This window comes from Podarcis tiliguerta, assembly GCF_965153285.1.
Source record: "Podarcis tiliguerta genome assembly, chromosome: Z".
NCBI classification, from domain to species: Eukaryota; Metazoa; Chordata; class Lepidosauria; order Squamata; family Lacertidae; genus Podarcis; species Podarcis tiliguerta.
The window spans coordinates 27,828,491-27,900,579 of NC_139553.1; the positions used below are offsets into that span (position 1 = coordinate 27,828,491).

The following is a 72,089-nucleotide window of genomic DNA, read 5'->3' on the forward strand; positions in this document are numbered from 1 at the left end:
GTGGGCCACTCAGTGACTGTCAGCCTCAGCTTTCTTCTGGGGTGGTTGAGAGGATAAAATGGAGAGGGGGAGAACCGTGTACAACACTTTTGAGGAACTGTGGTATATAAACGAAACAAAGCAAGAGTTTAATGATGTGCCTCCACTAATACTCAACTTGCAGATTTGTAAATAAGCACAAATATCACCAAAAGGCAATAAACCCTCACTGATCCTCTTCATTGCAAGTGAAGCCAAACCGGGTACTGCTTGACCCATTAAACCTCTTGGAGAAACAGAGCAAGCATAGAAATATTATTTCTCCAGTCTCCTGCTAAGAGGGTCAGGGTCTGGTCAGTTCCTGGGTGGCTAGCAAGCTAGGAATGACGTAGAAATCTTGGTGATAAGATAGCGCCTGCTTTCAGACTTTAATAGACACAACACAAAAGAAGAAAGTATGGACACTATTTCTTCACCACAGAGTTTTGTAATAAGCTGGAACTGGAATATGTAAAGCAGTAGAAAATACCCCCCCATGAGATGGCAAAGTGGGTTAATCTTCATGGAGAGCATGTGTTGCGGTGGGGGAAACCATGACATCCCCCTGTTGCTGGGCAGGTTAGTATGGATGGCCACAAATTTCATAGGGCACCTCCAATTGTTGCTGGGGAGAATTCAATGTTGCAAAGTTGATTGACTGTTGGGGTGCTATTTATTCCCTGCGCGCAGCATTGAGCTTCCTCTTTTTGCTGCGCGTATCGGATCACCCACCCACCCTCCCTATATTTAGGGTTGTTTGTGCTGACCTTGCTATGCCTGTCATGGGGTCATCTGCTTTGGGGCAGGGGCCTGGTAGGAATTTTTACCATTTTGCTGATTGGCTGGTGCCATTTGGTTTTTTGCCTACTGCCTAGCAAATCGTCACAACTTGTAAGGTTGTGGTTAAAAGGTAAAGGTACCCCTGCCCGTACAGGCCAGTCATGTCCGACTCTAGGGTTGTGCACCCATCTCACTCAAGAGGCCGGGGGCCAGCGCTGTCCGGAGACACTTCTGGGTCACGTGGCCAGTGTGACGAAGCTGCTCTGGTGAGCCAGCACCAGCGCAGCACACGGAAATGCCGTTTACCTTCCCGCTATAAAGTGGTACCTATTTATCTACTTGCACTTAAGAGTGCTTTTGAACTGCTAGGTGGGCAGGAGCTGGGACCGAACAACGGGAGCTCATCCCAGAGTGGGGATTCGAACCACCGACCATACGATCGGCAAGTCCTAGGCGCTGAGGTTTTACCCACAGCGCCACCCGCGTCCTAAGGTTGCGGTTAGGCATTGGTTAAAAAATTGGTTGGTGGAGGGGTAAGGATTGGCAGTGCCTGCCCCTCCAATGCTGCTGCTGCAAGGGAATTCCGTTAAAGGACTCCAGGGGCTCAACATGCTCTTGTCCGAACCCCTGGCAAGGGGCTAGGGCCACACAATAGCCCCTGGGAGCACCTGGGGAGAGGAGAGAGCCTGGTGTCCAGCTCTATTCTCTCCCCCCAAAATATTTACCCTTACTGACTTTCGCAGTCTTGCAGTTGTCAGTTCTGTTCCTACCTCTAAGTGGGAACAGATAGTCGCTAACCAACGCCTAAGCAACCACTCACATTCTGTAATCAATAAAGTTGTGGCCAAAAAACCAAACCAAAAATTTTGTGTGAACTGTGTCTTTATTTGAGGGTGTCCCGGGGGTCCTCGACACGCAAATATGGTTTACTTTTTTCTCCCTAGCAAAGTACGGAGCAGGAGTAAGATGAAAGAGTGACATGCTTTCCCACTTCCTTTCAAATCTGTGTGGTTCTTAAGGCTGATAGTTACTCTACAGAATTGGTTCCCAATTGGTGGTCCAGGGACCCCAGGAAGTCCACGTAATCCACCAATGGGGTCCATGGAACATAACAAAAATGATCAAAGAAATATCAAACTTTTCAAAAGCAGGGGGTCCATGGCTTGCTTGGCTTTTGAAAAACAAGGGTCTCAATACTTAGCTAATTGAAAAGGGACGCGGGTGGCGCTGTGGGTTAAAGCCTTGGCGCCTAGGGCTTGCCAATCGAAAGGTCAGCGGTTCGAATCCCCGCGGCGGGGTGCGCTCCCGTTTTCGGTCCCAGCGCCTGCCAACCTAGCAGTTCGAAAGCACTCCCGGGTGCAAGTAGATAAATAGGTACCGCTTACTAGCGGGAAGGTAAACGGCGTTTCCGTGTGCTGCGCTGGTGCTGGCTCGCCAGAGCAGTGATGTCACGCTGGCCACGTGACCCGGAAGTGTCTCCGGACAGCGTTGGCTCCCGGCCTCTTGAGTGAGATGGGTGCACAACCCTAGAGTCTGTCAAGACTGGCCCGTACGGGCAGGGGTACCTTTACCTTTTACTTAGCTAATTGGGAGCCACTGCTCTACAGGACAGGGGCATAGCATTGGGGGCCCCGGGGGGGCATAGCCCTGGGCACACAATTATGATGAGGCGTGAACTAGGCACGCCCCCCCACCGGATCCCCATCACGCCCTGCCTGCTGCCGCAGTCCCTACGCCCTGGCGCCCAGCCTGACATCACTGCTGCATCCCTGCCCTCCTTGCTGAATGGCCACCTGGCCAGCATCAGGTGGCGGCGGGGAGATTCACTTGCCAAGGGACTCGTTGACTGGCTGGGTTCTCCCCTGCGCAGGCAGGCAGGCAGGCAGCGCAGTGTGGCCCTGCTTGGCTCTGGTGGCTAGGGCTGGGCTGGCATAGTGGGCTCAGTGAGTTCTGTTCACCCTCATGCCCAGTACCCACCCAGTGTGTGCACGCACTCACACCCTGGGTGCCAACAAACAACCCAATGCTGCTGCTACAGGATACAAATGCCTTGGTAAAGCAAAGAAAGAAAGAAAGAAAGAAAGAAAGAAAGAAAGCACACACGTTCTTCTCTCTGTGTGTGGAGATCTGATCTGGGGAAAAGCAGAGAGAGAAGTGACCAGATTTGGTGCCACCTATGACACTCACTTATAAATAAAAATGTGCCCATGGGCCTAAAAAGGTGGTAGGAAGAAAAGGGCATTCTAAGCACGGTATACGTCTTCTGTATTAATCAGGTGAGTAGGCTATTCTGGCCTGCCTCCAATCCTATTTAATATTTTGCCAACTTGAAATCTTACAGTCAAGACTTGTGTGGAGCAGGACTATCCAAAAAGACTTCTGACACATATAAGAAAATACAGTTGGTGAGATAGAAATGAAAACTTGCTATAATTGTCCGTTGGGACTCTTGAGTTTCAATGAAAAGCAACATTTTGTGGGGGAAACTTAGTTTCTGTTTTCGTTCATTTTCAACCAAGGTCATATTGGGAAGCATCAGATAACTCCCTTTTCTTGAAGGGTTTGTGTGTGTTTTAAAAAAATGGAGGATTCAGGGGAGCTTATCATGCACACCTTGGGTAGGCAAACTAAGGCCCGGGGGCCGGATCCGGCCCAATCACCTTCTCAATCTGGCCCGCAGATGGTCCAGGAATCAGCATGTTTTTACATGAGTAGAATGTGTGCTTTTATTTAAAATGCATCTCTGGGTTATTTGTGGGGCCTGCCTGGTGTTTTACATGAGTAGAATGTGTGCTTTTATTTAAAATGCATCTCTGGGTTATTTGTGGGGCATAGGAATTCATTTACCCCCCCCAAAAAAATATAGTCTGGCCCCCCACAAGGTCTGAAGGACAGTGGACCCCTGCTGAAAAAAAATGCTGACCCCTGGTCTCATGCCATAAGTTAGTTGTTGTTTTTTTTGGCGTTTTTTGTTTAAACCTTTTGGATCAGAAGCGATGAGACAGACACATACAGTATATAGGTTAAATGGTAGTCTAAAATAAACTTTTTTTTAAAAAAAATACTGAGTGATACAAAATTTATATTAAAAAGTGGAACTTTTGATAAAAGGGTTGGGACATGAAGTCTAGTGTGCTGCTATGCAAAATAAGCTGTTTTCCGATAGCAGGTGTCATTTTCACAACGTCACGCTGAAACCAACATGTGAGTAATAGTCACGACATTTCTCAGACTGAAAAATGATCAGCACAGCATCAAAAACCTAATTAAGCAGCAGTCTTTTGTGTCAGTTGGGGAACGACAACAAAACAACAACAAAAAATTATATGCTGCCCCAGCCACTCTGTGCAGCTTCCAGCAAATTAAAAAAAACACATTAAACATTAAAACATCAAACATTAAAAACTTCACTATACAGGGCTGCCTTCAGATGTTTTGATAGTTGTTTATTTCCTTGACATCTGACAACAGGGCATTCCACAGGGTGGGAGCCACTACTGAGAAGACCCTCAGTCTGGTTCCCTGTAACCTCTCTTCTCGCAGTGAGGGAACTGCCAGAAGGCCCTCGGTGCTGGATCTCAGTGTCAGGGCTGAATGTTGATTGTGTAGACGCTTCTTCAGGTATATATAGTAATCTCATGCATATCTTCCTCATAAGTTCCATTGGGACTGGCAGGGCAGAAGACAAGGAGGCCAACAGTAGGTGGAGCCAAAACCATTGACAGGTGGAGCTGACTATTTCTAGTTTCCTCCCCATCCTCTTCCTCCATGCTAAGGAGGAGGAAGCTGACCGGCAGGTTTTTTTGTCCTTTGAAGTCCCAAAGTCACGACTTCACAGCACATAGCAGGCAGCAAGGCACTGCTAAGACCCCTATTCTGTAGAGCAGCTGCTGAAATGAAGGGGGAGAAACTGGCTGCTAGCTGTGTCTTGCTGCCTGCTTATGTGCTTTGAAAGCCCAGCTAAACTGAGTAGGTTTGGGTGTGTGAGAGAGTCTCCTGCACTAAGGTCTCCCGTGCACCCGGACCAGGTCAAAGACTAGCTCACACTTGTACTAGTGCAATTGAGCCCTGTAACCCAGTTTACTCTTGCAGACCTCAAACTTGAATCCCTCCAGCAGGATAATGTCACTATGAAGGCACCCTTAGAGTATCATAGGCAAACAAAAGGAAACAAGGTGAAATCCACCAGTACCTCTGGTTATGAACTTAATTCATTCCAGAGGTCCATTCTTAACCCAAAACTGTTCTTAACATGAGGCATGCTTTCACTAATGGGGCCTGCTGCGCCGCCATCATGTGACTTCTGCTCACATCCCAGGGCAAAGTTTGCAACCAGGAGCATCTACTTCCAGGTTATCGGAGCTCGTTACCCGAAGCGTTCGTAAGGAGGATGGTACGTAACCCGAGGTTCCACTGTAAACGGTTGAAAATATGCACTGACATGTCAGAACTGAACCTTTAGTTGCCTATGTGTGGGGGTGTGGGAGTGTTTTATTTCACTAGAAAGTGGAAAGCCATAGTGCTATCTGCACAAACCAGAAGGAGAATCCACCAGGTTTAGCACAGGGGGTAGGAAAAATGTGTGTGTGGCAAGATTAAGGAATCTGTGCACCTGCAGATGTTGCTGGATTCCACCACCCATCAGCCTCAGCATGGCCAATAATGTGATGTGATGTGTAATACCTGGGTGCCCACAGATTGCCCACCCACAGGTATGGGGACAATAGTACTGGCTACTGGTTGGAGTGCTGGACCATGTTCAAATCCTGCACTCAGTCATAAAGCTCACTGAGTGATCCCGGGCCAGCCTAACCTACCTAACAGGGTTGTTGTGAAGGTAAAAATGGGGAAGAGGAGAACTATGCACACCACCTTGAAAGAAAGGTGGGATTAAAACATGACAAACACAAAAAAGCTGGGAATTATTATTCTAATGATGGGTTGTAGCTTACGGTATATTTGTCAACATTGTGAATTATGCCACACTAGAGAGAAACAATGTCCATTTTCTAATATTCTTAAAAGACCTGTGATTATCCTGAGGTTTGGGAAATAGGTGAATCTAGCCAACATTAACCAAGTGATTGATAAAAAGTGGGAAGCTACAGTCTTTAATTGATTGACAGCACACATATGCACTCCCCTTCTGCAAATTTCCTCCAACACTCCATCTGAAGGCTGAGTATAAAGGCAACTTTTGGCCCCACCTGTGGTTTTTAAAGGATGCTGGGAATTGTTAAAGGTAAAGGTACCCCTGCCCGTACGGGCCAGTCTTGGCAGACTCTAGGGTTGTGCGCCCATCTCACTCAAGAGGCCGGGGGCCAGCGCTGTCCGCAGACACTTCCGGGTCACGTGGCCAGCGTGACATCGCTGCTCTGGTGAGCAAGAGCCGCACACGGAACGCCGTTTACCTTCCCGCTAGTAAGCGGTCCCTATTTATCTACTTGCCCCCAGGGATGCTTTCGAACTGCTAGGTTGGCAGGCGCTGGGACCGAGCAACGGGAGCGCACCCCGCCGCGGGGATTCGAACCGCCGACCTTTCGATCGGCAAGCCCTAGGCGCTGATGCTTTTACCCACAGCGGCACCCGCGCCACCCCCTGGGAATTGTTAGGAGATCCCTATTCCCCTCACAGAGTTCTGATTCCTAGAGTGCCCTGAGAAGAGGGATTGACTGTTAAACTGCTCTGGGAATAGCAGCTCTGTGACAGGGTATGAGAGTGTCCTAGCATGTCTTGGCATCCTTAACAAACCACAGTTCCTAGATATTTTGGGTGGTGTGGAGCCACGACTCTTCTAAGAGTCTAAGAGTCTAAGAAAGTTTTAACTGAGAATTTTGGCATATTCTGAACAGACTAACTGGTTTCTATGCTTTTCACATGTCCTTCTGAAATAGTCGGCACAGTCGCCACAAAGGATGTTGGTTATCCAACACTGAAACTTGGGTAGATGTTCCAAGCTAACGTTACTTCTTGTTCCAAGATGTTATCCAGTCCTGAATGGCTATCAGTCAAGTCAGAAATATCCTGCTTTCATGGATGTAGTCTCTCTGAATACAGCACAAACCAATACAATTAATATTTGAGGTGCAAACACCCATGTAGGGCTCATTCAGACTTCCTTTTGCACCATGCTTTTCAAGTACAGGTCCACACTTTAAAACTCAGTGTCCAAGCAGGGTTTTTGTTTTTTTGTTTGTCCCAGCACTTCCCTTGAATTTTATCACTGAACTGGAACAAAGGGCAATCCTTAGAAAACCTGACTGCCCTTGGGGATAAATAAAACACAATTCCAGTTACACTGCAGTGCCATCTAGCAACCAGACAGAGCACAGTACTGCCTGCAGAAACCAGCAGGCTTTCACCCTAAAAGTATTCACTCAGAATGCCTTACTAACTTTGTCTCCATTTCTAACATTAGTTTTACACATGAGCCCTAGTGCATCGTGGAACTGTAGCTTTTGATATTTTTGTTAATATTCCTGAGCATTTTAAGCTCTTTAATGAGATTAAAACCCATATCAGATAACAGCAACAAAAATCACATTCCCTTACACAGAGAAGAAGTACAGCAAGTTGCTTGGAGCTTGGGCAAAAATACCTGGTTCCTTCTCATTTTCTGGTTGCAAGGGCTTTTGCAGTTGGGGAGCTTAAGCTGCTGGAACAAGATTTGATCCCAGATGAAATTCCTCAGCAGCTACCAATGAGTCAAGGTTTAGCTTCTGAATCCATCGGGGGAAAGTGTGCATAAAATTGCATGCATTTGTGACAATAACAGATAACATGTTAGAGGAAACTGCTTGAGAAAAATGTGCCTATTAGGAGAGGTTTCCACTAAAATGATGACACGTTTTCATCAGGACTTAAAAGAATTTCAGACTGATAGAGAACTGTAGATAAATAAACTTAAGATGGGGAAAATTAGAAACTGAGAAAGATAAAAACCGTCACAGCTGCCCACTCTTAGCTGTGATTCGGTGCTCAGTTAAAGTGCTATGAATCTACTTAAAACTGTCATGGCATCCCCCCCCCAAAAAAATTATAGGAGTTGTAGCTGGTTAAGGGTGCTGAGGAGAGTTCTTAGGATGCCCCTATTCCTCTCACAGAGCTAGTTCTCAGAGTGGTTTATCAGTCAATCCCTCTTCACAGGAAACTCTTTCAGGAGAATAGCCGTCTCCTAACAACTCTCAGCACCCTTAACCAGCTCTGCTCCCATAATTTTTTTTTTTTTTGGGGGGGAGGAGCCATGTCTGTTTAAAGTAGCACTATAGTGCCACAAAGGTGAAGTGTGAATGTGGTCTGCATTCCATGCTCTCTTGCGGTTGCATGAGCAGGGCAAGGCAGCCATTGACTCAGGGGATAGTTATTTTAAACGATTTCCCCTCGTGAACTTGAAATCAATGGCAGGGCAATTTCTCCTGCCAGATCCTGGTATAAAGTTGTGCCAGTGATAGGGTGTTGGCATGGATTGAAGGGATGTTATTATTCTAGGATATGGCAGAAGTGTAATGCAGGTTGGCATCGATGCACTGTCAGACAAGTTGCTGATGGCAGACCCTATTTTTCAGGGACACCCCTGATTTTGAGAAGCCGTCCCAGTTTCTGATTTGATCCCAGATTGCCCCACTTTTCCTTAGGATGTCCCTATTTTCATTGGAGAAATGTTGGAGGGTATGAAATTATCCGACCCCTGAGCCAGCAGAAGGCAATCCTGTATAGGGAAGGTGCTTTTTTAATGTTTAATGTTTTATTTTGTTTTTATATATATTGCAAGCTGCCCAGGGTGCTTCATCGGTTTTATGTCTTGTATCTTTTTCCCAGCTGATGAAGATTATTATGAAACAGTAGTAACATTCTGGAGACACTGTCCTTTTGAGGCTTTTGAGACGTCTTCCATTGAAACTTTTCAAAGTCTATAGAGAAACTTTATTTCTGAAATGTTTGAGACGTCTTCTGTTGAAACTTTTCAAAGACTATTGTGAGATATCTGCCCTTAGATATCTGTTTTGAACACACGGCTTGACGGTCCTCGCTACCACTCTGTTATATTGTACATATGAACTTTGATTGGCTTACTCCTACAATTATTCTGTTATATATTCTCTACTATTAGCCTACGTGTTGTGTTTGTATTGTTGTGATTAGCTTTTTCTTTTTAGCTGGTGCTGCACCCACCCTGCTGCTATCAAGGGGAGGGAGCAGCATTGAGTGGGACCACCACAGTGAGGGGAAATCCTAATCATTCTAGACCAGAGGCCTAATTAGGCCTTCCCAGTTGACCTCAAGGCTAATTTGGTAAAGGTGAGACTTGGACGAGGGTGGAGCTTGGATGAAAGGCGCTTTCACTGATGACCTGGGGACCTGAAAGAACTTGTGATCGTTCCAAGGCAGCCAGAAGTGCCTCATCAATGTCCCACCTGCCCACAGCCCAAGAGTCCTACTTGATGCCCAGTTGCACCTCTTCATCAGCCTAGTCTCAAGAATGAGGGCAGCAGCAGAATTTGTGGGAAGCCCAGAGTTGGCGTAGGAGTGCCCATTTGGTTGCCAGGAGGCTCTATCACCCAAGGTATCCTTGGGAGGAGGGAGAAGATCCCACTGCAAACAACGATCCAGCTGATGATCAGGTAGAAAAAGGCTCAATCCCCAACATCTTCAAGCTGGGTTGGGAAATGCTCCTGCCTGAAACCCAGGAGAGCAGCTGCCGGTTAGTGTCGGCAACACTGACCTAGATGGATTACTGGTCTGACACAAAAAAGTCAGCTTCGTATGTTCAAAGTAGATCCATTTGTAAAGGACCATAGCTCACTACAGGTTTTGTGAAACTCTGGAGAACAACTGCCAGTCAATACTGAATGAGATGGTTCAGTGTGGTATAAGGCAGTTTCATATTAAAGAGGAGGAGCAGCCAATAATGAAATACATTTCTTGGTCTTTTCTGGACCGTTGTTGAGCTAACAGCTCCCTAATGAGCAGTAATGCCCAGCATTGCCGGGGTGTGTGTGTGTGCTCATATGACTTCCCAATAGGGGCAGGGGCATGGTGCAAATGCTTTGGCAGAACCCATCTGGTACTCCTGCCAGTGTTTGCACCACACCAACCTCCCTCTGCCTTTTCTTCCCACTTCACCTTCTTGGTAAGTTGCAGTGAATCAACTGGCAAGGGGTCAGGTGAGGGGTGCAGCTCTACCATGCCACGAGCTGCTGCTCTTGAGCTCCTTAGTGCCAAGCGTACTTACCTTCCCTTGGTGATGATCTTGACAGGGGTCAATCTGGAGGGAATGCCAAGGTTCCTCCTGCCAAAATCTCGTGATGGGTCAAGAGCACCATCTCTATGCATCTCAGAGGTGAGGAAGCTTTCTCAGACCAAGGGCTGCATTGCCTTTGGGACCAACCTTCTGGAGACTGTAGTGGGCAGGGCCATGCATAAAGGACTAGAGGCAAAAGTGGGCACAGCAATGGATGTGACTTACTTTTGTATTGTTGGCTACTTTCCTGCCACACAAAAGCCAAGGGTTTCTGCGTGCACACCCACCCACACCCATACGTGTCTCCATCTACCATCCAGGAAAGAGTTTCACAATTCAAGGATACACTCCAGCCAGCCAAAGGCACTTGAGGGGGATGTGGAACAAGGTCAGCAGCGAGGGTTGTGGCTGGAGGAGACCCCCAAGAACCAAGTATAGAGGTCTGAAGGGCCACCACTCCAGGCCTGAAGTGCCCCATCCCCAATAAAGATCCATTTGATCTTGCTCCTAGCCTCAGCAGCTCCTGATATTTCTGCTACCTTTTCTGGAAGTAAACTGGTCTAGCCATTTTTGCAGTCTTTCCTTCTAACCTTTTTTTGCAGTTAGCCATCACAGACCTCACTGGAGAAATACAAAGAGCTACAAACTACAGAATTTTCCTGGCCACTCGTGTAATTCGTGCTCATTTTACAAGCCCCACCTCAAGGGAAGCAAAAAAAGGAGGGTCTGCATACATATATTTACATTCAGCACAAAGACAAAATTGACACGATATATATTTTACATGCATGTTACTCTTGGCAATACACTCCACATAAGCCACAGTTTGTAACAACTACACTGGCAATTAGAAAAATCACTTTTGAAATTTAATACTTTGTGCAATTGCTACCTTGCTGAGGTTTCCTTGTTCATTTCTTTGCAGGAGGTGTCCAGTGAATTTGCCTTTAAACCATTGTTTAGTTTATCTATGCTTTAAAGTTAAGTGCCCTTAACTCTAGAATGGGGGTTAGAATCATAGAATTGTAGAGTTGGAAGAGACCACAAGGAGCATCTAGTTCAATTTCCTGCAATGCAGGAATTTTTTGCCCAGTGTGGGGCTCAAACCACAATCCTGAGATCAGATATCACAGGCTCTACTGACTGAACAATCCTTTCTTAGCATTAGAAGAGCTTTAACCCATTGCCCTTCACTGTAGCCACAATTTGGATTGGGCTCCCCTCTGCCGGCAGTTTGCATATGGAACAAAACTCCAATTCAGTTCAATGGAAGGCCCATCCCCACCTTGTGCCAGTTGGTGGCAAATGGGGATGTTGATTCAGATTGGAATCATAGTTGGGACAATGAACAGTTAAAGTCTCAACTCCAAAGCTAGCTTTTCTGATCCAGATCAGAGCCACCAAAACAATCATTCATGGTTTTCTTGAAAAATAAATAAATAAATGAAACCCTGTGCTAGAGATAGAAATTTCTGTCAATTTTTGTTCTCTCAGTTTTTCATTTTTTCCAGTCTGAAATTCAGTTACATCTACAGTCCTGCAGCAATTTGCATTCTAATAAAAAAAGGGGAGGGGGAATTAATTCCCCCCAGCATTATTGTACAAATTTCTCCTGCTAAATACATTTTCTATGCAATATGGACTACGGCACACATTTTCACAGCCATATACATTTTTATATATCTAATATATGTATTTTTGTCAACACTGTTTGGAGAACTGCATTGCAAAGTTCAGATAAGTGCAAATTTCGAAGTGCAAATGGCAGTGTTTCACTTCTCATTCTGTCTTGGAAAGTGTTAATTAGGTAGGTTTGCTTTTAAATGTGAACTGAATCAAATTCGTCCTACCTCCCCTTCCCTGCCCTGAAGGATAAAGATACAGAGTTAGTATATCTATCTAGTTTGGCACCATGAGGAACAGATTACTCCTACATTGCTTGATTGGATAGGCATTGACTCTGGCATGTTGAAGGGGGATGAGCCCTGCCTTGATCTCCCTGGAGCCTTTATACCAAATATTATTTTGCATTTTTGCCATAGCACTATTTAGGAAGTAGGCTTAAGGGTCTCATTGGCCCTGACGCAATTCTGAATTCCCTGCCTCTTTGGGAATTCAGGGCACATACTCATCAGCTCCCCAGCTGCATTAATTCCCACCATGACAAATGTTTACATTTCCCACTGGCACTGTGATTAATGTCTTGAAAGTTTGCGCAATGGTCTTGCTGGAGTTTCCAATCCTGTTTACTTTGGTCCACCAGCAGAGCTGTATTTTCTGCTGCCGCTCCACCATAACCTCCTGAGTGCTGAAGGAATGTGTGCATTTCCCTACCGGCTGTTTCTCTTCTGTCTCTTTCTCTCCCCCCGCCCCCGCCCCACTTCACTCAGATTTAGGTCACTCTGACATTTTCCTCCCCTGCTCTCTCTTGAGATTTTACAAGGATGCTGAAAATTCTGCAGAACCTTGCCAACTAAACTTTGGGTGTGGGAAGAGGATTCAAACATAGCTCATTTATCTTTGCATTATCAACACTGATTGGCAGCAGCTTTTCAGGGTTTCAGACCAGGTCCAGGGCGCACTATAACTAAAGCACATTTGAAGTGCATACATTCCATTACAGAATTGTGGGCACTTTAGTTCACCCTTCACAGAGTTTACAATCCCTAGTAAAGTCTGTAGTTTACTCTGTAGTAAATCCCTAGTAGCCTGCAGAGTTCTTTGAGGGACAATACTTAACTAGATGGACCTGAGGTCTGATTCAGTGTGATTCTATGTTCCTAACATGAGCCTCCTTGGTCTTAGCTCAAAACTCTAAACATGCCCTCCCAGGTTTCTGTTCTGCACCAGTATCAGAGCTCACTTTGTGGTACCTGCTTGGAGATAGCGCATGCATTTCAGCCAGGGCTGGCCCAAGACATTTTGGCAGCTGTGATGGACCCCCAAAATGGCAAACCCCTCCCCACCAGGGAAATCTATATCAGGAACAAGGAAGGGGCAAAGATTGAAATCAGGATCTGCAGTCACCTCACCTTGCCTGATGGGTGGGTCAGCCCTGATATACAATGTATGTCAGTTTAATCAGTTTCTTGGCAAGCAGTCTCATTGACACCAACTCAAGAAATAAGACAGCGGTTCTTACATACTCGGTGGAAATTCTAGATATGCAGAAGCATATACATTTGTAAATTAAAATTTAATAAGAACATTTTTAAAAACAAACAAACTGATGACCTGAGAAAGCTCTGTCGGCCTCCAGGATATAATGGAATGTCAAAGTGCCTGTTGAAAGGGAGGGGAAAGATAGTGTAGGTGAGAAGAGGAAACTGGACTACCGAAGACAGGTGTAGGGAATGTTTAGCCCTCTGCTGTTGAACTACAACTCCCATCAGCCTCAGCAAGCATGGCCAATGGCCAGGGATGTTGGGAGCTGTTGTTCAGTAACATCTGGAGGGCCAAAGGTTCCTCACTTAAGTCCTTTACATCTTATACTAAGTACGCTGGGAGGTGGGATTAAAACTGGTGTGTGTATCTAAAACAACCCTTTTCTGCTATATATGCTCCGGAGGTAGAAAAGGGAAAGGAAATGGATAGGGAAAGGTTTTTACCCTTCTCTCTTAACTCTAGAACTTGGGAACATCCACTGATGCTGGCAATTCAAGACAAACTTAACAAAGCATAGGCACCAGTTCCTGGAGGTTGAGGCAGTTTCAGCCCCCCCCCCATGTTTATTTTGTTTTTGCCCCCTCAGTGTTCAGAGGGCATTTGGCTCTGCCCCCTGGCTCCTTGCGGTGTCACATGCATGATGCCAGGGCATCACATCGGACCCCCTCAATCATCTTGAAAAGATGGCACCTCTGAAACAAAATACAGTGGTACCTCGGTTTAAGAACAGTCCAGTTTAAGAACGATTTGGTTTCCAAACTCCGCAAAACCTAAAATAGTGTCCCAGTTTGAGAACTTTACCTCAGCCTAAGAACAGAATCTGAACAGTGGAAGGGCACCGGCGGCAGGAGGCCTCATTAGGGAAAGTGCGCCTCAGTTTAAGAACGGACTTCTGGAACAGATTAAGTTTGTAAACTGAGGTACCACTGTACTTCTTCACACAGCACATATTTAAGGTAGTGATGGTCACCAATCTCAATGGCTTCAGAAGAGGATTAGAGAATTTCATGGAGGACAAGGCTATCAATGACTACTAACCATGATGGCAGTGTGTTCCTGAATGCCTGTTCATAGGACTCATAAGCGGTGGAGACTGCTGTTGTGTTCAGGTCCTTCTTTCAGGCATCTGGTTGGCCACAATGAGGACAGGATGCTGGCCTAGATGGGCCACTGGCCTTATCCAACAGGGGTCTTAGGTTCCTATACCTATTCCCTTTCCCATTCTCCAGAGAACCTTCACCCTTCTTCACCCAATTATAGCTATGATCTTTCTGAGAATCAGATCTCTAGGATGTGATAGTGACTTTGCAACACTTAAGAATTAATTCATTTCCCTTAATTAGGAGAGAATCTTGTTGGTTAAGTGTTACTGGGAACTGTAACTCAGTGAGGGGTAAACTACAGTGACTAGATTTTTGGGGAGTGGGTGGGATGTGTGTGCTTCAAAAGTGCTGAGTGTCCCTTTATCTTAGAACAAGCAGTATCTAGCCATTGTTTACTCTTTAGCATTGCCTCCACAAGGCCACTTGTTTGCAAGTCAAGCTGTAAAGGACACAAATGCTTGTACACAATCAGTCCAGGATATATTGATTGATTGATAGATTGATTGATTGATTGCAATGCAAAATTACTGGGCAACTGTGAGACAGCCACTATCTTTCAGCCTAATCTACCTTGGACTCGCATAGCTGTCAACCCCTTATTCTGAATAGGATTCCTCGCAAGAAAAGGGAAAAGTTGACAGCTATGCCTTGGAGGTTTGCTCTGTAGATATAACAGGAGGAGGAGAGAGAACCACGTACACTTCCTTGAGCTTGGAGAAAAGGTGGGACATAAATGTGGCAAATAAATATGACAAATCATCCCACACATCTGCTAAACCACCAACACACATGGGATAATGCACCTCAGATTGGTACGACTGCTACAGAGGTATCTGAATGACACCAGAGGTCATGCCAGTTCCAGGTTGCCTTGCACCATCATGTTCATAACTTAAGAGATAGCAGTGTGCCAGGTCTTTTGGCTTCCCACCCTGCCAGGATTTTCTGGTAGCTTCTGCAAAGGCTATAAGCCCAACTCTTCTCGTGCCTTCCCATTAGCTGGCTCCTCCTCAAAGTTCTTTAAGGACATCTTGAACTTGTGCGCCTGCAACACACTGGAGGCCGACCCCTTTCGGAAGGTAGAAAGCCTTTTGCGAAAGTTGCCTCCAGAGAAGAAATAGAGAAGTGGGTCGAAGCAGCAATTGAAAGCTGCCAGGGAAAGCGTTATCACCACAGATTTCTGCATGTAGAGGGTATCCTCACAACGTGAACCCCCTTCCATCATGAAATGAATGTGGACCGTGCGTTGGACATGATAGGGAGCGAAGCTCAAGAGGAAGGTCAAGGTAACAATGACAATCATCCAGATGGCTTTCCGGCGGGCTGCTTCTTTCTTTTGCAGGGAATTTTTCAGCAAGGTTCTTATGATCATGGTGTAGCAGGCAGCGATGGTGGTGAAGGGAATGATGAAGCCAATAAATAATGCAATATAATGGAGGACCACCAGCTTCAACATCTGATCTACTGGCGGGGGCTCAAAGCACTTAGTCTTGTTGCTCGAACTGTCCAGGTATGAGCCGCTCAGCAGAAATGGCATGCTCGTCAGTGTCACGAAGATCCAAATGGCTCCGCATACCAGCACGGCTTTCTTCCGAGTTACAAACCTGAGGTTCTGCATGGGGAAAACTATGGCAATGCAGCGGAAGAAGCTCATGGCCGTCATGAACATGATGCTGCAGTACAAGTTGACGTACATGGCGTAGGAGCTGATCCGGCATAGGAAGTCACCAAAGAACCAGTCGCCCTTGTGGACATAGTATACCACCCGCAGAGGCAGTGTGCACACAAACAACAGGTCTGAAGTAGCAAGGTTGAGCATGTATATCTGGAAGGCTGTTTTCTCCTGGAATGTTCTTATAAGGACACACAGCACAAAGCCGTTTCCTAATAAGCCCAACACTGAGATTATAGAGTACGTCGTAGTGTACACTTGACTCCGGAATTCATCAATGGTGGCACTGCATGTCGTCACGTTGCTCTGCATATTTTCGCCACGAGTCATCAAATTGAACTCAGATCCTGCAGTGGGGTTGGAGTGGGAGAAAAGGAAAGGGAAACAGCATTAGTGTAGTGTTTTTATACAACTTTTGCAACTGCTGAAAGAGATGGCTTTACAGGGCTCCCAGTGAACTAGTAAGCTGCAAATTAATAATCGGATCTGAGACATCAGTTATTTGAGCAAGCTGGCAGAGATATTATTTCAGTGACCTCTGGATGTGAAGAAGTTAGGGAGAATTGTGAAACCATTATTCAACAACAAGCTGAATAATCAGATCGATCAATCAATTAAACATCTGGTGGTTTCAAAAGCTACCCCCTTTGTTTAAATGTTGCACTTAAGAAAATGCAGCAAATTAAAATAATTCTAATTACTTGAGCACATGTCCTTATATGAGCTCCACCTTAAAAGAAGCATTTTCTTCCATGTGTGGAGAAGAAATTTAATTCAAAATGAAGCTTAGTCCTCCATTTCAAACTATTGCTTCTGTAATATGTGAAGGTGTCCGTATTTAATTATTAATTTAATAATTAATCGAGCAAAATTCAGGCATTTTATTGATCATGAATGGTCACAGGGCAGAGCTGAATTGCTCTTTGAAACCTGCTTTTGGACCAGTGAATTATACCAATACTGGTTCTGTTCTGAGTTGCAAATCTGCTAAGCGAGTTTGAGCAATTGTCCAACAAGTTGGGAAAGGGAATTTTTTACATTTTAATGGAAACTTACACAATTCACATTTTCTTAAAGAAATAGTTTTAAAAAATACACAAAGTTAAGCACAGCTATCCATCAGAATTTGCACATTTCTCAATTTTGCAATGCAGATCTCTAAACGCAAAATGTACAGAAATAGGGGAAAGTGTATATTAACAACACACACTTTGCTTAACTTTCAAAAATGCATTGTATCAGGGAAAATATTATTTGCAAAAAGGTGTATATTAGACAAAATTGCATACAAAAATGTGCATATGGGGAGAGATGCATGCTAAAATGCTCATGAGTTTCCATAATGAAATCTAGCAAACCGAACTTGAGACTGGAAAAATGAGAAATTGAGAGAAATTTAAATGGACAGAGGCCAGAACTTACATATTCACCTATCCCAGAAGATTCCCTGGACAGAAGCTCATGCATTCAGCCTTGTATCCTGCGCAGTTATCTGCCTATTCACTATTTCTGTTGGTATGGCAGATGATGTGAATACCAGAAGGGGGCGATCCTGCTTAAAGAGAGGACTGCTTTACCAATTAAAAGAACTTACTGTATCCTTTTTCGGTGAGTGGCTGGCTCTGTCGGGAAGGCTTTAATACTAGCAGCTAGCTTTCCTGCACTGCCAAACTGGGAATCTGATAAAATGGAAAACGGATAAAACAGTGTCTGATTTTGCCTTGTGCACAGATTTTTCCACCACACAGTTTACTGGGAGTGGGGGAGTAAGCCGCATTGAAAATAGCAGGACTCACTTCTGCATAAAGATGTTTAAGGCTTTATTGGAAACCTGTTATCCATGTGCACCAATTGCGATTGCAGAGCTGAAAATCAAAACACACTGGCCTGTGCCGTCATCCAGGGGCGAAAGTCCACTGGGAAATTAAAGCCCCTGCCTCCCAGGAAGAATATCACAGCAAAGGGAAGATCAGCCTGGGCCCAGCTATTGGCCAAAGAAGCGCCAGCACCAAAGAGCTTGCTCCCTCACCCTTTGCCAGACAGAACACTTGTAAGAATTTGGTGACTAAGAGCTGGTTCCTTGAATATTCATTTTTCCTCCTCCCTCCCAATTTCCATTTCTTTTATGTTGAGACTTTTAGACTGTGCAACCTGAGACCATTGACCCTCTTATTACTGAGAGTTACTGATACATGCAGAAGCCATTTGAGGTGCATCTGATATGTGTGCAAACGTGCACATCACAGTGAACCTGGAAGTGATCTGAAAACATCACAGAAAGGGAGCAGAGGTGCTTTGGCACGACCTTTTTACAATCGCCAGGCACATTCTTGGAAGGTGTTTTGGTGATTGTAAAAGGGTCACACCAAATCAGCTCTGGGAAGCAGCGGTAGTGGTCGAAGCAGGGGGAAGGGAGGGAGGAGGTGGACAAGCAGTGGTGGAGGGATAGTGGCAGAGGGAGTACAAGCAAACAGCGACGGGATGGGGGAGATGGGTGGCACGGTGTGTAGCGACACCATTTTTCATAGAAATAAGGCACTGCCAATAACACTCCCTTACTCCAGACTTTATGCACCATTTCAAAGAAATCAGATGAAGGCTTGCACAGGCAGAAGCCAAACCAAAACCACAAGCTGTCATTAGAAGTAGTGGCGCATCTACTTAGACACGACCCAAGATATTTATTTCTAATTGTTATGCTACTTGGGGAAATGAAAATGGTGAGTACAGGCTTACTCAGAAGTATGTCCTATCAAGTTCAATGGGATTTCCCCCCCAGGTAGGTGTGGGAAGAATTGCTGCCCATGAAGGGAAGGCAGCTGGGCATTCTGATTCTGTGTTCTCAACACAACACACATTCTCAAAGGGAGAACTAGGTTTTGACAGAGGGAAAGAGGTAGCATCATCTGAGATGCATTGCCTCCACCAGTCCTAGAATGGTCACACATCACAGAGGTACAATTACTCTGCACCACCACTTTGGGCCCTTCCAGACTGGTGTTTTATTGCATCATGTTCTTGACATAATGATAGTGCAGTGGTAGTGGATTTATTCTGCTTTAGTTTGTTCTGTGATGCTTCCCCAATGCTACTCCTGATAGCTCAGTTGGTTAGAGCGTGGTGCTCATAATGCCAAGGTTGCAGGTTTGATCCCTGTATGGGCAGCGGCGTATTCCTGCATTGGACTAGAAGATCCTCAGGATCCCTTCCAACTTCACAATTCTATGATTACAGTCTGGAGAGGCTATAGCACAACCAGAGCAGATCAGAAATAAATCAGAATGTTTGTGGCCTGTGAGGGGGACTGAAGCAGTCACCTTGGGGGGCAGGATTCCGTGGGCACACCCCGCCCTTGCAGCAGCTGGGGTTGCTTGGCAGCAGCTTTTGGCAAGGTCTTGTGGAAATCTCATGAGACCTCACCAGAAGCCACCACTGCACAACCCAGTACGTGAGGCTTCAGCAGAAGCAAGGCAGCTCCTTCCTGTTTTGCCTCAGGCGGCTAAACAGGATGGACCATCTCATTTGTGATATAAAAAGTTATGGGATTTCTGCAGGAAGTTATATGATATTCATTGGCTGGAAATGAGGCAGTGTGAATAACCCAAAACCTTTGCAGGCACAAACAGTATTGAAAGCAGAGTTGCATGTGGCCAGCCCAAGAGCATCACGGACAGAAATCATCATGAGTGTGCAGTTTAAAAAAAAAAAGGATGTCTGGAGAGGCCTTGTTGCAAAATTTCAGAGTGTGTACCCAAAGTAAAACAAAAATCTGCCTTTTTGAAAGAGAGAAGAGAGGAAACAATTGCTCTGACCACAATGCAACCAGGGAATTCCTCGCCGGAATTCCTGTTTCTGCTTGTAGTTATGCATTTCTTGGAGGATACCCAGAGCATTACTTTGAAAAGGAGTGGTGCTGGAACCTAGTCATTCCCCTGCTAGAATATCATTTGGTCTGAAAGATCTCCCGCCCAGTCCTAGAAATCTTGAGTGATGACTGGGGAGGGGGTCACTCAGAGGCTCAATGGGATTGTATCATACCCTAGTTAGGCTGAGGAAGGCTGTAGCCAGGTGAGCTGTGTGCCTACTCGGTCTGCTGTTCAGGTGATGGGCAACTTCAAGGCTTCTGTTCTCATTATTTAGGGTTCTTTATATTTGGACCTGGACAGCCATTCCAGAGTATTGCTGTCTCTGAAGTAGGGGAAAGGAGCATAGCTCAGTGGTAGAGCACCTGCTTTGCATGCAGAAGACCCCCCCCCCCCCGTTTAATCCCTGACATCTCCAGGTAGGGCCAGGAGTGAACCCTGCCTAAAATCCTGGACAGCTTCTGCCAGTGTAGAGAATACTAAGCTAGATGGACCCAAAGTCTAAAATGGTCTATAGCAGCTTCCTATGTTCTTACATGCAATGACAAACCTAGACAGCATCTTGAAAAGTAGAGACATCACCTTGCCAACAAAGGTCCGTATAGTAAAAGCTATGGTTTTCCCAGTATTGATGTATGGAAGTGAGAGCTAGACCATAAAGAAGGGTGATCGCCGAAGAATTGATGCTTTTGAATTATGGTGCTGGATGAGACTCTTGAGAGTCCCATGGACTGCAAGAAGATCAAACCAATCCATTCTTAGGAAATCAGCCCTGAGTGCTCACTGGAAGAACAGATCCTGAAGCTGAGGCTCCAATACTTTGGCTACCTCATGAGAAGAGAAGACTCCCTGGAAAAGACCCTGATGTTGGGAAAGATGGAGGGCACAAGGAGAAGGGGATGACAGAGGACGAGATGGTTGGATAGTGTTCTCGAAGCTACCAGCATGAGTTTGACCAAACTGCGGGAGGCACTGGAAGACAGGAGTGCCTGGCGTGCTCTGGTCCATGGGGTCACGAAGAGTAGGACACGACTAAACGACTAAACAACAACAACAAATGTTCTTATGTAAAGTAGGACAGATGCCACCACCCCCAGCCGAGTCCTGGGGCTGTTAAAATGATACAGGTCTGAACTGTGACAAGATATGACTCAAATTAAGTCTGAGATTCAGTAAATTTGCATAAACCACCCTAGATTTTATCAGGAACTTATATAGACGGGGAAAACTACAAAACATTTCCTGGTAGTTTTAAAAACCTTCCTGGCTCCACTCACTAAGTGGAGCATTTTACCATATCATAATTTATTTCTGCTAGTTAATTTCCACATGTTATCATCTGGTCATTATTATTGTTGTTATCTGCAGCCTGATTTTATTTTTGTAACTTAGTTTTAAACTCTGATATAAGCCCACTGTGTTCTTCACTTTGAAGCAGAGTATAATAAATATCTTTTACAATGAAGCTAAAACAATTTTCATACCAGTGGTTAATAATAAAGTATTTGGTGATTTATACAAAGAATAGAAATGAAGGAGAAGAATTATAACTAAGAGCAGAACAATAAAAAGAACCATCTTTATGGGTGGTCAAAGTGACTTCTAATATAAATATTAGATTGGACTGAGCTGGGGAGTGGGAGAGAGGTGACAGACAGGTGAGAAATTGGGTCCAGTGTGGATGCACTGGTGTATAGAATCCAGTGCTCCTACTGGATCAGCTGCATTATTTGAGATTGCCCCATTCTGTCCCACTTAAGCCCCATCCAGGTAAGCTGCAGTGATGCCCATGTTAGGAGAGTGGTTCTGTGGCTCAAGGTATGCAAAGTTCTGGCCAAAATGACAGAGGGAGGGAAATGTCCCTGGAGCTGTTCTTGAAAATGTTTACTTGAGAAAATAACTTGCAACAACTGTAAATCCTTTCAGTGGGAAAGCATGCCCAGAAACATGCGTAGCCTCCTCCCGTGTCTATAACTGTCCATGCCTATGATGTGAAATTCAGTTGCTGTTTATGTCTTTGGTGGCTTCAATCCAACAAACATAGAAGCTGAATCATATATCAGAGGCTTTTCAAGCATCCTCTCAGTAGGCTATGTGCCCTTTGCCCCTGAGATTCCACAGAACTTGAGCACTCTCTGAAACCTCTTCCCAATCAGCCTATAAATTTGCAAGCAGGACAGGCCATGTGAAGGTTAACAGGCTTTCTGAGAGGAGAAGAGGGATATGACGTGGAAGAAATTTTAGAAGTGGGAGAGTAGGAACATTTATGCAGCCAGAGCTGATAAATGGACTAAAAACTTGTCTCTTCTTCTATGCAAGTCACCCTGAAGAGCCACTACTTGGCAGTAGAGGCTGATCCATTAGGGTGAATGGGACACCTCAGTTAGTCCTCAGCAAGCTCCACCTGCTTGCCTTATCTACAACCAGTCCAGTACTGCCTGCCAGCTTCCTCCTCCGTAGTCTTTGTGTAGCCAGCCTTTATGGACAGAGACAATTCACTAGGATTAGTTGGGCCTGCCTGTCATTGGCCCCAGCTCCGCCTACTCTTGGCATTTTACCAATCCCAATAGGCACTAGGCACTTGTGCCTGAGATGGTTGTCATTTTCACCACTCAGGAAGTTCACATTCAGCTGTTCAAAGGCAGAGCAATTCTGTTTCTCAAAGTACTTCCCAACAAATGGAGGCATGGTCTGTGCATTGTTGTCTGGGTGGCCTATATAGAATTAGAGAGTTGTAAATAACCTGTAAGTCATCAGGTTTGGACCTATGCTAGTTGCTTCATTTCCCACACTTAAATCTTGTCTGAATGAATGAATTCATGTGATGGCCTCTGAGGCAGATGCATGAATACCTACGTTCTGGAAACAGTGGTTGCCATATGCCCTCTTTTTCCAGGACATGCTCTTTTCTTCGTGGGTATTTAAAATGAGAGTCGGCACAGCTATCAATAGTTAAAAGTAGAAGTTGTCAGATGTGCCCTCTTTTTTGCTCTTCAAAATATGGCAACCCTATTTCCACAAAAGGGATCTTGGAAATCAACCAGCCCTAGCCCTTTGCTCAGTGTAGGACCTGCAATTCAAAATGCAGCTATGTCATCCCTGGCAGATGGTCCAGCATCTCCTTAAATTCCTCCAGTGAAGGAGGGCTCAACACCTCCCAGGGGCAGTGTTAAGTTGTGGGTGAACTTATCAGACAACACAGCGATTCTTCAAACAGCTCTTCTTTATTCACAGGCCAGAACAAAACTGAACTGAAGGGTTCAGTCAGCCTGCTTATATAGAGCTCCAGTACAATGTAACAGTAACAATTTTCTAAAACTATCCAATCACTGAATGTCACTTTCGATCCCTTATTTGCATAACTATCTACAGTATCCCCCTGCTGGCCCAGGGTGAGAACTTCAGTACAAAACAGGCAGTTGGCTCCAGTGCTGAACAGCTCATAGCTAAGTACTTGGGGCACAAACTCATGACACAATTTTGCATAAAATCTCCACATGCTAATTGCATAAAATCTCCACATGCTAATTTATATCTATAGAAGCCAACAGGGTGCCAATGGGATGTAGCTCAGCACACTATGTGTGGATCAGGCCCTCTGCTCTACGAGTAGCAGACTTCAGTAAATGGTGCCCTGTGCAATGCCAGGTAAGGGGGCACTGTGTTTTGGGAAGGAGATGTAAGGTTCTGGGAGGGTCCTAGAGCCCTATCACCTGCCTCCGAAAGCTGGGAAAGTGCTAACTAGTCTTTGAGAAGGAGGAAGGAGGTTTCTAGGACTCTGTCAGAGCCTCACACTTCCTTCCCAAAGCACAATGCCTCACTAACCTGGGTTTGAAACAGTGCCTCCTTGGCTCAGAACTGGGTGCATGGACACCACTGGCACAGCCCCCAATCTGCCCCTGGCCATACCAACCATGTATTGGAAATAACTACTTCTTAGTACTAAAAGAAGTCCTGTTCACCATCTAACCTCTCCTCTCTCTCACACACATATTCTTTGCACACACTTATCTTTCCTAATCCTATCCACCTCTTGCAAGGGTGGAGAACGTCAGGCACAGGGACCAAATGTGGACCCTCAAGCTACTCTATCTAGCCCTCGGTGGCATTCCCTCCCTAAGCACAACCCATCTCCCTAAGCCACACCCCTCACCATCCCTGCTCTGCACCTTCCTTGGCTGGGATGTCTCCTTGAACTCTGACCATGTCTCTTGTCTACCTATATAGAAGAGAGAGAGAGAGAAACAGAGAAACCAGGACTCTGCTCCACAACAATATTTAGCCAAATTATATATATGGTTATTTATTTAACAAAATTGCTACACCACTTGATTGCAGTAAAACTGCTAAGCGCTTTACAGGAAGTATTAAAACTGTCAACATGAAAAGCAACAAAAATAAATTAAAGATAAAGAGAGATAAATAAAATTAGCAGCAAGAAAGCTAAAGCACGTCAACATCTGCCTGGGTGAATAGGCTTGCATAAGCAAAATGTTTAAAGCAGGCACAGAAAAGAGTGCAGTGAAGGCTCCTGCCTCACATCTACAGGCAGGCAGTGTGACCTGCCACACTAAAAGACCAATTTCTTACAACTGCAGAATGAGTGGCACCTGTATCAGGGCTAGTTTTGCAGATCAAAGGGGTCGAGTGGGCACATATGGGCCAAGGCAATGCTGCAAGTACGCATGAAGGGCTTTGTTATACCAACAGCAACACCTTGAATGTGGTCTTGAAATGAATCGGGAACCAGTGCAGATCTCCAAGCAGAGGTGTTATATGCCGAAAGGTTCTTACTTCTGTCAGCAACCGTGGCGCAGCGTTGTGCACTAACTGCATTTTCCAGATTAAGTGAAACCTCTCACACTGTGGAGATTTCAGCCAATGGATCCCACAGTGTTTGAAGGATGCTTTTAAAATTTATAATTTTTTAAGGTGATTTCCATTAAAAGAAATAAAGTGATACAGAAAAAGAAGGAGGAAAAGTGAACAACAAAGATACATATAAAAGTGAAAATATACAAAAAAGCGAGCAATATACAACATTCCCATGCATTTTTGAATAAATTGGTATAGTGTTATTGTCCTAGTGCTTATGTAAATGCTAATAGCCTACTACATTTTGTATAAATTTATTCCAGATGTTACCGTATTTATCCATACAGAGTCTGCACCGATAAGCAATCCGTTCATAAATTACCAGTGATGTCATATCAATCCATTCATTGAAGGAGTATCATATCTTTCTTTTTCCAGTTCCTCAATATCAATATCTTGGCCATCATTAGGGCACAGGAAATCCATTTCCATTGTCCTGTTGATAATTTCCATACTGCAGGTGTATAGTTCAATAAAAGATTCTCTGCTGAAAGATTTAACTTTTTCTGCACAGTCATAGTTACCCAGTGCAGAACTTTCTCTCAAAACTTGTTAAGTAAAGAACACTGTACGAACATGTGTTTCAGAGAGGCATTGTCCTTGCCACATCTCCAATCTTAGCTAACCCTTTTTTATACAACCATAAAGGAGTCCAATAAACTCTAAATATTATTTTCTATTGCATTAGTCCTAATTTTAAAACTAATTACACCTTAGGCATTGAAGCTAATACATTTTCCCACTATCTGGTTAATAATGAAAGTTCCAATCATCTTTTACAGTCTGTATATTGAACTTAAGGTAAAGGTAAAGGGACCCCTGACCCTAAAGTCCAGTCGTGGCCGACTCTAGGGTTGCAGCGCTCATCTCGCTTTACTGGCCGAGGGAGCCGGCGTACAGCTTCCAGGTCATGTGGCCAGCATGACTAAGCTGCTTCTCGTGAACCAGAGAAGCGCACGGAAACGCCGTTTACCTTCCCGCCGGAGCGGTACCTAATTATCTACTTGCACTTTGACATGCTTTCGAACGGCTGAAACACACTTGTTGTAATAGATGTTGTAATTGAAGATATTGCCATTGGGCTGCATCTGATAGACAACATTTTTGTCTTAAAATAGCAAAAGTATAAAATTCCATCTTCCCCATCTATCAGTTGGTGCAATGCCAATACACCTGCTTTCCTCCAATTTTTCCATATAACCATCTTTTTTGCAATGCTTAGTGTGGGGTTTCACCACAGAGTAAGTTTAGCATGTGAAAATGGATCAAATTTGTTTTTATTAGCTAATATATTCCATATTGGGACGCGGGTGGCGCTGTGGGTTGCCCACATTGGAAAATTAGGGCCAACAGTGGGATTCCTAAATTTAGTACTTGACAGTAGGTAAGCATAGCAATATAATTCCAAATTTGGGATTTCAAAACCGTCTTCTTTAATTTGTAGCTTCATTTTCTGCAAGGATATTCTTGGTGTTGCTGAGCCCCAAAGGCATTTCCTAAACAAGGGATTTATTTCTTTTGAATATGATCCAGATATAAAAACCCAGTTTTTATAGTCCTCTCAGGATACAAATGAATCTGGGAATAATATTCATTTTGAGTGTTAGAAGGGTGGTGTCTAACTGCACGTATTAACTTACCGTATATACTTGAATATAAGCTGACTTTTTCAGCAATTTTTTTATGCTGAAAAAGCCCCCCTCAGCTTATACTTGAGTGAGGTGGGCAGCAGCGGTGGAGAGATGAGTGGCCTGAATGGAGCCCTTTCTTGCTGCTGGTCCTGCCAGCGGCCCCCTCCTCTCACAAGGGCAGGCACAGGAGCCGCAGTTGGGAGAGGCACTGTGCTGTGATGGCAAGCTATTTACCCAGATCCTTCTTCCCTTCAAAGCTCTTTTAATGCAAAAAGCATGCACATCCCCACCAAACAAAGGCAGTGGTGGCTGGGACCCATAGAGATGGGGGGCTTATCCACACTTCCACCTATCCTGCTGGTTTCCCCCAGGGAAAACTGCTCTTTAGCGCTCAATCAGAGCAAATGGCAATTTGAGTTTTCTCAAATTTAGGGCTAAAGGGTGGGTTTCCCCTGGAAAAGATGCAGGGCAAGTGGAAAATTTATTGGACCTGTGCTTTCTAGGAATGGGACAAGCGAAAGTGTGGTTGAGCCCTGGTAGTGCAGAAAGCAGAGATGCCATCAGTAGCTGGAGACAGTGCTAATGAAAAATAGAGGCAACTAACTCTTGTTTTGCCTTTGTCCTACTGAGCTCAAAAACAGGAATACTGAAACTTAGGAGGAGGAAGTTGACATTCAGTACCACCCCCTGGAGTGAATGTAAGAACAGCGGACAGGTGGAGGCTGGCTAAGGACAGACTGAGATTGATGGGCCTATTTGCCCTAACAAATCAGCCTCCAGGTGTTACAAAAGATACCTCTGCACATCTCCTTCCACATCCTTGCTATTTTAAGAATGTTTACAGGAGTGCTAAAAGGAGACATCATTTTTTTCTATTTCCAACTTAATTCTCCAAGCACCTCTGTTTTTCTATTTCTGATGTTCCTAAGGTCTACGAATATAAGAAGAAAGGGACTATTATAACCACAGCTGAATGGTAATATCTTCAGTGACAGCACCTTTTGGTGCCTGTTTATGGACTGTCAGCTTCAGAATCTGCTGCATTGGTGGAGGGAATAATTGGATCATTATAGGGTTGCCATACGTCCGGAATTTCCTGGACATACATGGAATACTGCAGTTGAAAGTAGTTTCCTGGCAGAAATCAGCCAAATGCCTGGGAAAATCCAGACATATGGCAACCAATGTCGGCAGTATCTCTCCTCCCCCTGCGTTTTCCTCAAAAATAGCTTTAAAATGTCCAGTTTCTTTGCGATTTTGCAAAAACAGCTCAACAACTTTTCTGACCAGATTTTCACTTTTTGAAATATGGCAACCCTACATTGCAGAAAGTTAAACCTGTAGTTGCTGGTTTTAAAAAATAATAATTATTTATTGGAATGTTGTAAAGTGGATACTCAAAGGGCTTAAGGAGCAACCACAACAATGATGTTTTGGGTATACTGAACTCAGCAGTGTCTTTACAGGAAGGGTTGGTTCAGATAGACACTGGTGATGTAATGATGATAATGTCTCATTGCAACATATGATGTTGCAGTGCCCTGTGGTGCCTCACTTTTGGCCAGAAACAGCTTTTTGTATTAACTTCCTTTTGGAAATATCTTTGATATCCACAGAAGTTCACACACTTTTAAACTACATTCCTATGATGTAGGAACTCACAGACGAGCTATTGCGGTTGCAAAGAGACTTATACTTCAAGGTCGGATTGCACTGTTCTTTCTAAATTTGAATGGATTTATTTTAATTATTAATATTGGACCTATGGACAGCTTATATTCTTGTATATATTTAAATTAGGATGGTTGGATTATTATTATCTTTTCTTGATGGAATATTCTTCTTGGTAATGGGAGCCAATATTGCTACTTTCACACACCCCTCATGTTATATTTTAAACAACCAGTATTAAAATCATTAAAAATAATGACAACAACCCAATTCTCCAAGTGTTGTTGCTTATGTAGGCAAAACTGTATCACCTCCTCCATACAGAAGGAAGACACAGGGCAGCCTGTACAAACGACATTCACGCTCTACATTTAAAGCAGTATCATACCACTTTAAGCAGTCGTCAGTTCCCCAAGGAATTCTGGGAGCTGTGGCTTCTTAAAGGTGGTAAGAGTTGTTAGGAGACACCTGTTCCCCTCACAGAGCTACAGTTTGCAGAGTGGTTTAACAACCACTCCCTCCTCACTGAGAATTCTGGGAAATTGTTTTCAGTGATTTACCTCCACAGTCCCTTGAACCCCTCCCTAAATTTGGCCCAGAAGGACTAGAGAACCCTCCAGAGCAAATTTAGGGGTGATAGTGAGGTGACAGCATAAGCCTTACCATCAGCTGAGTGAGATTATTTGATGCAACACTATTAGAAAAACAACAGATGCCCTTGCTATTTATGAGCAACTCTGGTAAGTCTCATGTGAAGCAAAAAAAATGAAGAATGGCAGTCTGCTTGCTAAGCAAGTACCACTGGGAATTATCACTCTAGTGCAATTGGTACATGCAGAGAAAAAGATGGTTATGTGCTTCTCACTTCCTCCGTCAATGGAAAGTTCTGGGCCAATTCTAACTGGCCTGGTTTCCTTTGGGTGAGAGAGACTTACACTGGCTTTGTTCCAGTTGCCTCATTTGTGGATCCACAAATAGAGCAGATGTAGGTACAAAAAGGCAGTCCTGCTATGCAACAGATCTGCTGGTCCACATTAGATCTGGAGAAAGATCAATATGGGAATAGCTCCAGCCAAGTGCCATGGGTACCACATCCAAACACACCAAGATCCCCAACTCCCAGGAAACCATGTCCTAATTAATAAGACTCACTGATGAAACATCCATTGACAAGTATGTGCAGCTCCTTCACTTCTTGCCTTTCCTTGGAGACACCTAGTGTCACAGCTTTGCAGGTTCAATCCCTTGCATTTCCAGGTGGTGCTTGGGACCAATAATCTTAAGTCTATATCATGACAGCTTTCTGGGTTCCCATGATCATTCTCGACTATGGACCAGTAAGGTGCTTAATATAAGGGCTTATTCATACTTACCCTTTGCCCTGTGCTTTCCAGACACAGGTTTGCACTTTAAAGCTCTGTGTCTAGGCGCTCTCCCCCCCCCATGGCGCTTTCCCCAGAAAAGCACAGTCTTTAAAGCAGAAGCACACCAAATGGAAATTTGGGTCTTCCACGGATTGCTGTTTGCTCTGATTCAGCAGTAAAGAGTGGGTTTTCTTGGGGAAGGCTCCAGAGCAAAAAAGAAAGTCAGCAAGAAAAAAGAAAAGTGCTCAGACACAGAGCTTTAAAGCATAAATAAGCCATTAAGATTGGTTGGGCAGAAGTCATAACAATATGGGTCGCATTGACACTATACATTTAAAGCATCATTATACCACTTTAAACAGTCACAACTTTCCTCAAATAATCCTGTAAAATGTAGTTTGTCAAGTGCACAGAGAGTTCTTCAGAGAGCTGCGATTTCCCTGACTTCTCTGGGGGAAGGTGTGACTGTTATATGAGTGTGGTATTTGGTGTGACATTTGTATGCCTTAAATGCATGGTGTCGATGCTGAGAAGCTAGTGAATAGTTGTAATCATGTAGTAAATCTCAGGCATTCTGATATCTAGGCATGAAAGTCCCAAGATGCTCACATGGTTTTGCCAAGATGAAGATCCCAGCATGATAAAGGTGCACATTTCAATTGTCTTATCACAGCTCAGTCAGAAATGGCATTTAATAATTGTTCTGGTAACGAGCTTCTCTTCCTCCTCCGATAACACGGAGAAAAAACAAACATAGGGAAAGCCTTGGTCATTCAGCTAAGATTGAAAAGATTTCTGCTTTATGAGTACCTTGCTTGTTGCATCAGAGTTTCACATATCAGCTGTCATATGACAGGAAGGGTTTATGGCACAGGTCTGTTCATATATATTGCAAGAACAAACTACAGAGAGGCAACATAACCACTGCACAAATCAGCCCCGGCTGTGAAGCCTTTTAGAAAGCTATACAACAAATTTGCTAACATAAATTTACATTCCTTGTCTTTTTAACATACCAAAACATACATGCAGAGTCTCAGGGTAGCTACTTACAAGCTTTTCTTCATCATCAAGGAAAGTGGATAATTCTGGTGAAGAATTCTTGCGCTAAATGTATCACAAATAAAGTAGCAAAAACTGTGATACTGAAAGCAGTTGCTTTTGATTGCAGGCAGATTAGTTCCTTCTTTTAGAAAGAGGAAAAGGTGTATCCTGTCTTCTGAAGAAAAATGCTGATGAAAAGTTGACTAAATCTCTGAGGCTTACAGGAAAGCAAAAGCATTTGAAATGCAATAGATGTTCTGCTGCTGCTTGTATCCCAGCTGCCTTACCAGACCTTTTCTGCTCCGCTGCCTGGAGCATAACGTTTAAAAAGAAAACCTGCAAAGGTCCCACCCCAGATTCTTTGGCAAGGGAGGGGCTAAGTCCTCCCTAGTTGGTAAAAATGCAAATAAGTCCACTATGAACTGTTTGATTAACCAAGCCCTGTTTCTTCTTTTTCAAAAAACAGGAATTATAATACTATGTGTCCTTAGTAAACAGAAAGCACTTGCGCTTGTATGCCTTATATTGTATGCTCGTTCCTTGCTTTTAATTGTTGTTCCATTTGTGGTTGCTACTACTTCCACAGTGTGGAAGTTACAAAAATGGTCACAGTTATGCTTTCTTAAGATAGAGAGCACTGATTATACGGGGATAAATGCTGCAAGTGGGCTCAGACTGAAAAATCTCAGAAGAATCTGCGTTGAGGCAGACTCGTTAAGCCAGCTCATGAAAGAACATGTCAATTGCTAGGGTTCATAATAATCTAAATACTTTTTGTCACACACTTTCTTCAACGTACTTTCATAATCCCCACCCCCTTTCGGTATTAGGACTCAGGAGCTCTATTTACTCATTCCCTTTTCATATAAAAGGAAAAAAGTAAAGGACTATGGGGTTTTGGCGCTCATCTCGCTTTCAGGCTGAGGGAGCTGGCATTTGTCCACAGACAGCTTTCCGGGTCATGTTGTTGTTATTATTATTATTATTATTATTTGGCCAGCATGACTAAACCGCTTCTGGAGCAACAGAACACCATGACGGAAACCAGAGCGCACAGAAACGCTGTTTACTGGTACTATTTATCTACTTGCACTGCTATGCTTTCGAACTGCTAGGTTGGCAGGAGCTGGGACAGAGCAATGGGAGCTCATACCGTCACAGGGATACGAACCACCAACCTTCGGCAAGTCCAAGAGGCTTAGTGCTTTAGACTAGAGCACCACCTGTATATAGAACTAGGGATGCTGCTCTCACTTGCTTCACTCTCCATCTCACCTACCCAGCCCCTTGCCAACCCTCTCCCTTTGCACATGACTAAGCTCCCCTCCTTTTAAAATGTAAAGGTAAAGGACCCCTGACCATTAGGTCCAGTCATGACCGACTCTGGGGTTGCGGCCCTCATCTTGCTTTACTGGCCGAGGGAGCCGGCGTACAGCTTCCAGGTCATGTGGCCAGCATGACTAAGCCGCTTCTGGCAAACCAGAGCAGCACACGGAAACGCCGTTTACCTTCCCACTGGAGTGGTACCAATTTCTCTACTTGCACTTTGATGTGCTTTCGAACTGCTAGGTTGGCAGGAGCAGGGACCGAACAACGGGAGCTCACCCCGTCGCGGGGATTCGAACCGCCAACCTTCTGATAGGCAAGTCCTAGGCTCTGTGGTTTAACCCACAGCGCCACCCACGCCCCTCCCCTCCTTTTACACCTCATCAACTCCTTCTGCCCCTCCCTTTATACCTCACCCATATCATCCCTCCTCCTTCCAGCTTGCCCAAACCCCATTGCCTTCTGGCTCATCCAAACAACCCACTTCCCCTCACTGTCTGCTCAGTCCCCCAGACACTCACGTCTCACCCAAACCACCGTGCCCTTCCTTTCTAGCTTTGGGGTTACGTCTGATGTTGGGGTCTGCCTCTGGGGTAAACCAGCTATAAGGCCATGGTCCTACCTAGTAAAGCAAGGGCATGGAACTCACCATCCTCCAGATACAACATGGATCATCTCTGGCAGTGCTGTAGTTATGGGGGGAGGGCTAGCCAGGTTTTTGTTTTGTTTTTTTGCCCTGGGTAAAGCCTCCAGTGGGACATCATTGAGGCTCCCAACCTGTGTATGTGTACACATGGGGTGTGTGTGTGCCAAACAGTGTCTAAAGCCTAGTCTTTTCTCTGCTCCTTGGCCCTTGGCCATGCTGCTTGGGGCTGATAGAGTACAGCATTTAGAGCTTCACCAGAGCTTCACTTGGCGTAAAAGCCAAAGGGTTTTTCTTCACTCACGGCTCCAGGGTTTTCTGCCTTCAGGTCACTGCTTTCCAACAGGGCTGTTCTTGCTTCCTCCTGCGCGCTCTCTTCTTTGGTATCACATTACAAGACATTATTCCTCAAGGCTGCATCCTTCAGCTCACAGAACTGCTTTTCCTAACATCTTTACCATTCCTGGAAGTTTGCTTCTAGTATCTCATTCTGATCCTTGCTGCCAGGCTCCCCCCAAAGACTAAGAATGTGGACAGCCACATCCCCCAGTATGGTCCTCCACCACATTCTGTATTATTATTTTATTAAATTTATTGATCACTTCCCCCCTTTTACTGAAGTAGCTCAAAGCCACTTACAATATATAAACAAACAAACAAACAAACAAACAAACACATACCTTAATAATAGCATTTAGGAAAACAAAGAAAAATCTAAAAGACAATCCTGTTTTTAAAGGTAAAGGTAAAGGGACCCCTGATAGTTAAGTCCAGTTGCAAACGACTCCAGGGTTGTGGCGGTCATCTCGCTTTAAAAGTCGAAGGAGCCAGCGTTTGTCCGCTTCCACAGACAGTTTTTCCAGGTCATGTGGCCAGCATGACTAAGCCGCTTCTGGCAAAGCCAGAGCAGCGCACGGAAAACTGTTTACCTTCCCGCCGAAGCGGTACCTATTTATCTACTTGCACTGTGTGCTTTTGAACTGCGAGGTTGGCAGGAGCTGGGACCGAGCAATGAGAGCTCACCCTGTTGCGGGGCCTCGAACTGCCAACCTTTCGATCGGCAAGTCCAAGCGACACAGTGGTTTAAACCACAGCTCCACCCGCTTCCCAAAGGTAAAGGTAAAGGGACCCCTGACAGTTAAGTCCAGTCACAAATGACTCTGGGGTTGTGGCTCTCATCTCACTTTAAAGCTGTCAGTGTTTGTCCACTTCCGCAGATAGTTTTTCCGGGTCATGTTGCCAGCTTGACTAACCCGCTTCTGGCATCCGGCACACTCAGCGAGGCTAGTGATAATTAAAAGTGAAAGACCTGGCAGAAAAAGAAATATGTTTTGTCTGACAAATTCTGCTAAAGGGGAGCCACCACTGAAAAGGCCAATTGTGTTGCCATCCTCTGGACTTTCTGTGAAAGGACACATGAAGAAGGGCCTTAGTTGATGATCACAGGATCTGGTTTGCTCACATTGAACTCATCCTGTCCTAGCAGGTTGCTCCATAGCTGGGGGTCTGGGCCAGTCTTGACCTGCTTTAGCAAGACTCTTGCCTCCACAGGCACAGCCTCCTGGTGATCAAGACTCATAGTTCTGTTTTCCTATTTGCTTTTAAATAATATTCAAGGTTTGGTATAAAAATATAATACATGCATAAATATTATTCATAAAACAAATCATGTACAAAGTCTTACACGACTTGGGGCCTTAGAGTAAAGACAGACAGACTTTCAAACATGCTGTGGAAAGGAGAGAAACACACATTTCCTGAATTCCAAGGCATTTGTTCTCAGGGCAGAGATTGACTGAAGCTTAATTGACAGCTATTGCTTCAGAGAAGCACTAGCTCAGACTGGGAACCTGCATATGAGCTGAAGGACCTACCTCTTCTTGGCTCTCAATCAGGGCCTGATCCATACCAGTGTTTCCATTTGCATACCCAGGGTTGGTTTTTTCCAAAGCAGATTTTCCAACTCCGCAAATTCCCCACCAGACACCCCAAGCTATGTTTTTAAAAAAGCCAAATGAAATCTGAACGAAGAGAAAGCATGTTTTGCTCTTTGTTTACACCCTCTGTCGGTGGTTGTTTCTTCATAGGAATCAGTGATTCTTATCTGCTATACAGCGATGATTCATTTATGAATCTGCCTTCATTCAGTAACCAACAGGCACAAAATCAAGAGTGGTTTAAGGGTATTGAGAAGGATGCAATGAGGCATTTCCTGCCCAAAGTGATGAAGGTGTGCAAGAGGAGATTCTGGCCCAAAGGAAGGGTTTTAATACCATTTGGACAGTTTATTTAAAGTATAGAAACTGAGTGCATTCTACCCTGATATAATTTGGGTACATGCTTTTGAGTCCTTAATAAGCACTTTTGTCCAACAACTCTAATTTCCCCCAAATTTTTCAAGCTGCGCATTACTGCACATTTTTATTATTATTTTTTTTTTTGCAATTCCACATTTTCTGCCCATCTGTACACACTTATCTTGTATTTACTCTCTTCCTTACCTCAAAGGCAGGTAACTGGGCACAAATTGAGCAAAAATATCTTTGCCACTCCTGCCTTGTTTGCTGTCCCTGCTGCTGCTGGAGAGTTGAGGGGGAGAAGACTAAACCTGAGAGCCTATGAAACTGGTGTGGAGACCTCCAGTCCTCAGGCAGGAATGCCAAGCTCCTCAGGATCATTGGCAGTGGGTCAGTGCCGAAGGGTCCCACTTTCCATGCTTCTCTTTGGAGAACATATCAGGTTCAAAGTCAGGGCAAGGCTGAACTCTAGGGTACAGTCTGATTTGGCCACGGTCACCCAAGTCTTAGTTACATTCTGTCTGGATTACTGTAACACACTCTGCATGGTGCTACCTTTGAAAAGTGCTCAGAAACTTCAGCTGGCTCAAAGAGCAGCAGCCAGATTGTCAGCTGGGGCTGGTTCTAGGGAGCAGACAATTCCCTTGCTAGAACACCTTCCAGGCTACCGATCGATTTCCAGGTACAATTCAACATTTCCAGGCACAATTCAACATACGGAGCTTCATAAAGCCCTGTACAGCTTAGGTACAGGCTATCTGAAAGACCTTATTCCCTCATACGAACTTATCCAGGCTCTGACATCTTCAAGGAAGGCCCTTCTCTCAGTCCTGCCATCCTCACAGGGCCTTCTTGGTGGCTGTTCCCAAACTTTGGAACTGCCTCCCTAGAGAAGATGGACTGACTTACGCCTTGGTCTTTCCACCAGCAGGTGAAGATTTTCTTGTTCTGAAAAGCTTTGGGAACTGATTGTTTTTAAGGAAAAGGTGGATGTTGTGAGGATTTTATTGCAATGATCTGTATGTTTTAATAGATCATATTCATACATATATATATTCTATTAATGTTTAAATTTTTTTAAATTATTGCTTCCCCACTCCCTATGTTTTTAGCTGTTTCTATTTTAGCTGTAAACTGCCTCGAATCCCTGTCAGGGGAAAAAGTGAGGCATAAATAAAAAATAAAGATAATAATATGTAGTAAAGATTTCTGTGTATCAAACACAAGCAGCAGTAAGATCCATATATAGGAACATATACTTTTAATATGCTTTAAAGAACAAACACATGAGAATAAGACAATGGACAACAAAACAAATAGCACAGTGAGCAATAATGCTATGGAATAACCCATTATAGATTGGTTCCAACCATTAAGTCTGTGTACACACCAAACTTTTAAAGAACCCTCTGCAAGAATCCTGGGAACTGTGGTCTGCCAAGGATGCTGGGAATAGCGCTGTGAGGGGTAAACTACTAGTTGCTAGTATTATATTTTTTTGCAGCAGGGTGGTTGCTGCAAATTTGTGGTGTGTAAACAGTCAAAGTTTTTTGGTGCCCAGGTGCAGCCCCCCCACATTCCGGGAGCCAGATCTCAGATCAAGGAAAACACATGACAACATATTTGGGATTAAAATGGACACAACTTTATTAAAAATTCAAATGTAGGAAACCTTGGCTTAGGCATTGGGCATGTATCCTTATCAGCCCCCCACTGGGGGAATGAGGCAAGACAAGGTCAATCGGGAATATGGGGACACTGCAAAACATGCGTTTACACAGCTGGCCCCCTTCCGTGTTGCTGAGGGGAGTTCTATGGCTGTGCCTTTGTCGTCAGCAACTCTCCTCAAGATCCTTCTAACAGGGAACCCTGATATCACCTCCACAAAACGGGTGAGTCACAACAACACCCCTTCTTTGATTGTTGGACTAAAGGATTTCACCCAAGGCCTAAAACTGCCAAAGTTGTGACAATTGCTACAGGGAAGGCAAAACCTGCAGAGCAGGGAAAATTCCTTCCTGGCTCTGAAAAGACAGCAACCATCGTCCAACTGTAGCAACACCCATGGACCTGGAAAGGAGAAAAGTTAGCCTGTAAGGAATGATGCAATTAGAGAGAGGGCTGGGCCGACTGGATGCTCTGGGGCCGACTGTGCTGCTGGCGTCAGCAAGCGACAAGAGTGAAGCCTGCTCACTCACAGTCCGCTCCTCTAGCCCCGGCCGCCATGGATTGGACAATTTGAAATTGGGTTTGGCGGGAACCCAGAAGGCACCGTGGCAACCAAGGGGGGAGGAACAATGGCCAGCAGAATGGCGTGGCTTCGGAAGGACAGTGGACCACGTGCCAGGCTGCAAACCTCATCCACTGCTCTACCCAGTGAGTGGGCATTTCAAATATGCCCTAATTAGTCCCAAGTATTTGGGAAAGATTTTCTAAATAATCTTCTTTGGGGAATATGTCCCAATAATCCTCTTATATGACTGACTGCATATTCTCAACCAATTCATCTGCATGTTGGCTAAGTTTATAGCCTTTTTTATCAGTTACAAAAAATGAAAAATATGTGACATACTAACATATAATTATGTAAATAGATAGCCGCCTTTCAACAAAAATAAAACTGTTTAGTTAAATGACTTCTTATCAGTCACTGGTGTGTAAGAGGAAATATTTTCACATATTATCAAAAAAAGTTTCGTTCAAAAGCCTTTCCCAAGGATTTGGGACATGGGCCATTTTTGAAAAAAAGATTTAATCATAGAATTGTAGAGTTGGAAGGACCACCAAGAGTCATCTAGTTCAATGCCCTGCAATACAGGAACCTCAACTAGACCTTCCTTCCTTCCTTCCTTCCTTCCTTCCTTCTGCACCATGCAATTTGACCTTGCTATGGTTTAGCGATGGTTGCCATATTTAGAGCCAGGAAGGAATTTGCCTGCAAACAAGCCTGTTTTGCTTTCCCCATAGCAATAGTCACAACTTTTGGCAGGCCAGGCATTGGGTGGAATCTTTTAGTCTAATATGAGGTGGTGCATCACCCAACCTGAAACAGGTGCGATTTTAGGATATCCCATTCGGGGGGTCTAGTGGGAAGTCTCTGTCTAGAAGTCAAGCGTGGGGCAGACAGGTGATAGAGCTTCCAGAAGTAGCCTGGGAGGGCACCTCAGTAGACCTGCATCTTGAGGAGGTCTCATAATCCCAGGAATGTTCCATCTAGAGGCTAATAATGGACAGACACCTAATGCCTGTGCCAAAGCCTACCTACATCTGTAATCAATAAAATTTTGTGGCCAATTTTAAATCCCAGGACATTTTGTTGTCCAGTTTGCTACACCTATCTTTGTCTAGGCCTCCACTCCCTTGGTTAGGGGTCACTGAATGTGGGTCTGCAATACAGAGTTAGATAGACCAATGGTTTGGCTCAGAATAAGGCAGCTTCCTAGGTTCCTATGCAATCAACAGAAGTGGCTTGACTTTCCACAAAAATGTTCCTAATCTGCCAGCAGAGGGTTAACAGATTTCTTTACAAATAAATTGGTTTAAGGATGATCTTCTTGAGTGCTCATTGTTTCAGTTACAGTAACATGGCAAGAAGAATGGCTTGAAGAGCACTTTTCCCTAACCTAATTGAGAGCCAGCTATACCACATGCATTACCCAAGTGCTATCTTTTGCAAACCATTATGCTTCTCCGGCAGCTGTTTGGAGTCGGCATGGGTCATGTGTTGAATCAATGCCATTTTTTGGGAATCAAGTCATTTTGCTTTGCACACCAAAGGCCTTGTAGCAGCTCTTCTGCTTCTCCCCGATGCTTGTAGGTCACCCGCAGTGTGTGTTTCAAAAGTGCTAAATGATCAGATAAGGCCATTTGTTGCAATGCAAAGCAGAACAGTTTAAACTACTTCCTCCCAGACGCACAGCACTTCTAATAGCATTAAATTGCTTACCTGCTGCAATTAGAAGAATGACCTCTCACTTTGCTTCTTTTTTAAACAAAGTTAATCTCCTGGCACTGTATGGTGATTATAATTTCAGCCCTCCTTGCACAGTACTGTGATACATCAGCAGACAGGAGGCTGAAGAGGATGGTATTTTGGAAAGGAAGCTTGCTGCTCCAAAGGCCACTTATGCATCAGTCAGGAGGGATGCATGACCAGAGGCATAGCATGGGGGGCATGGCTCCAGGCACACATTTTTGATGGGGTGCAAGTAGGCACCCCCATGGCAGACATGGAACCCTGGCAGTGGAGGTCTAGTGAGCCGGTGGATGGAGGCAGCGGGTGAGGAGCCTGTTGGAGGGGGGCTCTGTTCACCCTCTGCACATGCCCCGCATGTGGCCCCTGGAGTGCCACCACCCCAGCTGCCCAGGCCACCAGGGGGGCACAACACTTGCCCTACCCATGGCACCAGCAACCCACACTATGCCACTGTGGATAGATAGCCAAAGGACAAGACAACAGATTTGCCTAAAAATTGCATGTGCTATAATTTAAGTAGAGATGCAACACATCTTGCCTTGGTGGGGTAGAATCTGACCAGTTGGCCTGCATGTCCAGGTGCTAGATTTCTGGAAATCTAGCAGAATCTATTGGAAGTTCTCATTTCTGTGTTAATTGCTTCCAGCAAAGAAGGGAGGTGGGGAATCCATTTGCAAACCAATTAACTTGAAAAATCACAAGATGAAATTTGGGGCATGACATGGCAGTGTATTGATCCAAATGTCACAATTAACAATTACGTAGCACAGCAAATAATGCAGTGTAAAAAGAACATTAGGAATCAGGGCAGGAATGCTGGCCTGACATCTTCCATTCTGTGGACATGCACGCTGAGTTACCCAGATAACTTGTTGGCCCCCTCATGATTGTGTGACTTCTTTACAATTGTTAATACAGTGATACCTCGTTCCAGAGGCCTGTTCTTAACCTGAAACTGTTCTTAACCTGAAGCACCACTTTAGCTAATGGGGCCTCCTGCTGCTGCTGTGCTGCCGCCGCACGATTTCTGTTCTCATCCTGAATCAAAGTTCTTAATCTGAAGCACTAGTTCTGGGTTAGCGGAGTCTGTAACCTGAAGCGTATGTAGTCTGAAGCGTATGTAACCCGAGGTACCACTGTATTTTTAAATGGCATGGGGATCTGGTGATGGGGGAAATCTCCACTTTTTTTTTAAATTGCCAGACACAAAACTTTTAAAGACATGTGGATCTGCCAGAAAAATAGAGGGGGGGGGGGGAAGAGGTGAAATATCTTTGGAAAGACATCAAGACTTTGGGAAAATGATTTATATTTTATCATATCATTTTGCTATGTGACAAAGTTGTAAGTATATGCAGCAACACTGAGAGCTGAAGTTGTGTTAATGTATCTGTAGTGTGAGAAATAGATGTTTTATGTCTAAATGATTTTTCTTTGTGTATTTTGGGCTTATATGACTCTAAAGGGTGAAATGTGCTCACATTTTTACTTTTGTTGATAGTAATTACACTAAAATAAAATCCAAAGATGGCCTGTGCTGGGACAAGTGAATATATGTGGTTCTTTGGACACCGGGGGGGGGGGGAATCAAAAACGAAGCCCTGAAAGATTTTGGTGCTACATTTCAAATGTCTTTAGAAACAAAAATGCAGCAAGAATTGGAACCAGATAATTTCCAGATAATTTAACTGTGTTTGGATGCAATCCTGTGATCCTTTACGGTAGCCTTTCTCAAGCTTGGGTCCACATATGTTGTTGGACTAAAACTCCCATCACTCCTAGTTAGTAGGACCAGACCAGTGGTCAGGGATGATGGGCGTTGTAGTTCAACATCTGTGGACCCAAGCTTGAGAAAGGCTGCTTTAGCTTTCTGTATGTTATTTTTTACTAATCTATACATGCTTGTGCACACTTTACTATATAGTATATGCATTTTGCACATGTTACTTAGCTGGTGAACTGCACTGCACTGCCAAATTCAGAGAAGTGCAAATTTCAAGCTCAAGCACAGTGGGTTATAGGATAAGGCAGTTTAGCTACCATCTGTATCTCTCTTGTGTCTGTCTTTTTCTTTCTACATCCCCACCATACATTTAAAGTACATTTAAAGTACATGCCCCCCCCCCAATCCCAGGAACTGTAGTTTGTTAAGGATGCTGGGGATTGTAGTGCTGTGAAGGGTACACTACAGTTCTTGGGATTCTTTTGGGGAAGAAGCTATAATTTTTGTTTTTTCAAAAAAAATTATTGGTTTTCACAAAATTAAAAAACAAACATAAATCATAACCTTATTAAAACTAATCTTCTTAACATTGTTAAGCGACTTCCTCGTATCCCCCTAGTTGAATTTCAATGCATATCATTTTAACGGTTTTCCAAATCAAAGTACTTAAAGTCTTAACGTAATCACTTAACATCAGTCATTCTTCCCAATTCAGCATTAAATATAATAATTCCTCGCATTACTTATTTAAATCCTAGGCCTAGCTGGTAATTGCAAGCTTTTCCCAATTAATTTAACTTAATGTATTTAGCTAAATAGTCATTAAATTCCTTCCATTCTTCCTGCTCCTCCTCCTCATTCTGGTTGTGGACTCTTCCGGTCAGGTCGCCTAGCTCCCATCATCTTCATCTGCCATTCTTCCACAGTTGGTAGTTCTTGCGTTTTCCACTTCTTAGCTAGTAATATTCGAGCAGCAGTTGTGGCACACAAAAATAATTTAACATCTTTCTTGGGCAATTCCAAACCTGTTATTTCAAGAAGAAAGGCCTCTGGTTTCTTTATAAAGAAGCTATAATTGTTAAAATGGTATAACATTCCCTCCAACATGTCATGATGCAAAAACCAGGATGGCATCTTATGGGGCTGTCCTCTAGCATGAGTCACATGACCTGTGCAAGATTGCGGCCCCGGAAAAGTGCTCCCTCCCCCAGGTAAGACCACGATGCCAAATTGCAGCACCCAAAATGGGCTGCTGTGCTCTTGTGGTGGGGGGAGGGGAATGGGATGCCCCATTTGTCCTGGGACAGTTGAATATGCGATAAGTGTGCTTTAAATGTACAGTATGGATGTGACCTCTCCCATATACACACAGACCTCCTTTGGGTCTTACAAAAAGAGCAGTCTCAAAGGATGCTGCCTACAATCAGCAATAAAATATACAAACAAAGAACTGGTGTGCTTATTGGCATATAGAAGAAGCCTTTCCTGCCTAGGCAGGGAAGTTTTCCTGCTGCTGTGCCCAGATGCAGCAAACAGGAGTGCCTTGTTATTGTGGCATGGTGGGGTAGGGTTAAACTCTCTTTCCTTTAACCCTTTGCAATCTGCATTACATATAGTTGTTTGTTAAGGTATGAAAACAGAGCACTCATGGTTAAGAATGTGTCTCCATGTTTTTAAGGAAATAAACATCAGAATTATTAAACACAAAGCAACATTGCCAACTCTGTTTTGCAATTTACTAACAAACTAAGGTACTTGAATTGGTTTAAAATAAAAACAAAAAAACTTTACAGGAAGTTTCCCAGCTAAACAATTGTTACGCACAATGAGCAAGCAAATGACAGGAAGCTTGGAGTGAAAGGGGCAAGTCAAATGTGGATGCAAGCATTAGAAAAATAAAAGTTTGCTTTTGCTTTTTTGTAGGAAGTGTCAGGAAGTTAAGCAAAATGTTCCACTGTCTCAGGAGCCCTGTCATTCTGACCCCAGCTTTTCTTCAAACCACATTTTGCTCATCTGAGGCCTAGAAGATTATTGTTCTCATCAAGCCATTGTTCTTTTGCAGGCATTGTTTATTTTGATTAGTGTTCTTAACACTACAGAGGTTGCATAGAGCACTTTCAGTCAGTTGCTATTTTTGAACAGGATTCAATTCCACAGAATTCAAGTTGTGCAATTAAAGGTGATTTGGCACTCTTGCCAAATCTTTTTTTGCAGTAAGAAAAATGATGGGAAAAATGAAATGGGAAGTGTGGCATAATAATTGCATGTCTTCTTCTTCTTTGGAAATCACTCAAAGCCGGGTAAGATTGTCTTCCATGAACACGGTCTTAACAGTGAGTCCATAAGTGACTGTGAAAGCCAATTCTGGATCCACACGTCCTGCTACAGTGGAGACATAGGTTTCCGGGTGGGAGTTGATCAAGGTAAGGATTTGCTAAGCATGCCTTCTTCTTAGCACGTTTCTCCCTTTCGTTCTGAGTTTGAGCATCTTCAAAGTCCATGACACCTTTGTAAAGGCTGTTCTCCAATTGGGGTGCTCGCAGGCAAGTGTTTTCCAGTTGTCGGTGTTTAAACTACATTTTTAAAGATTTGCCTTGAGTCAGTCTTTAAACCTCTTTTGTTGACCGCCAGCATTACGCTTTCCATTTTTAAGTTCAAAATAAATAGAGTAGTTGCTTTGGAAGATGATAATCAGGCATCTGAACAACATGAACAACAAAGTCATTGCTTCAACACTAGTGATCTTTGCTTCTTCTAGTACACTGGCATTAGTTCGCCTGTCTTCCCAAGTGATGTGTAAAATTTTCAGAGACACCGTTGATGGAATCTTTCAAGAAGTTGGAGATGAGGTTTCACAAGCATACAGTAAGGTTGGTAGTACAATAGCTTTGTAACAAGTATTTCAATTTCCTTGTGAATGTCCCAATCCTCAAACACTCTGCACTTCAATTAGGAAAAAGCTGCACTCACAGAACTCAGGCGATGTTGGGTTTCAGTATCAATGTCAGCCCTTGTGGAAAGATAACTGCCCAGGTAGCAGAAGTGATCGACACTTGCCAACGTTACACCATTGAGTTGGATTTGCGGTGCTGCAGAGGGCTTGTTTTGTGTTTGTTGGTGCAGCATAGGGGCTGGTGCTTATAGTCACACCTGTTTCTAGCCCACAACTGACATGTGATCCCAATAAAGTTGTCTGTGTGGTATTGTGGTTCTCAGACTGAAAATATATCTCTCCAGCTCTCCTGTACAATACCATATCTTTTCCTAATTTGTCACCTCTACAGCTGTCCTTTTATCCCCAGTGGAAGGGTAAACTCTTAATTAGAACATAACTACTTTGCCCCCTGATCTCTTTCAAGAGGATAAGCTCTCAGTTAAAATTTAATCATTTCCCTCTATCCCTGACATGTTCAGCTTTGACCCCAACCCATGTCCTCCAACATTTTCTGTGGGACTATAATTGTATTCCAAGTCTATTTGCCTTACAAGTTCAGAGAAGGCACAACTCCAAGGAATTATGTGCAGAAAGGCTAACTGTCGCAGTGAAAGCAGTCAGCTCCTTCGCTTCTGTTATCCCATAAGGAATTCTGATGTTCCTAAGTGGCTGCAGTCGGTAGCAGCTCATGCACAGCTATTTCTGGCCATGGAGAGATCCAAGAGAAAGTGGTCAGAGTCTTGGAGTGAGGCATGCTGGAGGGATACACTCCCCAGTAGGCAACCTCCTGGGGTGGGGTGGGGTTCACATGTCAGTGGTGGGAGGAGCCAGACACAAGAACCAGGCAGAGCAATGCATGTGACAATCACACAAGAGTCTGTATTCTAACCCCCCAGAAATCAATAGTTTTTGGACGCACCCACACATCTTTCCATCCATGCAAACAGTAGGGCTGGGCAATATCTGGTTTTCAACTTTGTGATATATCACCTGCTAAACATCGTGATATGCTGCTATGTCATGATGTCTGAAATAAGGATGGAGCTGGTTTTCAACTTGATATATCACCACCTAAACATTGTAATATACTGATATATCACAATGTCAAATAAGGATGGAGCTATGTAGATGCATTGGTGGGCTTCATGGTTTTTCCCACATTGTGATTTTTGCATAGCACACACACACACATCAAGATTTGCAATATATTGACAGTTCAGAAATTATGCAACTAATAACATGATATGGACTTGAAACCAGTTTTGGATGATATATTGCCCAGCCCCAATGCACATAATGATTTGTGACATATTGTCAGGTCAAAAACCACGAAACAGCATGATATGGATTTCAAACTGGTTTTGGACGATGTATGAATATATATGCTCCAGTGGGAAGGTAAATGGCGTTTCTGTGCACTGCTCTGGTTCGCCAGAAGCGGCTTAGTCATGCTGGCCACATGACCCAGAAGCTGTACGCCGGCTCCCTTGGCCTGTAAAGCAAGATGAGCGCCACAACCGCAGAGTCGTCTGTGACTGGACTTAACAGTCAGGGGTCCCTTTACATTTACCTATGTAAGTGAACATTGAAGTTAAGTATTCTGAACCTGTTTCTTGCACCTTGGAGCCAAGAGGAGACAAATGCATTATGTTGTGGCTAGAGTGTAGGAGTAGTTTTGGGTGTTGAAAAATGCTTGCAATAAGTTACCTGGACCAATTAGGAGGGATAGACAGAAAAGCAAACTATTCACCCCTTGCTGATTCCTTCTTCAATAATTACTTGTCATGTAGATTGTGTTCTAGCCTTTGCTTCCTTCCTGCTTCTTCTCCAAGTTAATGTGTTAAAATCTTGATTCCATGTTCATAGAACATGCAGCTGGGTCTTCCTGTCTAAGTGCAGAACCTTACATTTGTCCCTATTGAAATTCATTTTGTTAGTTTGGGCCCAGTTCTCCAATCTGCTAAAGTCATTTTGAATCCCAATTCTGTCTTCTGAGGCATTGCTACCCCTCCAAGTTTGGTGTCATCTGCAAATTTGACGAGCATCCCCTCAATTCCTTCATCCAAGTCATTTATAAAGATGTTGGACAATGGGCTCAGGACAGAACCCTGCATGACCCTACTTGTCACTTTCCCCCCCAGGATGACGAGGAACCATTAATGAGTACTCTTTGGGTCCAGTCAGTCAACCAGCAACAGTTACCTCGTTTAACCCACATTTTACCAGCTTCCTTACAAGAATATCGTGGGGGACTTTTGTCAGAAGCCTTACTGAAATCAAGATACACACTATGTCCACAGCATTCTCCTAATCCACCAAGAGTGTAACTTCATAAAAAGAAAAAAGAAATGAGATTTTTGAGAAACCCATGCTGTGTTTTAATAATCACAACATCCTTTTCTATGTGTTCACAGACCGGCTGTTGAATGATGTGTTCCTGGACCTTTCCTGGTATCAATGTCAAGCTCACCAGTCAGTAGTTATCTGGGTCTTCTCTGCCCCCCCTTTTTTTGTAGATGAGGACAACATTTGCCTGCCCAATATTCGCAAAATGTTAGATCCCTGCAAGATCCCTGAAAAAAGATTTGTGGCAAGTCTTAGATCTTTACAGCTTAGATTTTTCTTGAAACCAGGTCAGCACCAGCAAGAAACAAAGGGTCTGACTTCATTTTGCCTGTGGCATGATTGAAGCTTTAATTTGAATTTCTTGGAAATACACCTAGTCATCATCTGCCAAGAAGCAGGAATCCTCCGTACCTGCAATTCCTCTGCACAGCCTTAGGGCAAAAAGAAATTACAGCTCATCAAGGGAAATGTGGGTGTTGCCATGGGGTTTCCAGAGCTGGGTGTTTTAATCACTCCTTTACATTTGGAGAAGTTCGGGTTGATAGGAAATACATTCATTTGCAAAAATTTGCTGCTGCATAGATCTTTGAGGGGTGTTTGGAAGCAAAAAGGAAAACTCATCGCATAGGCTGTGTACACGCCATACATTTTACCCCCCCCCCAAAAAAAAAGAATTAGGGAACTGTAGTTTTCTAAGAGTGTTTGGAGTCATAGTTATGTAAGTGGTAGAGCGGGTGGCGCTGTGGTCTAAACCACTGAATCTCTTTGGAAGGTTGGCGGTTTCAATCCGTGCAACGGGGTGAGCTCCCGTTGTTCTGTCCCAGTTCCTGCCAACCTAGCAGTTCAGAAGCATACCGGTGTGAGTAGATAAATAGGTACCACTGTGACGGGAAGGCAAACAGCATTTCCGTGCACTCTGGCACTCATCACCATGTTTCATTGTGTCAGAAGCGGTTTAGTCATGCTGGCCACATGACCCGGAAAGCTGCCTGTGATCAAATGCTGGCTCCCTCAGCCTGAAGCGAGATGAGCGCCGCAACCCCATAGTCACCTTTGACTGGACTTAACCATCCAGGGGTCCTTTACCTTTACCTTTGCCTTACAGTTCCCAGCATTCTGTTTGGGAGGTGAATATGCTTTAAATTATGGTGTATATGCAACCCACATTTGTCTCTCATTAGTTGTTTTTCTTAAACAACCTGTGGTTTTACCTCTTGCACTTGCAGACCATCCAAGTGTCCCTATTTTCCAGGGACGTCCCTGATTTAGAGAAGCCATCCCAGTATCTTATTTGATTCCAGAATGTCCCACTTTTCCTTAGGATGTCCCTATTTTCATTGGCGTAATGTTGGAGGTTATGGAGTTACCTGATCCTCAAGCCATCTGAAGGCAATCCTATAGAGGGAATTGTTTTTTAAAAAAAATATGTTTACTGTTTTATTATGTTTTTATAGATGTTGGAAACTCCCAGGGTGATTGGGGCAACCCACTAAGATGTGAGGGGTATAAATAGTAAAATTATCATTATGGAATGGGACATACCTATTTTTAATTGAGAAACGTTGGAGGGCATGAACTTGCCTTCTTCATTGGTAGCTTGCCTCCCACTGCAAATAGGGGACTTGGGCCTGTGTGTGTGAATATATGTTCCAATCAGGGCAGTCACTTATGCATCGCTAAAACATAGAATGTATTACCCCTTCCCCCAAAGGGGTAGGACAAAGGAGGATATTTGCATAAAAATAGCTTATGCTGATCTTATGTATGGTTGCAAATTTAGTATAATTACTTTCATTTAAATAGAAATATAACACATCTCACTGGGGTGGGGGGCAGTCTGTGCCTTAGGCTCCATCTGCACTATATATTTTAAGTAATATAATACCCCTTTAAAAAGTCCCGCGAAGCATCCTTGGAACTGTAGGCTGTTAAGGGCACTGAGAGTTGTCAGAAGACCCCATTTCCATCAAAGAACTACAATTCCCAGAGCAGCTTAACAGTCAGTCCCTCTTCACAGGGAACTCTGGTCTGTGAGGGGAAAGGGGTTTTTCTAACCACACCCAGCACCCTTAGCAAACTATAGCTCCCAGGATTCTTTCGGGGAATCTGTTTAAAGTGGTATGATATCACTTAAAATGTATGGGGCAGAGGGCATGTGTATAAGCCTGCTCAGTCTGCTGCCCAGGACACATACTTGCTTATGATAACTTATATGCATTGATGCAAATTTATAAATCATTACTATAATTTAAATAGAAATATCAGAAATACATGTCAGCATAGTGGGGAAACTCTGTCTGCTAACTGTTGTTGTTTAGTCATTTAGTCATGTCCGACTCTTCATGACCCCATGGACCAGAGCACACCAGGCACTCCTGTCTTCCACTGCCTCCCACAGTTTGGTCAAACTCATGTTTGTAGCTTCGAGAATGCTGTCCAACCATCTCGTCCTCTGTCATCCTCTTCTCCTTGTGCCCTCAATCTTTCCCAACATCAGGGTCTTTTCCAGGGAGTCTTCTCTTCTCATGAGGTGGCCAAAGTATTGGAGCCTCAGCTTCACGATCTGTCCTTCCAGTGAGCACTCAGGTCTGATTTCCTTAGGAATGGATAGGTTTCATCTTCTTGCAGTCCATGGGAGTCTCCTCCAGCACCATAATTCAAAAGCATCAATTCTTTGGTGATCAGCCTTCTTTATGGTCCAACTCTCACTTCCATTCATCACTACTCGGAAAACCATAGCTTTAACTATAAGGACCTTTGTCGGCAAGGTGATGTCTCTGCTTTTTAAGATGCTGTCTAGGTTTGTCATTGCTTTTCTCCCAAGAAGCAGGTGTCTTTTAATTTCGTCACTGCTGTCACCATCTGCAGTGATCATGGAGCCCAAGAAAGTAAAATCTCTCACTGCCTCCATTTCTTCCCCTTCTATTTGCCAGGAGGTGATGGGACCAGTGGCCATGATCTTCGTTTTTTTATGTTGAGCTTCAGTCCATATTTTACGCTCCCCTCTTTCACCCTCATTAAGAGGTTCTTTAATTCCTCCTCACTTTCTGCCAACTACAAGGTCCCTCCTCCTTTCCCTTCTGGTTGATTACCTTCTGGTTGATTCCAGACTTGAACCAGACAGCCCTCCAAACTGATTTCTGAAAAAATGATATATAAAGAATTGGGGGGGGGGGGGTGCTGAAAATAACTTTTCCTAAGAAACCAGAAGCTTTTCTTTCGGGAATTCTAGGGGCAGAGATCCCAAAGGTTCAGATGAAACTATTTATGTACGCAACCTCGGCTGCCCAGATTCTCCCATATTCCCAGAGATGGAAAGAAGGCACAATTCAAACCAAGGAAGAGGAGCAGATAAAATTGATGAAATATGCTGAAATGGCAAAACTTACAGGAAGAATTAGAAACCAGGAAGAGGCAGGTTTTAATAAAGAATGGAGAAAGTTCATAATTTATTCAAAAAAATATTGTAAACACTTACATTCATTGGTAGGTTTGACAGAAAACATGTAGTAAAAAACTGAATTATGGATTGGCAAAGGATTTATAACAATAGAGTTACAGAAGAGATGCAGAGGGAAATCATTATATCATCATCATCATCATAAACTTTATTGCACTAGCCAAAGGCCATGGCAACATTCACAAAGGGAAGAAAAGAAAAAGCAACAATAAAATAAAAACCATAAAAAAACCAGACACTGCAAATACAATAAACCACGATTACACCTCCTAAAAGTTATTTGTTGCATACAATAGAATAGCAGGGGGTTCTCAGGTAGAATATGCCAGCTTAAATGTCTGAATCACCTTTGCAATTGACCACTATTTTATCTAGATCTTTTCTCCTGATCTTCTTAGCTGCCAAGGCATATAGTGCTACTTTATAAGTTACGAAGTCATCAGTATCACTCAGCAGCCATTTCACCCTTTCCACCCTGTTTGAGTGTGTTCTATTTGTGAGCAGGGGTTTTATAAATCAGTCTCTTGGTTCTATATATAGCGGGCATTGCAGTAAATAGTGGTACAGGTCCTCTACGCAAGGTTGCCCACACAGGCAAAGTCTCTCCTTGTACTAAACTTTGCCATACCAACCATCCACCACCTCCAAGGGCATCGATTGGAATCGTAATTCTGTAAAAGTGATTCTTAGTACGGCAAATGGGAGCTTTGTCAGATAACTAGCTCGGATGTGTTCTGTTTTGATAAGTGGGAACCATGGTGAACTTTTCATATAGGCAATCATGGTTAAATCCCTTTCTGCATAGGACCTGAAGAGACAATCTCTTAAGTGCCTCTTATCCATCTTCATGATCACCTGAAGATCTTGTAAATGATATTGGGTCAAGAGACGTTGGGTGCCATCCTTCCAACATTTGGTCTGTTCCTGTTTTGTGTGGGACATGGTGGGGAATCTCTCCTCCAAGAGAGACTGACATCTTTTCACATAGTTTAGACACAGATAGTCAGTTCTAGCCCGCATTGTTGTCACATCCGCTTCCATGCAGAGAAGAGCAGCTGGGGTCCCATTGGGGAGCCAGAGCACTTTCCTGAGGAATTTGTTCTGCACTATTTCTAAGGCTTTGTAGGGAAAATCATTATATGAGGATCCACAAAGGGGAATTCATGTTTTTATTGTGTTTGTTTATTTTTCTTTTGCTTATTGTATGTAAAATTGAAAATGCAAAAATAAATTATATATAAAGAAATGAAACAGAGGACTGCGCTCTATAAAGTAGGACAAACGGCCATTGCAATCAGGAGCACACTGGGGCCAAAGGATTAAAGCCCCTCCCTCTGGCCATTCTGGTTTGTGTGTGCGTGCACATGCACGCACACACACAGGCTATTTGTTAAAGAAAAACTAGCAAGGACAAGCTGACCCTTAAGCAGAGGACCTTAGATGTGTGTGTCTTTATCTTGTGTATCTGAGCAGCCTAAAATAAGCTCAGAAATGGAAATGATTACTATTTCCATAGAACTAGAGATGTAGCTGGGAGCATATGAAGAAGCAAATACTGCCCTTTGTCTTGGTAATACTGGTACACTAATATTTAGCTGGAGCAGCTTTTTAAAGCAGCTATGGGTGGAAAAACACCTATCAGCCATGGAAATATACTTTTGTAATGTGTAAATAGTGAATGATGAATGACCTCATTACGTTTGTTTACATTCTTTCCCCATCATTCTCAGCAATAGTTGTAAGCTATTTAGAACTCTTCCGGGGACCAGACCTTCTTTGAGAGGAAATGGTTGTTGAAGTTTCGCCTAACCTAATGACTGTTTAGAGCAGCCTTTCTTAACCTTGGTTTGCTAGATGTTGTCAGACTGCAATCACAACTCCCATCATTCTGAGCCAGCAAGGCCAGTGGTCAGGGATTGTGGGTGTTGTAGTACAAGGAAACATGGGGACCCAGAGTTGAGAAGGCTGGTCTGGAGTAATAAAATCATAGAATTGCAGAGTTGGAAGTGACCCCAGTGAATATTTAGCCCAACCGTCTGCAGCATTACAAAGCAATAAAGTTTCTTAATAGCTGTGGAATGTCCCTAGAACGGGCAAGTGAAGGATAGACAGACAGAAGTGCTTGAAAGAGTATGTAAGAAACAGCAGCGGGCAATTTTTAATGTGTTTGCTTGTTTCTAAAAATGAAGGGGAGCCAAAAATGCCCTTCGGATATCGTTGGACACCCAACTCCCATCAGCCTAAACCAGGATTTCCAATGGCTGGGGAAGATGGGAGTTATACGGGTCCAAGTGGCTCTTTTTGTCTTAAAGGTTGCAGACCCCTGGTCTAAAACATCTGGAGGGAACCAGGTTGAGGAGTTGCTATAGAGGAACTAATACAGTGGTGCCCCGCAAGATGAATGCCTCGCAAGACGGAAAACCCGCAAGACGAAAGGGTTTTCCGCCTGCAGAGGCGCTTCGCAGGACGAATTTCCCTATGGGCTTGCTTTGCAAGACGAAAAATGATGAAAAAAATTGAATTTTTTTTTTGCTCCAAAACCCCTTATTCTGAATCGCTAAGCTGCTAAAAGCATTTTAGCAGCAAAACTGCTAATCCCCCACCCCTTAAAAAGCCGTTTTTAGCCCTTAAAATGTCAATAGCTCTAATAGCGCTACTCCGTCAATGGGCTTGCTTCGCAAGACGAAAAACCGCAAGATGAAAAGACTCCCGGAACGGATTCTTTTTGTCTTGCGAGGCACCACTGTATGCAATTTTGTAAATTGTTGCAGGTGCTATTTACAGTAGATAATGAGAACAGTCTAAGCTGGGGTCATTGAATCATTACATTGGAGAATTACTTGAAAAATCACTCTTGAATAATTGAGAATACAGGACTAGATTCAGTGAAGCTGAAGAGCACACTATCTGAGATATTAACAGTTATTTTTAACAAGCCCATTGGATCAACCATGGTTCTATAAACAAGCTAGGGATGGTGACAGCCATCTGCCTTAGTCTCTTCTACTTGACTAAAAAAGGAATGTGGTGGAATAATTGTCTGTTACTTGGCCCTTAAAGCAGTTGGCAATTCTGAATGGAAAGAAGAGAGCTAAAAGTTTCTAACTGGAGTTAGTCAGACGTGAGGCGACAGTGCTGTTGGAGGGAATTTAGAGGAAGAGTGATTCAAGTTCAGAAAAAATAAGCTAAAAGAAGATCAAAAGAATTGTATTCCCAAGCATCTTAGCCTAAAAACAAGGTCAGTTAAATCAGAAAGAGAACGTAGCTCTCACAGAGATATTCATGGCTAGACTCTTCAACATAACTAAGATAATTACCGGTACACGTACAGGGAATGTTATAACAGAAAGGTGTGTTTATATTCTCTGTGCGGTGATGAGTGGAGCATTTCAGAACTCAGATTATGGGAGGGGGAGGTAGAGGGACACTTAATGAAATTCACAAGCCCCACCAACTGTCAGGATCTAGTGCAAACATTATCTTGAGGCGTCTATGACCACTTCCAGACAGTTTATTGAGCATTTCTCCTGGTTTGTTTGCAAGCAGATTAGATAACATTTTTTCACAGCAGGTGCTATCCCACTCTTTCCAATGCATTTTCTCTTCACTTCTCTTATTGCAAAAAGCCTGATCCTTTGAGGACATAGGTATTGTGTGCAAAACATCCAAGTCAACAACAATTGTGCATCCTGAATTTGCCTGTATGAGATGAATCCCACCAGATAATAGGAAGAGACTGGAAGCTCCCCTCAACAGAGGAAGAGTTGTGGGACCTGCAAAGACCTCTGGTGCAACTAGGGGCCCTGAAGAATCTGCTTTCACCATACAGCAGCCCAGCTTATTCATCCTCAAGGACATGGTGCCCAAGTTCCTGATGAACCCACATATCCCACCTGGACCCCATTCCATTCACCTTCATCCTTCCAGGAACTGAGGCAGGGTTGAACCTGGCAAGAAGGCAAGAGGTGGAAGAGGAGTGCTTGCCTGGCTACTATCAAACATCTATTCAGGAGAAGGGAGAAGCCAGGAAAGTATTAGGAGTGTCCTTTGGTCTAGCAGATGACCAGTTATAGGGTGAGGAGGTGGCCTGTAATAATAATAATAATAATAATAATAATAATAATAATAATAATTTATTTATACCCTGCCCATCTGGCTGGGCTTCCCCAGCACTCTGGGTGGCTTCCAACAAAATATTAAAATACCGTAATGCAAAATGTAAACTTCATAGGTAAGTGGTGTCTCTTCTTAAGTGCTTGGGCAATTACCTGGTGGCAACAATGGCAGACTTGGTCAGCTAACGTGCCTCCTTTTTAAAGATCTAAATAGACAGGAGCAGTAGTGGCATGCAAGGGAGGAAGAGTACAAATGACCCATGGTTTTGAACAAGTGGGTTGTCTCCAGTGGCAAATTTGTACTAGCAGAAAGTGCTTCCAATTGTGCCAAGCAAAGCATCAAATTTTCACCCATCACCTCCATCCCTATGTGCTTCATTACATCCCAGACGTGGGAGGCATAAGTGCATAGGAGAGACTGAGAGCAATTCAATACCTTGCTTTCTTGTATGAGCAGAAATGCTTTCTGCTAAGGCAGTGGTGGCAGCCTTCAGCCTGCAAGCTAATCTTGAACTTGCCAGGGGTCCCAATTGGGCCCTGAGGCCATTTTCCAAAACCACACCCACCTGTCAATCAGCTGACATCACTCTGATGGGCAGTTGACATCAGCTGGGGGACAGGGTGGGGTTCAATTTTCCTGTTGGCTGTGTGTGCAGCAGAATTTAACCTCCCACTAACCACCTGATGAGCAACGCCCTTCCTGATCACAAGGTGGTTTACACTGAAACCCCTGCTAAAATAAAATGTTTTTGTTTGTTCCATTTTAGTAGCACTGTGTTGCCCGCAAGGTGTTTTGGAGTCCCAACTTTGGAATGTCAAAATGCCAAATAATCCGACATTATTGTGACATCAAGTCACAAATCTTGTCTATGGAGCTAAAAAGCTTCCTCACCTCCCTGTGGAGTGGACTAAGCCACCATGTATAAAGATCTTATTAGATTCTCAGAGATATTGCTTGAAACATGACCATGGGGACGAAACATCTCTTGGAAGGAACTTGGTTTAGGTAGCCTTTTCTTTTCCATCTTCAGACTTTGCAATTGTGCAATTCAATTAGCAGAGGCCAGAGGGGAGGAAAAAAACCTCTGCATAATGGACTCGGGAGGATATTGATGTCAGGCTGTGGGCTAAGGAGCAAAAGCACTAATTGGTAGTGCTGTCCAGAAGGAAGTACTGAGGCGCCAGGGTTGGGAAGAGCTAATAAATCAGGGCAATAATAAAATGATGGGGATGATGATGATGATGATAATAATCCATCTTCCAGTCTTCACTAGACATGTAACAGAAAACTATATATTTTATTTGACCCTTTAAAACAGCAATCAGTCCAGAAACATCAATTCTCTGAGATTGACATGCTCCACTTACCCATCCAAATTATCCACACGCCAATCTAATATGATGGGTGAGGAAACTTTGCTGGTTGGTGGGCCACATGCTTATCTTGCCACCCCAGAGGGCTGTTAATTACAGTGATTTCAGGTGATGCTGTGCTTGGAAGCCCCAACTGCTGTGATTCTGAAGTGCATCACAGGGCTGTTTGAAAATCCCTTTGCAAATATCCCAGCGCTGCTCTTTGAATCTCAGATTTTTCAGAGATTTAAAGAGCTGTGTGGGGCTGCTTGCAAAAGAGCTTTCAAACAGCCCTTGCTGCTCTTTGAACCTCAGTGAATGAGTGGGGGTTAAATCCTGCTGCTTTGGCTGTATGTATTTGTTCCCAACAGCATCAAATTCGGCTCCCCTGTCCACTGGAGTGATGTTGGCTGATGGGCAGGTGGATGTGGTATAAAAATACAGTGGTACCTCAGGTCACAGACTCCGCTAACCCAGAAATAGTACATTGGGTTAAGAACTTTGCTTCAGGATGAGAACAGAAATCACACAGCGGCGCTGCGGCAGCAGAAGCGGGAGGCCCCATTAGCTAAATTGGTGCTTCAGGTTAAGAACAGTTTCAGGTTAAGAACGGACCTCCAGAATGAATTAAGTTCTTAACCTGAGGTACCACTGTAAAAGGCTTGCTGGCCAAATTGATACCCCCCCCCCAAGGCCAGAGTTTCACCACCCCTGAAATAAAACACCTGCAATAAAACACTTTTAAGCAGCTGCAGGATACAAAGGCAGAAACCTATTAGGAGACATAGGGACATGGGACATTCCACATGCAGAGCATATGCGCTACCAATATGTTATGACCCTTCCTCAGACAGAATAATAGACTCACATAGAGGTTTGTCATATTCAGGTACAGTTAATTAAATTGGAATCATCCCCTTAAGTCAGGTATGGGAAAACTTTACACCCCACAGATGTTGGACTGGACCATCCCTCTTCCCACCCTGTGGTGTACTGGTTAAGAGCGGTAGACTCATAATCTGGTGAACCGGGTTCGCTTCCCCGCTCCTCCACATGCAGCTGCTGGGTGACATTGGGCTAGTCACACTTCTCTGAAGTCTCTCAGCCTCATTTACCTCGCAGAGTGTTTGTTGTGGGGGAGGAAGGGAAAGGAAAATGTTAGCTACTTTGAGACTCCTTAGGGTAGTGATAAAGCGGAATATCAAACCCAAACTCCTCCTCTTCCTCTTCCTCTTCCTCTTCCTTCTCCTCCTCCTTCTCTTCTTCTTCATATTGACCCTGCTTCATGAGTGAGGCAGAAGTCATCCTACAAGCTGGTGAATAAGCATTACTTCCTTCCAGTCATGGGTCAACTGGTCACCCTAGCCATGGATGTGCCACTAGTGCATGTGAAAAGGATCCAGGGGTCTGAGCAAGGCAGAATAGAGTGGTACTATTGCTTCCCTTAATCAGGACCCTATACATGCATTTGCTTTTTTTGCTGCTGCCTCACACTGTTGACTCATGTTAAGCTTGTGGTCTATTAAAAACCCTAGATTCTTTTCACATGCACTATGGGTAAATCAGGTGTCCCCAATCTTATATTTGTGCAGCTGGTTATTCCTGCCTAAATGCAGAACCTTACATTTGTCCCTACTGAAATTCATTTTGTTGGTTTTGGCCTAGCTCTCCAATCTGTTAAGAGCATCTTGAATCCTGATTCTGTATTCTGTAGCATTAGCTATCCCTCCTAGTTTGGTGTCATCTGCAATTTTGATGAGTTCCTTCATCCTCAGGTCCTTCATCCAAGGCATTTATAAAGATGATGAACAACAACAGGCCCAGGACAGAACCCTGCAGGACCCGACTTGTCAGCTTTCCCCAGGATAACTCTTTCATTCATATCCCCACTACCCAGTGCTTTTTTTCTGGGGGGACACAGGGGTACATATACCCCTAAACATTTTGTTAATCTAAGTTTGGTCTCATTAAGGGGCAGTATTTCAATATGAGTAGGAAAATGAGAGTGAAGGGCCATAAGACTATTATTTTAATATTATCCTAAAACCCTGCTTTCCCCATATATATATATATATATATATATATATATGCAGGTTTTGGTGTCCTCGGGTGTCTTCCCGTGTAAAAGTTGGGGTGTCTAGGCGACGTTTCGACGAGGTCTCACTCGTCATCTTCAGGCTGGTGCTTTCGGCTTCTTGTTACTGGAACAGAGCAGGATCTCAGTGTTTGAGTTCCTATAAATACTGTTGAGGAGGTGTGGTGTATAGCCTCCAATGTTCTGGGCAGAGAGGAGGTTCCCAGGCTAGTGTGCCTTTTCTTCTTTTGTTCCTTAATTACTTGAGGGATATCTTGAGTGATTTCTTGAGTGATTTCCTGAATCCCACTTAGGTGGGTCATTAGGTGTGGATTAGTTGCTAAAGCCTTCGTGTCTTGAACTCTTGAACTTTGTGAAGAGTTTTTCTGAGAAGATGGCTGTACTGCACTTGGTTGTGCTCTGGCTTGGCTTCGTGTATAGGGGCGAGCTGTGGTTTTGTGGCCTGTGCCAGCCAGATCTGTGTAGGGATTGCAGGGGGGTGCAGCATCCGGGGGTGCCACCCTGGTTTGGCTACTGGATGGTGTCTGTAATTTATCTGTGGAGAGGGTCTGGGTTTGGGTCTGGTGTGGTTGATTGGTGATGGCGTTCTGTGTGCCTCTGGACCTGGTGTCAGATTTTGTGGGGAGGGCTAATTTCCAGATGTCTGGCAAGCGGGATGTGTCGTCACGCTTGTTCATGTTGTGAGGGTGTTTCTCTATCTCGATGGCTTCCATGATTATTCTCTTGTGGTGATGTTCCATGTTAAAGAGCAATTTGGAATCTGCAAAATTAATTTCGTGTCCTGTTTCTTTCATGTGTTGGAAAAGAGAGGAAGTTTTTTCTTCTTTTTTGACGGCATTCTTGTGTTCTGCGATCCGTGCATTTATTCGTCTGTTTGTTTGTCCAATGTACGTGGCTGGGCAGACTTTGCAGGGTATTTCATAGACCCCTTGGTTTTCCAACTGAATTTTATCCTTGGGGTTTCTGAGGATATTGGCTATTTTTTGGTTGGTGCAAAAGGCTGTTTTGATATTGTGTTTATGGAGGATTTTGCTAATTTTATCTGTAGTGCCCTTGATATAAGGAAGGAGGGCTATGCCATTGTTTTCTTCTGTGTCTTGGTTTTTGGGGGGTGTTTCAAGACACAGAAGAAAACAATGGCATAGCCCTCCTTCCTTATATCAAGGGCACTACAGATAAAATTAGCAAAATCCTCCATAAACACAATATCAAAACAGCCTTTTGCACCAACCAAAAAATAGCCAATATCCTCAGAAACCCCAAGGATAAAATTCAGTTGGAAAACCAAGGGGTCTATGAAATACCCTGCAAAGTCTGCCCAGCCACGTACATTGGACAAACAAACAGACGAATAAATGCACGGATCGCAGAACACAAGAATGCCGTCAAAAAAGAAGAAAAAACTTCCTCTCTTTTCCAACACATGAAAGAAACAGGACACGAAATTAATTTTGCAGATTCCAAATTGCTCTTTAACATGGAACATCACCACAAGAGAATAATCATGGAAGCCATCGAGATAGAGAAACACCCTCACAACATGAACAAGCGTGACGACACATCCCGCTTGCCAGACATCTGGAAATTAGCCCTCCCCACAAAATCTGACACCAGGTCCAGAGGCACACAGAACGCCATCACCAATCAACCACACCAGACCCAAACCCAGACCCTCTCCACAGATAAATTACAGACACCATCCAGTAGCCAAACCAGGGTGGCACCCCCGGATGCTGCACCCCCCTGCAATCCCTACACAGATCTGGCTGGCACAGGCCACAAAACCACAGCTCGCCCCTATACACGAAGCCAAGCCAGAGCACAACCAAGTGCAGTACAGCCATCTTCTCAGAAAAACTCTTCACAAAGTTCAAGAGTTCAAGACACGAAGGCTTTAGCAACTAATCCACACCTAATGACCCACCTAAGTGGGATTCAGGAAATCACTCAAGAAATCACTCAAGATATCCCTCAAGTAATTAAGGAACAAAAGAAGAAAAGGCACACTAGCCTGGGAACCTCCTCTCTGCCCAGAACATTGGAGGCTATACACCACACCTCCTCAACAGTATTTATAGGAACTCAAACACTGAGATCCTGCTCTGTTCCAGTAACAAGAAGCCGAAAGCACCAGCCTGAAGATGACGAGTGAGACCTCGTCGAAACGTCGCCTAGACACCCCAACTTTTACACGGGAAGACACCCGAGGACACCAAAACCTGCATTCCTGTACCCGTGAAAATCTACGAAAGCATATATATATATATATATATATAATCCAAACCTACTTTTCGTCCTTTTTTATGGTTCCCAAAAGCTCCCTTCCTCCTCTCTTAGAATCTATAGCAGCTAGCAGAACTACCCCTAAATAAAAAGCACTGCCACTACCTGATCTTCAGGTTTTCATACATTCACATGGATATTCTTTCAAAGAGGAAAAAGTATTTTGTTGAGTCTATAAATCATATGTAAGCCTGCCCCCCCCCATGTTCTTTCCACTTAAAATAGAAAAGTAATGAGCAATCCCCCTGCTTTTATAAACTGTACTCTCCCACCCTTCGGTCTAATAGTGATGTTTTAGGGGTCATTATTAAGATTTCCTGAGTGCAAAGGAAGAAACAGTTAAAAATAAATATGAGATGCTGGCCATCTGCTTTTTGCAAGCAGTGTTTGAAATGAAAAGTGGCAGTTATGGGGAAATTAATCCCTTCCCAGAACAAAATATTTTAAACCTAGAATTTCCAGAGAAAGGAAACAGTACCCTCTCCCTCCCAGGCCAAACCATGGACAGAAAAAGTACATTAAAAAAAAAAAGTAAAGGAGTTACAGCAAAATCTAACAGTGTAAGCTGACCCTTAGGCTGCACTGGTTTCATTGGGATTTGCATCTGAGGAGTACCATATATAGGACTGCACAGTTAACCTCTGTAATATGTGTGGCCTTCACTTCTGACACCACGTAACAGATTTGGGTTCAATATACAGTACTGAGACAATAGTTAATCTGTTGGCTGGAGCTCTCTCAGCCAGCCAGGCTCCAACCGCTTATGTGGTGGTCTGAAAGCATCCCTGAATCTTTCCTTCCCCTTTCTCCTTTTTCATATTCCTTTTTCCCTTCCTTTTAACCACTTGCAATAGATAGAAAATGCAGCGCTTGCCATGCTTGTTGAAAACTTTTAAAGAAAAAGTTCCTAGAACCAGGGTAATGTTACAACACACTTCCCCTCCCTGGGTAACTGTATAGAGAAAAGAATGACTGCCCCCTGTATATCGCATATTAGGGGGAAAGCTTCTGCCTTGCATGCAGAAGGTCCCAGGTTGAATCTCCAGCATCTTCAAGTAGAGCTGGGGAAAGACCCCTGCCTAAAACCCTGGAGAGCCACTGTCAGTCAGTGTAGACAATACTGAGCTAGATGGATTGATATTCTGACTAGGTATAAGGCAGCTTCCTCTGTCCCTATGTACTATTGATCCATCAGACTATCTTAGTAGGAGAGATGGAAAGCAGGGTTTTTTCCATCAGCTTTGCTGAAAGTCCAGTTCCATCAGGCACCTCCCGCCCCTGAACAAAGCATACTATGAGGCAGAGTGAGGCAGCTACCTCAGGAAGCAAATTCTGAGGAGTGGAAGGCGGCTAGAATTTAAGGTGTGCCAAGTAGCTTGCCCTGTGGCCTTCAAGCTAGCTTGCTACCCTAGCATGGTTGGTGCACCAACAAGGCAACCTGAGGTGACCCGCTTTGCTTGGCATATCCCACAGGGGGCGCGAGATCCAGGTTTGGCCTTGGTGGCGGTGGCTTCAAACTCTTCCTCAACTTACCAAAAGCTGAAGCCAGGGAGAGCAGCAGCAGCACCTCATGGAATGCTCCCTTTTTACCAAGACTCTGCTGGTCTACTCTTACCTTGCAAGGGCATTAGGAGGCAGGGTTGTAATACATCTTGCCTCAGGTGTCAGAAGGTATTGAGCCACTGGTGGAGGAAGTGTTAGAATTCCTGCTCCGTGATTGCAGTCATGGGATTTTTGTCTATCACATGACGGTGTATGTTTTAACTCCACAGATTGGGAAGTGACAGAGACAGGATGTTTGTGTTACTGTGTTCCTCGAAGTGGGACTATTGTCTTTTGTTTTTTTTTGTTTTTTGTTGTTGGGGTCTGATGCTAGAGAGAGAGGGAGCCATGTTACAGTTCTCTGTGTGTGTTTATGTGTAAATAAAGTAGATTAGCCAAAATGCTGAGTTGCTGAGGTCTGTTATGCAAGCTGTAAAGATTCTGCAGATCCCTAAGTGTGCCGGTGTCTGTTGGCATTGGTCGCTGTGATGTTTGGGCTGAAGAAAGCTTTTGAAGCTCCCGAACGATCGACCAGGAGGGAAAGAACATGCCAGTTGGGCATGTGTCTCTACCAGGGTCCTACTCAAATGTAGGATGAGTTCCTGACAGGAAGAGGGGGGCAGGGAGAGCACATCCCGGTGGGGTGCCATCATGCCTCCAGAACGCACACCATTCCCCTGCGGGCAGTGCGCCATGCCCTCGGGACGCGCACCACTGTATTGAGCCGGCCCTACAGCTTGTCATTATTAGAATCGGTTCCTGAGTTTTATTGAATAAAATATTGGAGGAGGCCAGGTAAGCCAAGCCCTGCATAATTTATCACATGATGCAGTGCACGCACACCATTTGAATAGCAATGCCCATGAACTGGGGTGGGGATGGGGCGGCTGGCCAAACTTTTGCGTACCCCACCTTTTTCTCCAATAAAACCAAGGTGGGATGCATGGTTCTCTGCCTTCCCATTTTTTTAATCCTCACAACAACCTTAGGCTGAGAAACAGTGCCTGAGTGAGCTTCATGACCAAGTGGGAGTTTGAATGCTGTGCTCACAGGTCCATGTCTGACACTCTAATGACTGGACCACACTGGCTCTATGTAACATGAAAACATCAACAAACAAGAAAAATACATTGCTGGCTGGATTCATAACTTACAGTGGTACCTCGGGTTACATACACTTCAGGTTACATATGCTTCAGGTTACAGACTCTGCTGACCCAGAAATAGTGCTTCAGGTTAAGAACTTTGCTTCAGGATGAGAACAGAAATCGTGCTCCGGCGGTGCGGCAGCAGCAGGAGGCCCTATTAGCTAAAGTGGTGCTTCAGGTTAAGAACAGCTTCAGGTTAAGAATGGACCTCCGGAACGAATTAAGTTCTTAACCCGAGGTACCACTGTATTTTAAAACTTTAGGGAAACCTCATTACAGTCGTACCTTGGAAGTCGAACGGAATCCGTTCCAGAAGCTCATTCGACTTCCAAAATGTTTGCAAACCAAAGCTCCTGCAGCTAATCAGAAGCCACAGAAGGCCCGTTGGACGTTTGGCTTCCAAAAATAGTTCGCAAACTGAAACAGTCACTTCTGGGGTTTGCGACGTTCAGGAGCCAAAACGTTCAGGAACTAAGCTGTTTGACTTCCAAGGTACGACTGTACTAACATGTTCCAAAGGGTTCTGGGAGGAGACAACAGGCATCATGGAAGGTATTCTGAGGTGGTGAACTAGTTGCCCATAATGGTGGCTGCTCCCTTCCTCAGCTCTCCACAGAACATGTGCAGCCTTGTTAAAATAATGTAAATCAGTGCATCTGGTATAGAGGGTGGATCTACACACAGGGGAAAAGGCTATAAATAAGTCGCTTTGTGCTCTACATCTCCATCTGGCATTGCATGTTTATAACACATTTAAAATGCTGTTTTTTGACTAATGTAGCTGAGTCCACAGAGCGGTGTGTGAGCATGTGTGTAGAAACTAACAGATTGTACAAATATAAAATTTGCATTCATTGCTCTACTGAGTTTTGCCTCTGGCTCTGTCCACTGCTGGCATATGGTTCCTGGAAGCTTGCCCAGATGCGACATGGGAAAGGTCTTTTCAAATTATGTATGGCATGGAGAAAGTGGATTGAGAAAAGTTTTTCTCCCTCTCTCTTCAACACTAGAACTTGTGGACATCCAATGAAGCTGAGTGTTGGAAGATTCAGGACAGATCTTCACACAACATAGTGGAACTCACTCCAACAGCAGGCAGTGACGGCCACCAACCCAGATAGCTTTAAAAGAGGATTAGACAAATTCATGGAAGACAAATTCAATACCTACTAGCCTTGGTGGCTATGCTCTGCCTCCACATTCAGAGACAGCAATGCTTCTGAATACCAGTTGCTGGAGTTCTCTTGTGATCACGTTGTCCTTTCTGGTTTCCCACAGGCATCTGTTTCACCACTGTGGGGACAGGATGCTGGACTAGATGAGTCATTGGCCTGATCCAGTATTATCTTATTATGTTCTTATGCAAGTGCAATCTGAGAAATATTTCCCACCCCTGAATTATAGGGGCAGAAATGGCAGGAAGAAAGCTGCTAAATAAGACTAATTAATGCACAATACTTAGTACAGCAGTGGAGAAAGATTCTTCTTCTTCTTTTTCTTCTTCTTCCTCCTCCTCCTCCTCCTCCTCTTCTTCTCTCTCTTGTGTGTGTGTGTGTTTTAAACCCTATTTTCCATCTATTAACAAGGAAAGAAATTGCATTAAAAAATTACCAAGGGGAAGAGAAAATTAGAATGAAATTCTCAAGAGTTGGATATATCGTTTGTGATGTGCCTTTTGCAGATGGGGTGAAAGGTGGTTGTGAGCATCCTCTCATTCTACATTTATGAGATTATTTTCTCATAAATAGTCTGCATTCAGTAGCCTTCCTGAGTGACGACACTTCAATCAAAGCCCATGGGAAGGCATCATGAGGTTACTACTCCTATGTGGCTTTTTGAAACCAGGAAGCATGGTTAGTCTACGAAGCTGCAGAATGCCAGAGAAATGTTTGATGGGAAACACCCACTGCATTTAGTCATCTTGCAATGCTAAGGCATGCTTGAAACCTGGCATCGGTGCTATTTTTCTAGAAAAAGAGAGGGCCAGAACTCACCATGACCGCCTCCCTTGTTCTGTTATAATAGCAATGCCGCCCAGCTGAGAGGTGCCAAAATTGAGTTCCAGTGAGTTCCAACTGGAAAAGAAAGAAGAGGCCCTGCCTGGTATGAACTAAAACTCTAAAGAAATCTGCAAGTTTCTCAAGAAGGAGGAAGAACAATTTTTCAGAAACTGGAAGATTGATTTTGGTACAGCACTAATCCTTGCCTAAGCAAAAGCTATAAAGAAGTATTATCCCACATCTGATCTAGAGCACCCAAAATCTCTTTGAATAATTTTCAGGCACACGACATTCAAGGAAGGGGCACAACAATTCAGATAAGACCCTAAGAGCCTTGATAGATAAGAGCCAAAGGCCTTTATAGCCCAGGATCTTCCACCATAGCCATCCAGAAGCCTCTGGGAAGTCCACAAGTAGAATAGAGGGGTTTGCTATTGAAAAACCATAGAATGGTAGAGTTGGAAGGGGCAACAAGGGTCATCTAGTCCAACCCCCCCGCAATGCAGAAATCTTTTTACCCAAAGTGGGGACTGAACCCACAACCTTGAGATTAAGAGTCTCTCGCTCTACTGTCTGAACTATAAATGATACAGTAAGAAATATCAACACCAAACGCCACAGTATATTTACAAAGCATATATAGTTAAACTAACCATGCCATCCCATTGATGACCCATTGAAGTTAATGGGGAGCCACTGCAGAGAAGGCCTGTTCTTGTATTGCCACCCTCTGAACCTTTTACGCAGGAACCACACAAAGAAGGGCCTCAGGTGATGAATGCAAGGTCCAGGTTGGTTCATATGAGGATAGGTAGTCCTTGAGGTATTGCTGTCCTGAGCCATTTAAGTCTTTATAGGTCAAAAACAGCACTTTGAATTGCATCTGGGAACTACCATATTTTTCGCCCCATAGGACGCACTTTTCCCCCTCCAAAAATGAAGGGGAAATGTGTGTGTGTCCTATGGGGCGAATGCAGGCTTTCGCTGAAGCCTGGAGAGCGAGAGGGGTCGGTGCGCACCGACACCTCTCACTCTCCAGGCTTCGCGCAGATCTCCGCAAGGCGCGGGAGCCAGGTGCTGGGCTCCCACGGCTTGCGGAGAGTTGCCTGCATGCTGAAGGCTGGGCGCGCTGAGCTCAGTGTGCCCAGCCTTCGCACGGATCTCCGCAAGGCGCGGGAGCCTGGCGCTGGGCTCCAGCGGCTTGCGGAGAGTTGCCTGTTCTGGGGGCTGGGGTCGGGAGAAGCTCAGGCTTCCCCCGCCGCAGCCCTGCGCCGGGGGGCGGAAATGAAAATGTTTCCCTTTATTCCCCCCCCCCCAGAAAAACTAGGTGGGCCTTATGGGACGGTGTGTCCTATAGGGCGAAAAATACGGTAATTGGCAGCCAGTGTAGTCAGACCAAGTTCGATGAAATATGCTCAACCACTCTGTACCAAATGAAGTTTCTCTAATCAAGAATACACCCCAGTAGCAGTCATAAACTGTCTCTTGATATTTCCTTCTATATGCTGTGGAAGAGGCAGACTGGGATTAGTATAGACATTCCTTTACTGGAATCATATCATAATTTACACTTAGGAAAACTGCTTTCTTATGATTCCAAAAAAATGTAGCAACATATGCATTGGCTTTACACAGACCACCCACACAAGAATACATAAGTTATTTATTGTGAAACAGACAGTCTAATACTCATACTAATATTCCCATAGGACATACAACCCAAGGACTCTGAATTCTGGGTTTTGTTCAGAGATAGGCTGAAACTGCAAACCTCTGCACACTTTCTTGGAAGGAAGATCCATTGCAATCAGTGGAACTTCCTTCTGGGTAAATTTGTACAGGCTCAGGCTCTAAGCTTGTAACCTACTACCCACTTGCTTGGAAGTAAGTACAGCTGTATAAATTAGGTCTTACTTCTGAGCAAACAGTTCATTTAAAAAAAATGTTTTTATTAAAGATTTTCTTGGTTTACAAAAGTACATGCCTTGTCTCTTTTTTCAGGTTGAACAGTCTTTCTTACAAATCAGTCACATTTGTTATGAGACATTGGTGTTGAGTACAGTATAAGGTTGGGGAAGAAAAGGGGGAGATGAGGGGTGAGGTGGTGAGGCTTATATTCTTTTGCAGAGTCGGGCATGACTAAACAACTAAATAACAACAAAGTGTACACGTGGGGTTTTGTGTCAGGGTCAACCGGGTAGATTCTCTTTCTATTTGTTTATTACGTTTCCTTGGTATTTGGGGACAGGGTGTGGTTGGTTGTCTGTGGTTGGCCATGGTGGCATTTGTTTGAATGGGGGGGGGGGCCTTGTTGGGTCAGGTAAGCCAGGTTGATTTGTATGCTGTCAGGAGATTCTTGTTGTTGTCTTGTTGGGCTGTGTATGTGATAAAGGGGAGCCATACTGGGGTGAAGGCATTCTCTTCTATTTGTCCTGGTGTCAGTTTCAGTTTATTGGTTAGCTTTTCTAGTAAGGCCTTTTCCCATACAATTTGATACTAGTGGTCCATATTTACTTCTGACAAGTCTTTCCAGTGTCTGGCTATGAGGCTTCTGGCTGCTGAGAGTAGGTGGGTTATAAGCTCTCTATAATGTGAGTGGCCATTATGATCTTGGAAGATGTTCAGTAGGGCCAGTTCTGGGGTGAGTTCTAATACCTGTTTAGTTATTTCGCATATCTCTTCCAGGACTGCTGCCCAGAAAGGTTGGATTTTAGGGCATTCCCACCACATGTGGAGATATGTGCCTGTGGAGGTGCAGCCTCTTCAACATCTTGGTGAGGTTCCTGGGTGTATCAGTGCCAGTTTCCGTGGTGTTAGGTACCACCTGTAGGTGAGTTTCACAGAGTGTTCCCTCCATAGCCTCCAACATTTCTCCAATGAAAACAGGGAAATTCTAAGGAAAAGCAGGATGTTCCAGGATCAAATAAAAAACTGGAATGGCTTCTCTAAATCAGGGACGTCCCTGGGAAAAAGGAACACTTGGAGGGTCTGGGGAAATTTGGTTAATTTGGTTGGAGAACTGCATCTTAAATTGAGGCCCCCATGGTGTTTTAGAAGCCCCAATAGATTTTGATTCAAAATGATTAATCGTAGTGCTTTGCCTGCTGGAATACTTCCTGGAGAAAGCAGCCTTTGTTTCAGTGACATATTATATCCAGACTAGATTACTGTAATGTGTTCTGCCTTCAGAAATGGTTTGGAAACTTCAATTGGTAAAGAATGTGGCAGCACTATTCTGTACTGTTTACATTGGCTGCCTATTTGTTTCCAGACATAAAGTGAAGGTTTTGGCCGCTCCAGTCCCGAATCAGATGTGGTGGTGGTGGGGACCTTTTGCCTTTCAAATGTGATAAACTGCAACTCCCATCATCCATGGCCATTGGCCATACTTGCTGAGGCTGATGGGAAATTTAGTTCAGTAACATTTAGAGGGCCAAATGTTCCCCACACTTGCCCTAAATAGCTTGGAACCACATTGCCTGAAAGATCACCTACACCCCTAGCAATATGGTTATCTCTTGCCTGACAATAAAAGAGATTAGGTTGACAAGTGCCAGAGGCAGGGCCTTTTCAGTGGTTGCATCATAGTTAAGGAATATGATCCTCCAGGAAGTTTCCATGGCCACCTTCTTAGTTATTCTTTGAAAAATACACTCTCAGGAAATTTTAAATATGTTGTTGTTGTTATTGTTATTGTTACCTCCTGTGTCTATAGTTTAATTGTTGTTTTATGGCTCATTTTAAGGGTTTATTTTTTATTTTTAAAAATCTATATATTTATATACTGCTTAATACCACGAACGTATTCAAGTATTCTACAAAAAAGCAGCACATACAATATCTATATCTATCTAAATGCGTGAATTTATTTTTATTTAAAAAAACCCTGTAAGACCAAATAAGTCAATAAGTGGTTTAAAAATCAAGTCCCAATTCCTAGGAAATTCTAAGACAGTTCCCAGGATTCTTTGATGGGAGGCATGACTGTTTAATACAGATGTCTTCAACTTTCTTCAGACCTAGGACACACTTTTAACCTAAACATACATTTGGGGACGCATTTCTTAAATCTTTAACCAACATCTGCATGTTGACGTGCTTTCAAACTGCTATGTTGGCAGGAGCAGGGACAGAGCAATGGGACCTCTAGGGATACATTTATTTTTACTATAACCTCTCAGTAACCCTGTGTTTCTAATGTCATGCTTAACTGTTAATATTTACCACAGAGGTCTGAGTCATTAGATATATTCCTCACTATAAAAGATGGGGAGGGTATCTAGTAATTGCACTATCTATTTAACAGGATAACTTAAAAATATTTTGTCCATATAAAATTTTTCCTTAGAACAACTTACAGCCTTTTTAAAAAGAACATACTGTACTTTAAAAAAATAAATCAGAATTAAAAAGATTTAAAAGCTATTATTAACCAGAAGTGCTCATTCTGCAATGACATAAAAAGGGCACATCCTGTCCCACCCAACTAAAAGATAAACACCAAAAGGCAAAAAATGGTTGGCCATTAGACCATTGTCATCATTAAGAGCAGAATGCTTTGAAAAATCTCTGGGAACGTTTAAGAATCATAGACTCGTATAATTGTAAAGTTGGAAGGGACCTCAAGGACCATCTAGTCTAACCCGTGATGCAGGAATCTTTTGCCCAATGTGGGGCTCGAACCCACAGCTCTGAGATTAAGAGTCTCATGCTATACCGGCTGAGCTATCCCAGAGAAATAAGTTTGGAAGAGGAGTTCGGAGAAGTCCTGGATATTTGTTTTAAACAATAAGATTTCTCCAGGTTTCTGATCTACCAAAAGATACTGCTTTGTGGTGCAGCAGAGAATGCCCTAAAGTAACTGTGAGCTTTATCATGATGAGAATATGTCGTTGGAATTTTGAAATCTCTTGGAACTGTTGGATCTTCAAGCTGGTGTGTGTGTTCAGTGCAGCCCTAGGGCTGCTGAAGATATACAACAACCCTGCTTGGTGTATAGTCAGTGAGTCATGTACATAAAGAACACATGTTGAGCTCATAAATTATTTGTTGCTTTTGTTTACTTCTTTTGATGGTCTAGTGCACCTATGAATGGGAGGTCCACTCTCCACATCACACTGCTGTTGGTGAGTAGTTGTTACAATTATAGCTTTTCTAGGGCTCGATCAGAAGGTCGGCGGTTCGAATCCCCGTGACGGGGTGAGCTCCCGTTGCTCGGTCCCTGCTCCTGCCAACCTAGCAGTTAGAAAGCACTTCACAGTGCAAGTAGATAAATAGGTACCGCTCCGGCGGGAAGGTAAATGGCATTTCCGTGCGCTACTCTGGTTCTCCAGAAGCAGCTTAGTCATGCTGGCCACATGACCCGGAAGCTGTACGCCGGCTCCCTTGGCCAATAAAGCGAGATGAGCACCGCAACCCCAGAGTTGGTCACGACTGGACCTAATGGTCAGGGGTCCCTTTACTAGGGCTAAAAATACACAATGCAGGCTAGACAAAAGGAAACGTGTCCTGGCATGACTAGTGTGTGTGTGGCCTGTCTCTTTAGGAGTCATTACTATAATTTTTATTATTATTCATTACTTTGTCAGTGACTTACTACAAAATAAACAGTCTTAAGGAAACTTAAGGTAAAATGCAATTATTTTACATTGGTTTTGAAACGGTCTTCCAGAACGGATTAAGTTTGAGAACCAAGGTACCACTTCAAAGAGTTCATGCTTCATCCCTGCCCCCAGCTGCCCCCAGCCCAAAGACCCAATGCCTGCTGTCTGAAAATAATAAATAACCCTGCATTGTATCAGTGTTGGTTTTTTAGTGCACAGTTGGATACAAAACATGGAGGTGGAACAATTATGCCTTTTAAACCCAATTTCTAAACTGATCAAAAAGTTATAGTCTCCAAATAAAAGGGCAACAGGCTAATTTTTTAAGAACCTAGTAACATTTGTTGTTGGCATCCCTCAAAGGACAATGCAGTGTGCCTCCAGAAGCAAAGTCAAACTACTGGAGAATCACAGTGCCTGCTGTGGCTGCAGAGACTGGCAACTCGTAACTGCTGCCTCTCGCATAGTTATAGCTGTGATAGCAGCACCAAAGTGGGGGGGGGGGGGCAAGCCTGGGCAGTGTGCATGGTGGTCCTGGGCTTCCCAGATGACAGGACCAACACCCCCCTGGTCTCACTCTAATAATGGCACAGCATTATTATACAGTGGTACCTCAGGTTACATATGCTTCAGGTTAGATACGCTTCAGGTTACAGACTCCGCTAACCCAGAAATAGTGCTTCAGGTTAAGAACTTTGCTTCAGGATGAGAACAGAAATCGTGCTCCAGCGGCGCAGCGGCAGCAGGTGGCCCCATTAGCTAAAGTGGTACCTCAGGTTAAGAACAGTTTCAGGTTAAGAACGGGCCTCTGGAATGAATTAAGTACTTAACCCGAGGTACCACTGTAATGCTGTTTCACAAAATCAGAAACTGTGGGTGTAATTATGTAAAATGTATAATTAAGCTGGTGCAGGTTTCATCAGAATTCTGATATGGGAGGTTTTATTATCTCTCTGCTACCCATCATATATAGAAAGACACATATATATTGATTTATACAACAGCAGGAGGTTGGGTTCTCTGTTTAATTGGCCTGAAATCTTAACATCATAGTGTGGGACCTATAGGATTTATTTTCTTTTTTTGAGCCAGGAGCTAATGCCACGGTTTATTTGCAAGGAGATTAGATATCATTGCATTGAAGGAAGCACTATCCTACAATTCCCAGTGTGTTTTCCTGTCACCTTCCTTACCACAAAGTGTCTGACCTTGAGGAATTGGATATGTGGTGCAAGGCCTTCCAACCAACTTTAATTGTGCAACCTGAATTGTGCAACGCTCCAGAAAGTGACCCTCGGGGCTAAGATTTCAGTCCCAGGAGATATAAGCATTTTAGCAAAACACTCCCCAAGGAGAGCTGAGTGGGAGGGTAGAACAGTCCAAACAAGTCCAACAACTGCAAGGCTCAGGAAGGAGATCTTATATAGCTTCTGTGCCTTACCAGTCTCATGAGTCCTGAAGATAAATAGTGTAGGGGCTATTCAGGACAGGACAGGAGGTAGAGGGAATTGGAGAAGTTGCCTGTTGACCACCCTGGGGTTGGTAATGTTGGATTGAAGCTGACAGTATTCCATGCAGGGTTTCTGATTCCTTGCACATTGCAGAATGGCTTTCTATTGTAAGCCCTACATTTCAATTTACCTATTTTAAAGCCATGCTATGGGAATAATAATATGGGAATAATAATAATAATAATAATAATAATAATAATAATAATAATGATAGGTGTTTCTCTGTGACAATCCCATATATACCAAGGTGAAGAATTTCAGGCCTAAACCTCAGAGCCAAATGTGACCCTCCAGGCCTTTTTGTCTGGCCCTCCAGACTCTTTTTCATACCACAGAATCATAGAATTTTAGAGTAGGAAGGGACCCTGAGGAACATCTAGTCCAGCCTCCTGGAATCTCAATTAGATCATACATATGGCCATCCAACTTCTGCTTAAAAGCCTCCAGTGAAGGAGAGTCCACCACCTTCCAAGGGAGTCCAATCCACTGTTGAACAGCTCTTACCATAAAAATGTTCTTCATGATGCTGGGTCAGAATCGCCTTGTAACTTGAATCCATTGGTTCAGGTCCTAGCCTCCTTAACAAGCTTGCTACATCCTCCAACCTCCTTTACATATTTGATGATGGTTGTTGTTGTTGTTTAAAATGGCATACATCCTCTCAGTCTCCTCTTTTCCAGGCTAAACATACTCAGCTCCTTCAACCATTCCTCATAAGGCTTGGTTTCCAGACCCTTAGTCATCTTGGTTGCCCTCCTCTGCACACGTTCCAGCTTGCCAATATCCTTGTTCAGCTGTGGCACCCAGAACTGGACACAGTATTCCAGGTGTGGTCTGGCCAAAGCAGAATTGAGTGGCACTATAACTTCCCTTGATCTGGACACTATACTTCTGTTGATGTATATAGTTGAATTAAAATTAAAATGGAACTGAATTTAAAATTGCACAAGTTTGCAAGTTCCACTGCAAAAGGAACTTAACTGACATCCAGTTCACTTGGAAATTACAGCAACTACATTCAGGTGTCATTCATTTATATTTTTAACTAATTCAGTGGATTAACAAATCTGTATTAGCTCATTCCAAACACCATGAACACCCCTAGTATCCAGCCCCCAGAAAGTTGCCAATGAAGGAATGCAGCCCTTGGGCTATAATAAAGATCCCTGCTTCTAATAGCAAACTAACAGCAAACACAATTCTCCGAGGGAAGCTAAAAGGCTGCCATATAAGCTCAAGAAACAGCCATTGGCAGCCTTTTGTGGAGTAGTGAAAACATATTTGGGGGAAAATAATCCCAAACAAC

The 72,089-nt window shown here is 43.9% G+C and overlaps 1 protein-coding gene across 3 annotated transcripts; it reads right to left on the bottom strand.

Moving 5' to 3' along the window:
- Nucleotides 1-10,690: 10,690 nt before the first annotated feature.
- Nucleotides 10,691-30,924, bottom strand: CYSLTR1 (cysteinyl leukotriene receptor 1). Of its 3 annotated transcripts, XM_083423950.1 has the most exons (4): nucleotides 30,437-30,914; nucleotides 28,955-29,059; nucleotides 17,574-17,658; nucleotides 14,907-16,326 (listed from the first exon to the last, which is right to left on the bottom strand). In XM_083423950.1, exon 4 carries the CDS (start codon nucleotides 16,307-16,309, stop codon nucleotides 15,272-15,274), a length of 1,038 nt encoding a protein of 345 aa, XP_083280076.1. In that variant the 5' UTR covers nucleotides 16,310-16,326; nucleotides 17,574-17,658; nucleotides 28,955-29,059; nucleotides 30,437-30,914; the 3' UTR covers nucleotides 14,907-15,271. The 3 variants fall into 3 exon arrangements, with proteins under 3 accessions (XP_083280077.1, XP_083280076.1, XP_083280075.1); XM_083423949.1 differs by lacking the exon at nucleotides 28,955-29,059 and having other exon boundaries at nucleotides 30,437-30,913; XM_083423951.1 differs by lacking the exons at nucleotides 17,574-17,658; nucleotides 28,955-29,059 and having other exon boundaries at nucleotides 10,691-16,326; nucleotides 30,437-30,924.
- Between the last annotated feature and the right edge of the window lie 41,165 nt (nucleotides 30,925-72,089).

Coding starts and splice junctions, on each gene's coding strand:
- CYSLTR1 (XM_083423951.1), bottom strand. CDS start 16,309: ATGACTCGTGGCGAAAATATGCAGAGCAACGTGACGACATGCAGTGCC.